At 39.3% G+C, this 72,089-nt stretch overlaps 1 protein-coding gene and 2 pseudogenes across 1 annotated transcript; 1 reads left to right on the top strand and 2 right to left on the bottom strand.

The window, feature by feature from the left end:
• The first annotated feature begins 46,828 nt into the window (after positions 1-46,828).
• Positions 46,829-49,895, top strand: LOC114281153 (putative calcium-transporting ATPase 13, plasma membrane-type pseudogene; annotated as a pseudogene).
• Positions 49,896-52,116: 2,221 nt separating this feature from the next.
• LOC114281150 (putative calcium-transporting ATPase 13, plasma membrane-type pseudogene) lies at positions 52,117-53,161 on the bottom strand (annotated as a pseudogene).
• Positions 53,162-56,893: 3,732 nt separating this feature from the next.
• Positions 56,894-57,954, bottom strand: LOC145795656 (putative calcium-transporting ATPase 13, plasma membrane-type). The gene is made up of 3 exons (XM_082880500.1): positions 57,604-57,954; positions 57,220-57,424; positions 56,894-57,126 (listed from the first exon to the last, which is right to left on the bottom strand). The coding sequence occupies exons 1-3, from the start codon at positions 57,952-57,954 to the stop codon at positions 56,894-56,896; spliced, it is 789 nt and encodes a 262-aa protein (XP_082736626.1).
• Between the last annotated feature and the right edge of the window lie 14,135 nt (positions 57,955-72,089).

The raw sequence follows: 72,089 nt of genomic DNA, 5'->3' as shown, positions 1-72,089 counted from the left end.
CAGACACACCCCTTGGAAGGCCCCACAGCTTAAATTTAAACTTTCTTATCTACTCAGGTGCTAGGAGAACTCTCTCAATTCTACTCCATCTACCCTCATCTTTTGAGTTACTCCATGAGAATTGCCTTCCATGCATGTGAACATCATATAAAGCTAACTCCTCAATAAACTCATTAAATTCTACCATCTCTCTATCCCTTCTTATACACCCTTTTCTTTTCCCTACATTTCTAATCTCATTAAAGTCACCCCCCACACACCAAGGATTTGGAAATCCTGATTTGAAGCTGGAAATAACTTTCCACACTTGCCTCCTGCTTACTGCATCATTTGGCGCACAAACATTAATCAAAACACATCTAAAATCCAGAAGTAATGTACCTGATAGCAAGATGAACCTTCTTGAGCCACAACATTGAGATAATGCAAACACAGAAGGCTTCCAAACGCACAACAAACCACCAACCGAACCTTCCACATCCACAAACATATACTCCATTTCATCAACATGGCAAATCGATCTCACCAAATCATCTGACATACCTTCTTTCTTAGTCTCTTGAAAGAAGTCACAATCAATTTTTCTCTCTTTAAGTAATGCCCTGATTCTTCTTCTCTTCTCCGTCCTTCCAAACATCCTAACATTCCAAGCCAATAACTTCATTGGAAACACCAAAGTGAACACCTATATCACCCATGAAGACTGTTCAAACTAGAACAACTTCATCCTTTTGAGCAACCCCCTCCGCATCATTCTTTTCCATCTCCACAATTCTTTGTAATACTTCTTTTTCCTTCCCTTTAAAACTTATGCCCAGAGATTTTCCCACCTTCATCGTCTTCCGTGCTTCCTTAAGGGCTTGGTCATCACCCATATCTGCTATACCAGTCGAGCTTGACCGAGCTAGAACAGCTGCGGCAACTCTGAACACAGGTCCTTTATACCACACTCCTTTAGCATATGATCCTCCAATTTGACCTTCCTTCCCATCTTTTCGAGATAACTTAACTCCCCTTCCCTCCAAACTAGGCGCAAGGGCTTTTTTCTTCCCCAAAAGCTTGCAATTTTGAGAATTTTCCACTCTCCAATCCTGTAACAACCCTCATACTGTTTACCGACTAATGACTGATTGATTACCGATAACCAGCGATTACCATTAAACTGAATTGATTATGACTGATAATTGAACTGATTAAAGTACTGAACTGACTGACTGAAATTGGAAACCGAGATTGAGTATATGTTAGTTAAATTGCATTTTATCTGTTTGACTGTATGATTATCTGTTCATGCTTATATGTTTAAACTGCTAATTGAAGGCCATATCGGCGGCCGAATCCGAAACCGATTAGTGTTCTATGATCCTTAGAATTAATGTGATTTTATAGTATAATTATCTGAAAATTGATTAGGTATGATTAAATTAGATTAAATATCGATTAATCGCATAGTTTGAGTTAATTACCGTTCCGCCACTTAGTGGACCACTATCTCTTGAACCTTGTATACACTCCACGTATTGATCAAACAAACATTTTCTTCTCCTCTTCTTGCCTCCACCGACCCAAGCTAGAGAGTGAGAGAGAGTTGAGTTGTTCTTGAGAGATTTGCTTGATCTTGCTTGGAATTGAAGTGTTGATTGCTACTTTGAGCTCCTAGACCTTGAACACAAGACTAAGGTAGGACATCATCATCTTCTTGTTGTTGTCTTAGAATCCATTCTTGCACAATTCATGCTTTAATTGTAGAGTTAAGCCATGTTTTGGTGCATACATGTTGAATTGAAGCTTGATTGTTGCATGCATGTACATATATTGAAGTTTTGAGGTTGTAGTTCATAATTCCTCACATGCATGTTCATAATTTTGTAATGGTCCATGTTTTCAACATGTTTTTGGATCAATTGGCTCCCTAGAGCATCAAATTGAAGCTTTAAAATGATTTAAAGATCATGCATGTCATGTTTGAGGATTGTCCTTGGAAAATGGTTTGAAATTGGGTTTGAATAAAACACCCTTGGGCTTTGATTTCTCAAATTGAGTTTTGAATCATGTTTAACTATGAGTTTACATGTGTTTTCTGGAAATTTAGCCCAAGAGGTCGAGTTTTGATGCTTTTGAACTTGGTTTTGGAGCTTGGAGGTGCAATCTGGGTTTTCCAGATTTTGCACTTCCGCTCGAGCGGGGGAAGTGCCGCTCGAGCGTGGAATCCGAGCATCCAGCATCTCTCTGCACTGTTTTACAGTCCGCTCGAGCGGAGGATTGGGCGCTCGAGCAGAGTCTTGTCTCAAGCTCGAGCGGGCGTCGAGCGGGGATTTCACCCATCCAGTACTTTTACAGTACGCTCGAGCGGGAAAGTTTACGCTCGAGCGTGTACCTTTGTTGCATGACCGCTCGAGCGGGAAACGTGCGCTCGAGCGGGACTCTGTTTTTCTGAAAATGCTTTTAAATGTGCATCTTTGCATCCTTATCCCGTTCTAGGCATTCTTAGGCCTAGTTTAAGGCATCTTGTTGAGGATATAGATGTAGAACACACCGAGGCATTAGGGATTAAGTTGTTATCTTTCCCAACTGTGTAGCTTAGTGTGTGTTCAACCTGTGAACTGTGTAGGGTTGGCGACTGGGGAGACACGCTCTAGCATACTGTAGCCCAGAACTCTGTGAGTAACAATTGTGTAAAGATATGTTCAACTGATATCTTTTGAATACTGAACTGAACTGTTTACTGAACTGGTATTACTGAATGAATGTATGTCCTTTATTTCTGAACTGTACTGTGGCATCCTTAGTACCTACTGTTTACTATTACTGTTACTGTTACAGAGATCTCTGTCGGTTCCCTCGCGGAGCCACTACTGTTTACTGACTGATGGCCATCATTATTGTTCGGTCTTTTAAGACCTACTGTCACTGTTATGCTAATGGATGTACCACATATGACTGTTTACTGTACTGAACAACTGAAATACTGATTGAATTGAACTATTTTCATTACTGTAAGGACATTCATTCTAAACCCCTTTACGCTTTATGTTATTCACTGGGCTTTAGCTCACTGCTCATATATATATGTAGGTGTACAGGCACCAGATCGGAGCTAGGAGCGTCAGGGTAACTCCAGTTTTGTCAAGCCAGCCTTTGTGCCTCACTGCGAGGTTCCGAGTTGCCATGCTATGGCTTTGGGGTGTTTTGTTTGTTTCCCCCGTCTGTCTCCATACTGTTTGGATTACTGTATAGACTGTCTGTTGCTAACTGTACCGTTATCAAGGGATTAGGTCCCTATACTGTGTGACTGTAAATTTTGTATAGACTGTACTGTTTGTGTACGTATGAATGCATGAAAAATCTTTTTGGCATACAGACTGTCACAGCTCAATGGACACTATTTACTTACTGTATTGGCTTCCGCCAGGCCCTGTACTCTGTTTTGCTGTATTACTGTTAAGCAGGCCTTCGGTAATCTCGGATTACTGGCCGGTTACGGTGCTAAACCCATAGGGCCGGGTTTGGGTCGTGACAAATCCTCACCAGATTCCATTCCCACCGATGTGAACTTAACCTGTGGAGATAAAGATGGCTTTTGCCCAATGTCACAACTTCTGGGCTGGGCCTGGATACATCCTTAGTGTTTTGGGCCTCTTCTAACATTACTTGAATTCGGATCCCAGGCCTCTCAAGCCCAGACCCACTAACACTTTTCATAAACCTAGGAGTCACAATTTCCTTATCCTCTTCCTTCCTCTCATTACTCTCCGTCTGGTTTACCATTGCATTAACACTTCCTTTTTCCACTTTTGTATGCTTCTGCCACTTTTAAGTTCCCCATACTTGAAATAATAGTTTCTACCACTAACGACGGAGATGAACCATCCACCTAACACTCATTTGTCCCTACATACCATTCGCCACGTCATCCCTCTGCAAATCTGCCATGTCATTCCTCTGTTGATCTGCCCGATCACCATGTTCTGCCACTGCATATTGCAACTCACCTTCTACCTCAGCCACCTCCTCTGCTACTCGATCACCATTGCTACCATACATGTTCTCCATATTGTTTGAGCTATAACTTTCATGAAGAGAACACTTACAAGCTTCTGTAATAACTTTTGACACCTTGACTTGTTCCTCACATATTCTAATTGGGTAATTTCTGCTTGAGCATCTCACCTATAGAACTATGTTAATATACCCCATAAAATTGGTAATAATTTTAACTCTACCATATTTGAAGAATAATTGTTTAGTTGTCTCCTCATCCAACCTGATTACCTCTCCCCACAACCTCCCAATCTTATTGAAGGTATCTGAACTCCATAGATTAAGTGGGACTCCATAACAACTCAACCAAACTCATCGTTCTTACTCTATGTGCCTGAACTTCTTCCACTCTGAAACTGATTTGCCCCATTCATTCCAACAGTTCTTTAATAATGATGCATTTTCCTTCGTTTCATCATATGATTTAAATGACACCACTGCCTATCTTCCTCCTCCCCTCCTTACCAGAATTTCTATCATTTCCTTCTCCATGACTGCTTTCTGAAAGTTTGAAAATGAATAATAGCTTTTCAACTTAACAATAAAGCTATCATAGAGCCATCCATTTCCTGCCTTATGTGCTACGATTGTGAGCCCCACACTTTCCTTACTGGTTCCCACCTGCACTGCTTCTGCATATGACTGATAGCCATAGTTCTAAATCGCGGTATCGGCTGACGTAACGGTATCGATCGCGGAGTATCGGTATCGGTAGTATCGGCCGGTACGTATCGGGAATCGGGTGTCGCGACCGTGAAATTTTAAAAATCATTAGCAATCCCTCTAAAACTAAATTTTATTCATTTTTTTGACTCTTTTAATTTTAATTTGTTACATTTTAATCAAAATTTCGTTATGTAAGAATATTTTTGACTCATTTTAAACTAAATGATATGTGTTTATTTTTGGCATATGTTAAACTTTTAATAAAAAAATTGATTTGAATATTTTTTTTCTTGTACTGAGAAAAAAAAAAATATATATATATATATATATTAATATAAATAGCGGTATATGTGTATAAACAAATAAAAATAAATAAAATAAAATAAAAAACAAAAAAAAACCTTAAACATTTGAATCTATAAATTCACCATAAACCCATGCACCTCCATGTACCCAAGTATCTCTCTCTTCTTACCCATCTACAAATCCACCAAACCCAGGCACCTATTCAGCTTTAGATTGACGAAAAAAAAAAAGAAAAAGAAATCAGAAATAGAGCACAATAGCCCTTCAACTCCTTCTTCCTTGAGAACACTCAAAACTTCATGTAACTTCAAGTTGTTTTTCAACCCAGCAATCAAATTCACCTCCAAAATAGGATCCATGTCTCGTATTGTCAAAACCGGTAATCTCTCATCTTGAGAACCAACCTTATTATCGCCTTCCAGCTCCACTCAGCACATCAAGAAGAAAACAGAGACTCAGAAACAGAGACCGTATCGGACTGTATCGGCCCGTGTCGGCCCATATATCGGATTCACGCCGCTACGTACCGGGACTTGGACGCTACGGCTGTGAATTCCATTCTCACCGGTATACCGGTGAGTATCCGAATCGGAGGTATGGTTTTCCGGTACGAATCGGCCTGTACGTACCGTACTGGCCGATATTTAGAACTATGCTGATAGCCTATATTTGGTTGAACTTTTTGGCCCAACCTCCATCTAGATGCTTCCTCCTCTCTTCCAAGTCTTTTCCCAGTTTGCACATCTTGACCAACTCCCCTGACACTTGATGCTTCTTTTTGGAACTCTGCTCTCTTAACTTTCAAGGCTTTGTCATTACACCACAACCCATTAGCTTTCTGGATTGCCACTTCAGCAGCTACAAGACAATCATACCTAACAAATCCAAACCTTGACCACGTAGTTTTCCTTAACTTATTTGGAATGAATACATCTCAAACAATTCCAAACTACATGAACAGCGTATGGAGCCCCTTCGAGCTCACAGATGAAGGAATATTGTCCACAAAGATTGTATGAACACTAGATCGGCCTCCATCATAACTCTGAGAGTGCCTACCCCGACCATACAACACTGGTTGCCATCCTACTCCAGCTTTCGCCATGCTTCCGAAAGTCAGTTGTTAGTTGTCTAGAAAACTTTATACACGGTTATTATAAAATAGGGTCTTGTTGTTTTATAATTTAGCAACATTTGATACAAACAACATAATTCGTTGATATTTGATAACGAAATGATTATGTTATTGTAATATGATATCTGATAACACAATCATAATCCACACAAATCACAATCCATTAATTATTTGATAACAAAACACAAATTATTGGGAAAAAAATTGGCAGAAAAAACTAAGGCAAAATTATTCAATTAAATTATGATAAAGAGAGAGGGCAAAAAAATTAGGGCAAACAAAATTAAGGAAAATAAATTAGGGTAAAATTATTCAATTAAAATATGATAAAGAGAGAGGGAAAAAAAACTAAAATAAAGTTATTTATTCTATTAAAATCTTGACATTAGACTCTATTTGGACTCATTATATCATTTATATTTGTTTAGACTAATTATATAAATTTTTAATTAGGCCTAACAATGATGATATATATATATATATATATATATATTTTTTTTTTTAATTTGACCCAATAGATTTTTTTGAGTGGCCATTTAGATTAAGCCTCAAACAATAAAAAAAACGACAATGCTACATTGCTCAAATTTTGTGGCTCAAAAGTGGCTCAAATGGCCAAAACGACGTCATTTTGAGTACAAAACAACATAAAAATGGCCAAAACGACGTCGTTTTGAATACAGAACAACATGAAAGTGGCCAAAACGACGTCATTTTGGCCATTTGAGCCACTTTTAAGCCACAAAATTTGAGCTATGAGACATTTTCCGAAAAAAAATTGGCTTTTGAACTTTTAATATAATATAAAACTAATAAATTTAGGGCCTTATTTTGAGCCAAAATTTGGGGACCATAGGCATAGGCCTTAGTTGCCTTAGCCCAGGATCGACAGTGCTAATTGTCAACTTTAAGTAAAGTCTCCAACCCCATTTCATTATGTGTCTTAGGCCTCGTTTGGAAACATGCTAATTTAGTAACTTTTTGGCTATTTGGCTAAAATATGAACTAAAAAAAACTAATATGTTTGGAATGACTTTTTGAATTTTTACGAAAAGATGTGCAAAAAGTAGAGAGAAAAGAGAATCTTTGACTTTTTGGTATGGGTTGTTGGCTTTTTGATTTTTTTAGTGACTTCTTGGCTAAAAAGGCCACTTGCCAAACGATGCCTTATTTTCATAATTATCCTGTTTGTACCACCACTTTAAAATATAAACTAAAGCAATTTGACATAATTATCTTTTTGTAATGAAATTGTTCTAACTCTTTACACAAGCTTGCTCTATGTTTACCAGCATAATCTTCATATTTACACAAATGAAATTGTTTGCATTATTTTTCTTATTTTCGATACATAATTGGAATCCATGAAGGAAATGTTTACTAAGTTGCCTTTGGAAGAGGAAGTGTTAGTTAGGGGAGTCTACTTCTGAATTTTCACATGAGTCTTGGTTTGATGGTGTTGTGAGTCTTGATATGCGAAAAAAAGTTGTGGCTCCTTTACTTTCGAGTATATGGCCATTCGAAATTCTAATTTTAAACACTAATAATCGGATTTTATTTATTATTATTATTATTAATTTTCCCCTCGTTTTACTCTCTGCTCATGCATCACTAAACACACTACATAGCCACCACATAATTTCATGAGTGAGGAAGGGGAGGTGAGGGTGGTTGTGATCGGTGATGGAGGCAGGTAAAGGGGGATGCGAATGTGGTAATCAATGGTGGAAATTGTTGGGGGAGGCGATGACAACGATCAGTTGTGACAATGGCTGATGAGGCGATGATTGGTTAGGGAGCAAGAAATGTGGGGGTGAGTTGGGAAACAATATATATATATATATATATGGTTAATATAAATAAAATAATAAATTTAGGTTTGTTTTAAATAAAAAGGGTAAATTTGACATTTACTAATTTTGTTTTGATGATAGGATAAAATACTGTTAATTTTTTTAACAGTTGTTTCAAGGGCGACTATACAATCATTGGAGGGTATTAGAAATTTTATATATATATATATATATATATGTGTGTGTGTGTGTAATTCAATCCAAAATTTTATATTGAACACTCTAACCCACTTTCCTGCCTAGTCAAACACCATCTAGTCCACTTTCTTGAACACCGAGCCCATAACCCTTTCATCAATATATATGTGTTTATGATGTGAACACACAACATGCTTTGGAGATTTGCTTCCTCACCCTGTGCAAAGTACCTCTTTAACAAAATTGTGTGATTTTGCAATTCCAAACAAGTGTGTCACTTGACCAATTAAAAACTTATTTTATAATTTATTGTACAAATCAACCATAGAGAAATCAAGCTCTACAAGAAAAAAAAAATCTTGTTTTATCATACTAGTGATAAAAATAAAATTTATTTATGTAAATTTTTGTATGGGTCATTTTTTAATAAATCTTCTTTGTAAGTGTTTTATTCCATTTAACCCATATTCTCTTTGAATATTCTATTAAGTCTTGTTTAATGTAATATGACTAAATCATTCTTTCTAATTTTTTTGCACATGTTTCTATTTTGAAACTAGTACATAACAACAGTCCCTCATTTTATGGAGAAAATTTCTCCCTCATTCTAAAGAGAAAATCTTTCCCTTATTCCATTGGGAAAATCTCCCCCTTATTCTAAGGAGAAAATCTCTCCCGCATTAATGGAGAAAATTTGAAATTATGAATTTTGAACATTTTTAAAATTTTAAAAATAATGCATGTAACGCCCCAAAATAATTTGACATAAATTAAATACATCAACCAACATCCACTAAATAATGATAACGATACTCCAACTTTTACACCATTAATCAACAAGGTTTAAACAAAAGTTTCACATGCGAATTATACATTCAATGATATAAAAATACATGAATCTGTAGCATGTAGAGCATTATATCCCCAAAATAATAAAAATGCCCTCATGGGCTTACAATTTCCAAGGCTTGAGCCTGGTTACACAAAAATGGCTTCACGAACCCATACATTTAAAGCCATTGGCTAACAATTAAATTCACACAAAACAGAGTCATCTACTCTTCACCAAAAATAAAAATAAAAATAAAATATGTCTACGCCCTCAACTTGGCGGGATCGCATCTTTACCTGCACCAAAATCCCATAGGAGTGAGCATAAAGCCAAGTAGAGAATCCTTAACAAAGTATATACATTTATGCAAGATTTCCAATATTAGATGCAAATGCCATGCGATGCCATTTTAAAGGCAATTTCATTCACTTACTCTTTTGAAAATCTCCATGTTTCAACAATAATTTGAAATCTCAACAATTCCGAAATTTCCAATGTATTTACCCCATAAACATTTCCATAGTTCCCATTTCAATATACACTTATTTCAATGCATACGTTTCCAAACTCAAGTCAAAATGCATAATAATCGATGAAATGAGTGTGTAATGCAACAATTATTAATGCCTCATAACATTATTCATTCTCAAGTATCTCAACAATAATACTACAATAACCACATTTCTCATTTTCCTTCTTCAATGTTATTTATCACAAAATAGCTACGTGTTCAATTTACATTACTAACAAGTGACAACATTTTCCCACCTTGCACAATTCTCAACTTTCATCTTTCAAGTAACTCAACAATTTTATCATCTCATAACTACACATGTTCATGCATTTAACAAAATTATAAAACAATTTCCCAATCTTCATATACCAAGCAAGGTTGTCATTTTTGCAAACAATATTATGAAATTTTCTCTCATTCCTTTCCATGACACAATAAAATCCATTAGTCCCCACATTGTATCTAAAACCCCAAATTTCTAGGTTTTTCACAAAAAATCCCAACATTTTTTCATCCCTTTACAACACCTTTTTAAATACCTAAATCTCCACCTATGTGGTTCAACATTTCAAGAAAAGTCTTTAAAAAGCACAAGAGATGAACTTTTACAACACCCTCAATTTTCTTGAGCCCAAAACCCATTTTCGAAATTCAACAAAGAAGAGTTCTCAAAATCAATCAAAAGCTTGGAAAACATATATATAACTCTAAGTGTTCCCTACCTCAAGGTTTGAAGAAGAAAGGAGATGAAACCCTAGAATTGATGGTGTTGGAAAGAGATCTCCACCATACACAATGTAGCTCTTGAGGAGTTCTTTATCTTTGATGAAGGAGCTATGGGTGAATTACAAATGGATGGGAGAAGATCAAAGGTTTTGATCTTGTTTTGAGGAAGAAATATAGAGAGAAGGGAGAGAAATATGTTTTTAAAGAGAGAGAGGTATAAGAAAAGTGATACACATAGCCAAAAAGAGAAGAAAAAATAGAGCCTCTCGGACTCAGGCCCGTCCGCACGTGCAGCACTTACCCCCGCACGTGCGGAGCCTGCCTCCCGCATGTGCGGCTCTAATCCCCGCACGTGCGGCTCCTTCCACACCTCCCCCTCCGCACTTGCAATTTAGGCAGGGTGCAACCCTCTAAAACTCACCCTTCCCCGCACGTGCGGCCCCATCCTACAAGTGCGGCCCCATCCCGCAAGTGCGGCCCTATCTCGCAAGTGCGGCCTAGGGCCCCATACGTGCGACCCTAACCCAACAGCCCACAATTTTTTTTCTGGTTCGCTCCCAGGCTCTCCGGACTCGTCTGTGCACCCTTCGAAACAAGTGAAATTTAACACTGAATAAAACAAGAACAAGAATTTATTTGACAAAAACTTCTAAACATCACAAACCCAAGGAAGGCAAAAGTGAAGTGACGTAAAACGAAACTGGTCATCACAATGCAATAAAAAATCTGAATAAAAATCAAAATACAATGTGAATGTTCACAGTAAACAACAAACATACAACTAACTTTTGAAAAAATAAAACACATACTAAAGTACAATGTGAATGTTCACAATAAACAACAAGCATACAATTAACCTTTGAAAAAATAAAATTCATATCAAAATACAATATGAATGTTCACAATTTATAATTAACATACAACTAGCCTTAAAAAAAATAACTCACACCAATATAAACATTTACACTGCAACGTGAAAATATAAAAACAAAATTGAAAAATGTGAAAACCAACTATATCAATTGTTCAGTTGTAACAAAAATGATAAATGATTGTTCAACGGTAACAAAAATGATTGTTTAACTAACAAACATAGTAATAAAAACAACAAACATACAATTAACTTTTGAAAAAATAAAATTTACACCAAAATACAATGTGGATGTTCACAATTTACAATTAATATACAACTAGTTTTAAAAAAACAAAAAAAAAAACTCATACCAATGTGAACATTCACACTGCAACGTGAAAATATAAAATAAAATTGAAAAAAGTGAAAATCAATTATTTTGATTGTTCAATAGTAACAAAAATGATTGTTCAATCAACAAGCATAGTAAAAAAAAAATACAACTAACTTTCGAAAAAATTTCAAAAAAACAAACCATACCAAAATATAATGTGAATGTTCACAATTTACACTGCAACATGAAACAAAATTAAAAGCAAAAAAAAAAAAAAAAGACTATCTCAATTGTTTAATGATAACAAAAAATGATTGTTCAAACAACAAGTATAGTAACAAATAACTAACGATATGTAAACATTTACATCTTGTAAAATATATAATTATGTCCATATTTATGTTTCAACACTTAATTCTCAGACTTTCAAATAATGTGAAATATAAACATTCACACTGATTGACAAAAAAATAAAAACAATGGCAGCAATAGAATTAAAAAAAAAAAAAAAAACTCAACCACTCTAAAAATAAAAAAATATCACCCACATCCTCGTCTTCATCATCATCTTTATCATGAACAATCTATGCAATTTCACCATTCCACCAATCCAAATCAAACCAAACCAAACACACCTTTGAAGAATATGTTTGTAACAAAATTGACTGGACATAAACAAAGTCTCAACTTACAACAATGGAAAAACATAGAGTTTCGAATATAGAGCAGCAATGGATGAACACAGAACTTTGAACACAAAATGACAATGGAGAAACACAAAACTTCACTGCAACAATGAAGGAACATAATATTATTTCACTGCCATGTATAAATTAGAGTTTCTGAACTCTACCAAATAGAGAATTTCGGAATCCTAGCATAATGAAACAGTACCACAAACGTGAATGAAACTAATCAAAAAGAAAAACGTGAATAATGGTAACTACCAAAATAGAGGTAGCAACAAAAAAGAAATGCGTACATTCTTTTTCTATGTAATACATATCAACAATCGACATAAGGGTATAATAGTCCAACAAACAATATAAATCAGGAAAAAAAAAAGACCTCATGGACTAAAAGTATAAATATATGGGACTAACTAGGTTATAATTTTGGGATTTTCATTGATAAGTCCAATTTAGAAGTGTTTTAACCCAAGAAGTCCATGAAGGAATTTTTTAACCCATTTAGTCCCATGTATGTATAGTTTTATTCCATCAAGTCCATTTTCTTGATTTACACTATTTTCTTGGACATTTATGCCCTTATATTTAATTTTGAAACCCTTATAAATAATTTTTCAACGATTAGCAATTTACTTATGTGAACATTCATATTTTAAAATTCACATTTATAGGAATGTAAATTGGCCCGTGGGCGGCCCGAAACCCGCCCGCGAGTCAGGGCGCGCTTGGCCCGTTGACAATGTGAATATTCACATTGACATGTTAAAATTCACATCAATAGGGGTGTAAAATTGGCCCCCGTCTCGTGGCGGCGCGAAACCCGCCTGCGGCCCATGGGCGGCCCGGGGCGGGCCTGGTCCGGCCCGTTGACAATGTGAATATTTACATTGACATGTTAACATTCACATTGATAAGAGTATAAAATTGGGCCATGGCCCATGGGTGGCCAAAAGCCCGGCCGTAGCCCGGGGCGGGCCCGGCCCGGCCCGTTGACAATGTGAATATTCACATTGACATATTAATATTCACATTGATAGGAGTGTAAAATTAGCCCGCGCCTCGTAGCTGCCCGAAACTCGCCCACGGCCCGTGGCCCAGGCCCGGCCCGGCCTGTTGACAATGTGAATGTTCACATTGACATGTTAACATTCACATTGATAAGAGTATAAAACTAGACAGCAGCCTAGGGTGCGCCCGACTCGGGCCGGCCCGGCCCGTTGACAATGTGAATATTCACATTGACATGTTAACATTCACATTAATAGGAGTGTAAAATTGGCCCCCGTCCCGTGGCGGCGCGAAACCCGCCCGTGGCCCATGGGCCGCTCGGGGCGGGCCCGGTCCGGCCCGTTGACAATGTGAATATTCACATTGACATGTTACATTCACATTGACAAGAGTATAAAAATTGACCCGCGGCCCATGGACGGCCAAAAGCCCGCCCGCTGCCCGGGGCAGGCCCTGCCCGGCCCGTTGACAATGTGAATATTCACATTGACATGTTAACATTCACATTGATAAGAGTGTAAAATTGGCCCGCAGCCCGTGGGCGGCCCGAAGCCCGACCGCAGCCCGAGGCAGGCTTGGCCCAACCCGTGACAATGTAAATATTCACATTGACATGTTAACATGCACATTGATAGGAGTGTAAAATTAGCCCGCGCCCCGTGGCTGCCCGAAACCTGTCCACGGCCCATGGGCGGGCCCGGTCCGGCTTGTTGACAATGTGAATATTCACATTGACATGTTAACATTCACATTGATAAGAGTGTACAATTGGCCCGTGACCCGTGGGCAGCCCGAAGCCCGACCTCGGGCCAAGACGGGCTCGACCCGTTGGCAATGTGAATATTCACATTGACATGTTAACATTCACATTGATAGGAGTGTAAAATTGGCCCGCAGCCCGTGGGCGGCCCGAAGCTCGATCGCAGCCTGAGGCGGGCTTGGCCCGACCCGTGACAATGTGAATATTCACATTGACATGTTAACATTAACATTGATAGGAGTGTAAAACTTGTCCGCTGCCCGAAACTCGCCCGCGGCCCGGGGTAGGCCCGGACTTAAACCCAGGCCACCTCGGGCTGCCCACGGGCTTCGGGCCGCCCATGGGACGCGAGTCAATTTTACACTCTTATCAATGTGAATGTTAACATGTCAATGTGAATATTCACATTGTTAACAGCCCGGGCCGAACTCGCCTCGGGCCGTGTGCGTGTTTCGGGCAGCCACGGGGCACGGGTTAATGTTACACTCTTATCAATGTGAATGTTAACATGTCAATGTGAATATTCACGTTGTCAACGGGCTGGGCCCGTGTCAGCCCGGGGCCGGGCTTCGGGCTGTCCACTGGTCACGGGCTAATTTTACACTCTTATCAATGTTAATGTTAATATGTCAATGTGAATATTCACATTGTCAACGAGCCGGGCCGGGCCCGCCCTGGGCAGCGGGCGGGTTTCGGGCCGCCCACGGGCCACGGGCCAATTTTACACTCCTATCAATGTGAATGTTAATATATCAATGTGAATATTCACATTATCAACGGGCCGGACAGGGCTCGCCCCGGGCCGCCTATGGGACGCGAGTCAATTTTACACTCTTATCAATGTAAATGTTAATATGTCAATGTGAATATTCACATTGTCAACAGGCCGGGTCGGGCCCGCCCCGGGCCGCCCACGGGCCGTGGGCTAGTTTCGGGCAGCCACGGGGCGCTGGCTAATTTTATACTCTTATCAATGTGAATGTTAACATGTCAATGTGAATATTTGCATTATCAACGGGTCGGGGCCGGGCCCGCCCAGGGTAGTCCACGAGCCGTAGGCGGGTTTCTGGCCGGCCACAGGCCGCGGGCTAATTTTACACTCCTATCAATGTGAATGTTAACATGTCAATGTGAATATTCACATTGTCAACGGGCCGGGCTGGGCCCCCGACCCGGGCCCGGGCCCGGGCTTCGGGCTGCCCACGGGTCATGGGCCAATTTTACACTCTTGTCAATGTTAATGTTAATGTTAATATGTCAATGTGAATATTCATATTGTGAACGGGCCGGCCCGGGCCCGCCCCGGGCGACGAGCTGGTTTCGGGCCGGGTCAGGCCTATTTTTTTGGCTTGTGGGCCGGCCCGGCCCGGCCCGACTCGAATTTTTCCTGGCACCCACAAGGATCGACATGAGCCGGGCGCCTACACATTGACGATATAAACATTTATATTGACGGTGTGAACATTCACATGAAGGGTATTTTGGTAATTATGTCACCCATAGGACTTATTGAAACATAAGAAAATAATGTAAACTAAATGGAACATAAGTAGATAAAAAGGGTATTTTAGTCTTCTTATCTCAAATTGGACCTAATGGAATAGTAAAAAAGAATATGGGTTGGATGGAATAAAACTCTTAAAAAATGGATTTATCAAAAAAGCTCCCATAAATTTATGTCGATCAATAGTGACTTCTAGCCTTCAAACAGAAGACACGCGGTACATTAATTACGTAATGTCGACTTGTCTTAGGGTTGAAGGTTTGATACAGATCAGTACTGCAAGAAACCAGTGAGAAGCTGACTTTTTTTTGTTTATGTTTTTTTATTGTTTTCGAAAGCAAAAGAAGAGAGATCAGTCACCTTGTTATTCGTCAAGTTGTTTGGGCATCAAGTTGAGGGAAATTATAGATTATTTCCAGAATATGACGTATCTGTATTTCTAATTAATCATAATTTATTATGTCTTCTTATGTTTCTCAATCACCTAATACAATTCTTCACATACCCACTTTTTTCATCAATCACAATACTATAAAATATCACGTATTCGTACTCTAAAATTACTGAATAATTATCCAGTTAGGAAAGTGCTTGTGCTCAACCCATGGCATTTTTTTTATACGAAATGAGGTAAATGTCTTGTCTTTTATTAATTTTGTTTGGTATAACTTATTGAAAATTAAAAATTGATATTAAGAAAATAGAAGTTAAAAGCATCTTCTTTCGAGTTTGTAAATAATAAATTCTTTTGTCCCACTTTTTAAAGTTATTTTTACCTAATAAGCTATAAGAAGAAAATTACATCAAAAATTTAGTACAAATTCCTAAATTAAAATAAATTATAATCAACGTACTTAAATTACAACAGACAAACAAGGCCAATCAACGTGCTGCGAATCAATGGGTCTGTTTACCCGGTTATTTACACCGGTTTGTGGATTCATCCTACTTGATTACAAGTAAATGACCCATAAATATCTAAGAGATTATTCAGCATTTTAATAATAATAATAATAATAATTTGATAAAAATAAATATTAAAAAGTTATTTTAAAATTTTTAAAAATTATTTCTAACTTCTCAAAATATAAAATTATATAAAAATAATAAATATTTTTTATTTTTTGTTTCTTTCACCAAATTCATTTTTAATTTTCTAAAATAAATTTTTAAAATCCAAATTAAACATGGCCATTATTCTTATTATTTTTTGACTACATGTGAAATTTTGTATTTTTGAGACATTAATATTTTAGTGAAAAATATTGGTGGTAGTTTAGTGCTGAGATTTTTAGATGAGAACCTAACTTATTTTCTCTATTTGTTTTATCTCTTGTTACCTCTATTTCATTAATATCATTATTCATCTCTTTTATTTATTTATTTATTTATTTTTAGTTTGCTTGGGCTTCAAGCAAATGTTCTTTTCTTTCCCTCCAAGAAACCTTTCTTTGCCTCCAAGATAATTATCTTTCTTTTTCCTCCAAGTTTACTTGGAGGTTACCCTATCTTTCTTTTCCTCCAAGTTTACTTAGAGACTACTCTTTATTTTGCCTATAAATTTGAACTCATCCGCTTAATTTCTTTCTATGGTTCTTCTTCTTGGTCCATCTGTGTCTGTCTCTCTCTTTCTTTGTGGTCAAAATTTAGAGTTTAGGTTAAGAGTATTTAGAGTGAGAGTTAGCATTTTATTTAAGAGGAGAGTTGTAAATTTTGTTAAACTTTACATACCTTTTCGATCCACAACCTTTGGAGATTTATGGTGATATAGCAGATGATTAAAAGCATTGGTGTTGGAGGGATTTTGCATCAAGTGGTCATGGAATTGTTTTGAGGTAATTTAGGTGGTATACAATATACTTCCTCTAAATCTCTTTGCAAAGAGTTTTTTTATCTTAATTACTTCACATTTGTATTCTTCTCGGTTATCATGGTCATATGTTAAATTATGTTGAATCATTCTTGTTGATACGTTTGTTGTTCTAGTTATTTGATAAATTCTGTGAAGTTGTTCTGTGTAGTTAGTGTTGATTTGTCTGGCTACATGACGTGGAAATGCTTCGTACATGGATCGAATGGACTTTGCGAATAGATTGAACCAATATGCCCGGATAAGCGGTTGTGCTTGGGTGAGGTGGGTGAGGCTGGTCACTGGTCATGTACTGAGTAGGACCAGATATTTGGTCCTAGATAAATTATCATAAGTTGAGTTCATCTGTTTATGTAATTTGGTAAATTCCTCGGTAATATCAAATCGTTTGTGCCATGTTATAAATTGTTGGATCCCTGTTGATTTATTCTCTGTCAGAGCCTTGTTATTCTTGTTGTATTGTATACTTCCCAAATTAATTTATTTTTCAGGTGTGGAGCAAATCTAGTGACGATTGGAGTTGAAGCATTTAAAGAATTATTGAGTTGGAAATTTTTGGGCCCACCATTATATATTGTTTTTGGAGATTTGTATAAATTATAGACATATGTGTAATTATTTTGGAGCCAATTTGTATTTTTGAGGTTATTAATTAGTTAGAATTTTAAATTTGAGGTTGATTTAATTTATTAACGGTCAGGAGGTTAGGGTGTTACAGAATGGTATCAGCGCGTAGGAATTATGCCTTACATGGGATTTGTTGGGTGATTAATATTTAGATTCAATATTTGAGGTAAAATAAATAAATAAATAAAAATAAAAATAAAAAATCGTTGTTTATATCAAAGTGGGTAGCAAAAGCGTGTCATTTGAGGAGACAGTAGTTATTAAATTTTGGAGTATTAGAGATTGTGAATTTTGAGAATGAAATTTGTTTAAGGGGGGATAGATTGTGAAATCCTGTATTTTTGAGGTATTAATATTTTAGTGAAAGATATTGGTGGCAGTTTGGTGGGGAGATTTTTAGATGAGAACATAACTTATTTTCTCTATTTGTTTTATCTCTTTTTACCTCAATTTCATTATTATCATTATTCATCTATTTTATTTATTTACTTATTTTTAGGTTGCTTGGGCTCCAAGCAAAAGTTCTTTTCTTTCTATACAAGCAAATGTTTTTTTCTTTCCCTTCAAGCAACCTTTCTTTGCCTTTCTTTTCCTCCAAGTTTACTTGGAGACTACTCTATCTTTCTTTCCCTCCAAGTTTACATGGAGACTACTTTTTATTTTGCCTATAAATTTGAACTCATCCTCTCAACTTCTTTCTATGGTTCTTCTTTTGGTCCATCCGTCTCTCTCTCTCTCTCTTTCTCTCTCTCTCTCTCTCTCTCTCTGTTTATGATCAAATTTAAAGTTTAGGTTAAGAGTATTTAGAGTGAGAGGTAACATTTTATTTAAGAGGAGAGTTGTAGATTTTGTTAAACTTTATATGCCTTTTCGATCCACAACCATTGGAGATTTATGGTGATATAGCAGACGATTAAAAGCATTGGTGTTGGAGGGATTTTGCATCAAGTGGTCATAGAATTGTTTTGAGGTAATTCGGGTGATATACAATATACTTCCTCTATATCTCTTTGCAAAGAGTTTTTTTAATCTTAATTACTTTACATTTGTACTCCTATTGATTATCATGGTCATATATTAAATTCTGTGGAATCATTCTTGTTGATACGTTTGATTATTCTAGTCATTTGATAAATTCTGTAAAGTTGTTTTGTGTAATTAGTGTTGATTTGTCTGGCTACATGATGTGGAAATGCTCCGTATGTGGATCGATTGGACCATGCCAATAGCTTAAACCAATATGCTCGGATAAGTAGTTGTGCTTGGGTAAGGTTGGTGACGCCGGTCACTGGTCATGTACTGAGTAGGACCGGATATTTGGTCCTGGATAAATTATCATATGTTGGGTTCATCTGTTTATGCAATTTGGTAAATTCCTTGGTAATATCGAATCGTTTGTGCCATGTCATAAATTGTTGGATCCCTGTTGATTTATTCTCTGTCAGAGCCTTGTTATTCTTGTTATATTGTATACTTCCTAAATTAATTTATTTTTTAAGTGTAGAGCAAATCTAGTGGCCATTGGAGTTGAAGCATTTAAAGGATTATTTAGTTGGAGATTTTTGGACCACCACTATATATTGTTTTTGGAGATTTGTATAAATTATAAATTATAGACATTTGTGTAATTATTTTGGAGCCAATTTGTATTTTTGAGGTTATTAATTAGTTAAAATTTTAAATTGGAGGTTGATTTGATTTATTAACTACCCGGAAGTTAGGGCGTTACACTACATGACAAAAATAGGTATGAATGTAGCCCACAGTTATATGAGCCCAGATACTCTACAATGATTGTCCGTGGTGCTTCCTACAGTGCCCCAAAACAGCATCGTTTTGGGGCAAACTTACCCAGAAAAAAAAAAAAAACATACAAAACTATCCCTCCTTTTTTTTTTTTTTTTTCTTCTTCTTCTCCAAAAAAAAAATAGAGGAAGACGATCCACCTCCGGCGACCTATCTCCACCCTCAACCTATCCCTTTACAACCCCTTCCTATCACCCACTGCCATCACCGCCCATCCGCCCCTCTTTGTCTCTTTCTCTTTCGACATTAGGGCTCCGATCTGACTCCGATCCGACCCCTCATCCGTTCTCTCTCTCTACAACTTTCTCTCTCCTCATTTTTCTCGCCCTCTCTACACATATATGCATCTGAAAGCGAAAATTTTACAAAGCAAAAACTCTTCAAGTTTGATTTTTTATTTAATTTTTCTTCAATATTCTAATGAATGAATCACAAAAGTGATTTTTTTTTTATTTTTGATTAATTTTTCTTCAATATTCTGATGAGTGAATCACACAAATGAATATATTCATGACTATTTCAATTCAAGCCTTAGGATTAGAAAAGACCCAAAATCATTGTTAATGAGAGAATCTGGATAAAACCCAGAAATCTTGCTTTTGTAAACAGAAACAAAGGAGATATATGGGGTTGTTTGTGTGGTTGATATCTAATGGGAAGCATCTACTTGAAAATTATATATATCTTTAGCGAATAAAATTTGCTAGCCGTCCTGTAATCAAACAATAATGTCATTTTTGTTAAAAAAAAAAAAGAAAAAGAAAAAAACAATAATGTCATTTCTTTTATAACTTTCTACAAACACCTACAATGCATGAATACAAAATTCACACAAATAAACTAGAACTTACCAGCAACCAAACATAAAATAGCAGAATCAATCATAATTACAACAGAGCAGCATAGCATAGAAAACATCTATTTCGAGTATTAAGCATTCAGCTCCCAAACTACTTAATACAAAATTCCTTCATTCTTTGAAACTGATAAGAGAGAAAGAAAAAGAGGGGGAAGGAATCAAACCACTTAAACCAACCCCATTTAAGAAATCAACAAGAAATTCAACTCAAGAAATTGTATATATATATATACATATATAAGCACCACAAGATTTGAGATCATAAAAATAATAATAATAATAAATTAAAAAAAAAATCCATGAGGCCATGAATCTAGATCAAGAGCCGCCACCTCAAACCTCAGAATTTCAAAGCAAATAAAAAAACTCAGATTTTTTAACCCAGATTTTTGTTTGGCTAGGTTATGTGAGTCCAGATTCTCGTTACTATTGTAACCCTCATTTTCATCTTTGGTCGCTCATGCTTTAACTCTGACACATTTGAGAGCTTAGAGAGAAGAAAACAACGGAAAAGGAAAGAAAAAACAGAGAGAGAGAGAGAGAGAGAAAGGGAAAAAAACAAAACAAAACACCAAAACGACGTCATTTTGGTACCACAGCAGGGAGCATTGCAGGATAGCACGACAGAGGATCCAGACTCCAATTATATTTGCAGATAAAGGTATTATAAAACTTTGATATTCATGGAAACTTCAACTCTTCACTTCGGAAAATACATACATATATATATATATATACACACGAAGGCCAAGCTAAACCAAGGTGTAGTGAGAAGTATGGACCTGATCATTGGGAATTGGACTGGACAAGTGGCTTTCTCAGTCATTGAGATGGATAACCACCCTATGATCTTTGGGATGGATTTCATGAGGAAGAACAATGTGATGTCAGTCCTACACACCACAACCATGTTGTTTGCAGGTGATCGGCTATGTAAGGTCCCTTTGGTGGCGAGGAGTTAGCTACTCAAAGATAAGGGAAAGTCACTTGCAGCAATGCAGTAGAGTGAGTAGCAGAATAAGAGCAAGGACGAGGTGACAAACACCTACAGTAATAGAAGACAGAGATTATACCAAGACGTGGTGGCTTGGTATGCTTCTGTGTGACGAGGGCATCATGAGATCCGGTGGGGGAGAGTGTCACACCTTGAGAATTTTTGCGACACAAGACGTACCAGTTGAGGTTTATGGAATGCGCTAGAAGGTTTAGAAAGGTGTACGAACGTGCTAGAGGATGCTAGAAGGCTCTTGAACATGGTAAAAGGGTCTAGAATGGCCTAGAAGATTTCAGAATGTGGTGAAAGAACCTTCGAGGGTCCAGAGGAGTCTGGGTAAGTTTGGAATATCCTAAAATGTTATGGAGAAGCCTACCATGTACTACACTAATATAGAGAATTCTAGAATGTAGTAGAACGATAGTTGTCCTAGATATTTCTATGGAATGTTTTAGAGGAGAGTTTTTAGCCCTTGGATTAAAATGATCATAGCCATCCATTAAGGAGGTGGATGGTTATATAAGGGGAGAGGCCTCATTTGTCAAGATCATTGTAACACCCTCAAAAAAATAACATTAAACCCATCAAATAAGACATGCATTGACATATGAACTAGCCACATTCTTTTATTCATTAGAGTCTCATTACATAAGTATTACATGTTAACATCAAAACAAAATGCCCTACGGCTTACAGCTTTCCAAGTTAACACTTGGTTACAACAAAAGAGTACTAACTCGTTTACACATTAAGCCCTTGGCTTGAAGTTACATGTAATACATCAAAAGTTAAGCGACAACATTATGTCCGCCTCAAGCCTTCCAAGCTATGTCCTTGGAGGTGGCATGCTACCTGTACCTGAAAATGATATTCCCATATAGGGTGAGCCACAGCCCAGTAGAAATACACTAAACCAACCATGAACAATGACTAAAATATTAGCAATTGATAGATGGCCAACACTGATACAATCACATAAATCACATATTTATGTCATACGACTTATGAGTCCAAGTTTCCTTTCATTTTCTCTTTTTCAACAGATAAGCATGCTAGCTCTATCATCATTTCCACAGATATGTATAAAAACTATATCCCACATTCAGATAAGCATATAAGCTATATCCACATTCTCAACAGATATGTATAACAACAATATCCACAGATAAGCATATAAGCTATATCCACACTTCACAAAGATAAGCATATGAGCTCTATCTTCACTTTACTAGACAAGCATAAGAGCTGTATCTACGGAGTTCATCCCCTATCTTCTCCCAACACTATCCGGTTTAGAGGTACATCCCCTATCTTCCCCTAAACCGCGGAGTACATCCCCTATCTCCTCCTCTACACATAACGTATACAAACACATTGGTTCTATATACAATCACCCAATACATACAATTAATGTATTCTATCAACCGTCAAGTTCCATGACACATTTCATTGATTAGTTTCAGTTTGCCTAATCATCATGCATTGTCTACAACAATCACGACTATCCTCCACCGATAGCCCAAGCAGTTATTTCTAAACAGAAAATAAATGCACAAATGGATATTCAATCAACATTTCATTTCCTCATTTCTCACCATTAATTATCCCAATTAATCAATAATGTAATTAGGTCGTTATCCATAATTACCATTTCAACCCTTAGGTCCCATTTTCATCAATGATTTAACATTCATTCAATTTCTCTATGCCAAACATGCATCCAGGTTTATTATGAATAAAACCCCAACTTTTGTAAAATTACACAAAAGCCCCAAACTTTCACAAAATTACCAAACCAAGCCCAACATCTCAAAATACCAAAATTTAAAGACAAAATCCATAGAGAGGAGTAGGATATCCCTACCTTGAAGTTTTAGCCAAAAAGGAGATGAAGACTCGAAGATCAACTTGCTCCAAATCTAAACTTTTTTCAGATTAAATCGAAGCTCTCAACACCCTCTATCTTTTTAACAAAGGCCCTAGGCTAGATTCACACTCTAGGGAGATCAAATCTTAGAGAGAATATAAGTGTAGAGAGAGAATGTGTCGGATCAAGGGTTTGAAAGAAGAATGAAGTGAAAAAGTGATGTTTAAAATCGCTACTGTCCGCTGATATAAAACACGCTCGCTCGAGCGAAGGCTTGGTCGCTCTAGCGACCAGACACAGAAAACTCTCGCTCGAGCCAAGAAGTTCTCGATCGAGCGAAGAAAAACCCAGACCGCTCGAGCGAAGGAAGCTCGCTCGAGCCAAGAAAGACAGCTCTCAGGTCCAGAACCAGGTGCAACCGCTCGCTCGAGCGAGTCACTCTGGCTTGACCCACCAAACACGAACCCCACTCTCGCTCGAGCGACAAACTCCTCGCTCGAGCGAAGGTCCAAAATTCTGGGCAGCAACACTAGGCTCCCGAACACAACCAACCTGTAACAAACCTGCCTAACACATCCTATAACTCAAATATGAAGAAAAAGGAATGTAAACACGATAATAACCAACTACCAACATCCACGGACACATGTCCGGATCACTGTACAACAAGGGTAAACCCGGGATCGCTATAACCTCCCCCCCTTAAAGAATTTCGCCCCCGAAATTAAGCACAAGTTTTCAAAAACAGGTTTTCCTCCATTTTAAACAATGTTACACTTGAACATTCAACAATTCGACCCATTACCGGTCATCCCATCCCTTTAACAAGAGACATATCACAATATGTAAACAACATATGTATTTTCAACATGCATCAACATTATGCACTATCTTTCCAATTTCAACAATATATTCAACATATACAATGTTACATTCAACTCCCATATGAGGCAAGTTCCCAAAACATACTTCCAATAAACCAAACATTTTCAATATTTCACAACTTAAGACATATAAAATCTCTTAAGTTCAACAAAATGCAAAATGTAAATACAAGATCACATATCAACAAGCAAGTCCGGATATTTCTCACGGATTCCCAACTCACGTTCCCAAGTGGCTTCCTCCACTCCGTGATGTTTCCACAAGACTTTCACCAAAGGAATGGTCTTGCCACGCAGGACCTGATCCCGCCTATCCAAGACCCGAACCGGTCTCTCCTCATACGAGGCATCCTCATCTACCTCTAAATCGGTCCAATCCAACACATGTGATGGATATGGCTCATACTTCCGAAGCATACTCACATGAAACACGTCATGCACTCCGGACAACTGCGGCGGTAAGACTAACCGATAAGCAACCTCACCAAACTTTTCAAGGATCTCAAAAGGACCAATAAACCGAGGGGATAACTTCCCACTCTTCCCAAACCTCATCAGACCTCGCCTAGGTGATATCTTCAGAAAGACATGATCACCTACCTCAAACGCCAAAGGCCTCCTCCTACGGTCGGCATAACTCTTTTGTCGACTCTGGGCTGTAACAAGCCTCCTACGGATAAGCTCAACTTTTTCCGTCGTCTCCCTAACCAACTCCGGACCCAACAAAGGTGTATCACCCACCTCGGCCCAACAAACTGGAGACCTACACGATCGGCCATACAAGGCCTCAAACGGTGCCATACCGATGCTAGACTGAAAACTGTTGTTGTAGGCAAACTTTGCCAATGGCAAGTGCCTCTCCCACGTCCCACTGAAGTCCAGGACACAACCCCGAAGCATATCCTCGAGGATCTGAATAGTACGCTCGGACTGCCCGTCAGTCTGAGGATGATAGGCCGTACTAAAGGTCAACTTAGTGCCCAAGGCACTCTGCAAACTCTGCCACAACCTAGCAGTAAAATGAGAATCTCTATCTGAGACGATCGTCACTGCGACCCCGTGCAATCTCACTACGTCCCGAACATACAAGTCGGCAAGATGATCTACCGAATCTCTCACGCGCATAGGAATAAAGTGCGCCGACTTAGTCAACCGGTCTACAACCACCCAAATAGCATCACTACCCCGCTGAGTTCTCGGAAGACCTACAACGAAGTCCATAGTGACATGCTCCCACTTCCACTGGGCAATAGGCAAGGGTTGCAACAAACCTGCTGGCCTCTGATGCTCGGCCTTCACTTGCTGGCAAGTAAGGCACTTCGATACGAAAACAGCCACATCTCTCTTCATACCCCGCCACCAAAATTGGCGACCCAAATCCTGATACATCTTAGTACCTCCCGGATGCACCGCAAGGCGCGAATGATGAAACTCTCGGAGTACTTCCTCACGGCAAGACTCCGGTACAAACAAACGGTCTCGGTATCTCACACTCAGGTCGGGATACACCGTCAAACCCTTCTCAACTTTCCCACTGGAGATCTTCTCTCGGAGGGATTCTACCTCAAGGTTACCTCTCTGTGCCTCTAACACTCTAATCACAAGTGTAGGCTGCGCAACAACAGAAAACAAGGCCGCAGCCTCAACAGATTCGCCCAGTAGCAAATCAAACTCGCCAAGTGTTCCCAACATCTCCCATTCCCGGATGGCTATACTAGCAACATCATTAATGGTCTTCCTACTAAGGGCATCGGCCACAACATTGGCCTTTCCCGGATGATAGTGCAAATCAAAATCATAATCCTCGATGAACTCCATCCACCTCCTCTGCCTCAGATTCAAGTCTCTCTGTGTAAACAGATACTTCAAACTCTTGTGGTCCGAGAACACCTCGAACCTCTCACCATAAAGGTAGTGCCTCCAGATTTTCAAGGCAAAGATCACTGCTGCTAACTCTAGGTCGTGTGTGGGGTAATTCTTCTCGTGTATTTTCAACTGACGTGAGCCATAAGCTACCACTTTCCCCTCTTGCATCAACACACAACCCAAACCCTCTCGTGAGGCATCACAATAAACCGCATAACCCAACCCTCTCTCCGGAATAATCAACACCGGAGCGGTGGTCAATCTAACTTTCAACTCTTGGAACGACTTTTCACAAGTCTCACTCCACACAAACTTGACTCCCTTCCGAGTCAGTCTAGTCAACGGTGATGCTAACCTGGAGAAATCTTTCACAAACCGACGGTAATACCCAGCTAATCCCAGAAAACTGCGGATCTCAAACACACTCTTAGGCTGTGCCCAATCTTGCACTGCCTCAACCTTGGATGTATCAACAGACACCCCTTCCCCGGATACCACGTGGCCTAAGAATATGACTTCCCTCAGCTAGAACTCACACTTCCCAAACTTGGCATACAACCTATGGGCTCTAAGTAACTCAAGCACCACTCTCAAGTGTGCCTCGTGCTCCTCCTCAGAAGACGAATAAATAAGGATGTCGTCCACGAAGACAACCACAAATCGGTCTAAGAACTCCCGGAAAATCCGGTTCATCAAGTCCATAAAGACTGCCGGTGCATTGGTAAGCCCGAATGGCATCACCAGAAACTCGTAATGGCCATACCGCGTACGGAATGTCGTCTTTGGAATATCTTCCTCCCTGACCCTCAACTGATGGTAACCCGATCTCAAGTCTATCTTAGAGAAACAACGGGAACCCTTCAACTGGTCAAACAAATCATCTATACGAGGCATAGGGTACTTATTCTTAACCGTAGCCCGATTCAACTTCCGGTAGTCAATACACAATCTCAAGGAACCATCTTTCTTTTTAACAAAGAGGGCCGGCGCTCCCCACGGTGAAACACTAGGGCGAACAAAACCCTTATCTAGCAATTCCTGAAGCTGAACTTTCAACTCAACCAACTCTGCTGGAGCAAAACGGTAAGGTACCATAGAAATCGGCGCCGTACCCGGCACTAAATCAATAGAGAACTCTATCTCTCGGTGAGGTGGCAAACTAACAAGATCTTCGGGAAAGACATCCGAATACTCACAAACCACCCTCGGCAATATAAGCTGGGTCTCACCACTCTCACCACTCTCAAAGCTGGCAAGTAGACTACTAAGCTCACTTCGCCCTCGCGAATCATACCCCGGTGGCAAAACACTACCAACCCGGTCTCCCAAGAAATGGAACCACTCCCCGCTCAAGGTACATAACGTGACCCTCTGGCGGTAGCAATCAATAACAGCCCGGTATGACGATAGCCAGTCCGTACCCAAAATAACATCAAAGCCCTTCATGGGCATGACAACAAACGGAAAAGGAAGCCTATAGTCGGCGACCTCTATATCACATCCTCTAACACCCTGTTTCATAATCAACTCACCACCCAAAGGCGCTACCACACAAATAGGAGATGCTAACTGTGCTAACTCCAATTCCAAAACAGATGCAAATGCAGCAGATACAAAAGAATGAGATGCACCCGTGTCTATCAACACACTAGCAACCGAGTTGCAAAACAGAAAAGTACCTCTCACTACTGATGGAGTCGGTACTAAATCCTGCGCGGTAACAGCATACACGCGCCCCGTAGGCCCCTGGTCTACCTGCTCACCTCTCGGAGCAAAAGACTGCTGCACAGACTGGGATGACGAAACTCCCGGATTGGCCCTCGAGGCCTGCACAGACTGAGCTGGCTGAAAACCCTGCGTCTGCCTAGAACCAGACGCTCCCGAAGTGGCACTCAACTGTGGGCAAAACCTCTTCAGGTGCCCAGGCTGTCCACACTAATAACAAGTCAAGGGCTGCCCCCTGCCCAAACTCTGACTCTGCGGTCTAGCTGAAGAAGAAGCAGCTTTCTGACCCCCACCCTTCTGTAGGCAAACTGAAACCTTGTGACCCAGCTGGCCACACTTGTAACAAGTGAATTCCCCCTAACTGCCTCTTCCCGAGCCTACACTCGGCACTGGAAAGGTCGATCTAGAGACTGCACCCTGAGACTGCTGAGGGTTATAACCCTTCTGTCTCCTGCCATCACTCTGACTATCCTGGCTCCTCTTGGAGCCCCTCTGTTCTTCCTTCTTCTCCTGCATCATAATCTCCATATGAGCAGCAGCATCAACTAGGTGTCTATACTCTCGGATGTAAGACCCACCAACTCTCAACTTGAGGCCCCGCCTCAACTTCCGCTCAAACTCATAGCAACGGTGTTCCTCAGACGCCACCAGTTCCGGTGCAAACCTGGACAGACTGGTAAAAGTAGCCTCAAACTCGGCCACTGACAAGCCCTGCTGTTTAAGCCGGCTAAACTGATCCCTCAGCTTCTCCCTAGCTGCTGCAGACAAAAACCTCTCCTGAAAAGCATTCAGAAACGCCTCCCAAGTACCACCCACACGAGCCTTCTCGTACTTCCACCATTGACCCGCATCTCCCTTCAGCTGGAAGGATGCCAAGGTCACTTTCAGTGCTCCGTCCTCAATGCCAAGCATCTCGAACGTCTTACTCATTTGTTCTAACCACTCATCAGCCTTCAGTGGCTCCTTCGGATCCCCGACAAACTCATCCGGATTAGACCAGAAAATCTCCCTCTTCAAGAAAGAAGGCCCTGTCTCAGCTGCCTGATTCCCAGCTCTAAGAATACCCAAAGCTCCTGCTATCTCTCTGGCCAAGGCACCCATAGCCTGCTGACCTACTGGCTCAGCCACATTGGCCTGCCCAACTCCCTCCTGCACTGCCGGAATCTCACCCGGTAACGGTACTTCCTGCCTCGCAGGTCTACCACGCCTAGCTCCTCTTCCTCGTCCTGACATCCTAATAAAGGCAACACAGAACGTTAGCACATTCATAAATGTGCCGAAACTAAACACTCACGTCCTAATGCATGGACAACTGTAATTCACTCCACATAAGCACATAAACACATAAGCACTTACGAATTTCATTTCCGGATAATGATAGTCCCGAGGCGATACTAGAGTTCCGGTTAGAAACAGCATTGATCAAGTGCTTTTCCAACAAGACTCCCAGAAACCCAAGGATCCAATCAACATCCTAGAAACTAAATCCCATACCCACATAGTCACATAAGCATGTTATCAATTAAGCACATAGCATATGATACTACATCTAAGTCTCTATCAAGCGAGACAAACCCATTGTGATACTAATCACTTCCCACATACCCAAAGTATTCGAACCCGGTACGCTCTGATACCAAGTTGTAACACCCTCAAAAAATTAACATTAAACCCATCAAATAAGACATGCATTGACATATGAACTAGCCACATTCTTTTATTCATTAGAGTCTCATTACATAAGTATTACATGTTAACATCAAAACAAAATGCCCTACGGCTTACAGCTTTCCAAGTTAACACTTGGTTACAACAAAAGAGTACTAACTCGTTTACACATTAAGCCCTTGGCTTGAAGTTACATGTAATACATCAAAAGTTAAGCGACAACATTATGTCCGCCTCAAGCCTTCCAAGCTATGTCCTTGGAGGTGGCATGCTACCTGTACCTGAAAATGATATTCCCATATAGGGTGAGTCACAGCCCAGTAGAAATACACTAAACCAACCATGAACAATGACTAAAATATTAGCAATTGATAGATGGCCAACACTGATACAATCACATAAATCACATATTTATGTCATACGACTTATGAGTCCAAGTTTCCTTTCATTTTCTCTTTTTCAACAGATAAGCATGCTAGCTCTATCATCATTTCCACAGATATGTATAAAAACTATATCCCACATTCAGATAAGCATATAAGCTATATCCACATTCTCAACAGATATGTATAACAACAATATCCACAGATAAGCATATAAGCTATATCCACACTTCACAAAGATAAGCATATGAGCTCTATCTTCACTTTACTAGACAAGCATAAGAGCTGTATCTACGGAGTTCATCCCCTATCTTCTCCCAACACTATCCGGTTTAGAGGTACATCCCTTATCTTCCCCTAAACCGCGGAGTACATCCCCTATCTCCTCCTCTACACATAACGTATACAAACACATTGGTTCTATATACAATCACCCAATACATACAATTAATGTATTCTATCAACCGTCAAGTTCCATGACACATTTCATTGATTAGTTTCAGTTTGCCTAATCATCATGCATTGTCTACAGCAATCACGACTATCCTCCACCGATAGCCCAAGCAGTTATTTCTAAACAGAAAATAAATGCACAAATGGATATTCAATCAACATTTCATTTCCTCATTTCTCACCATTAATTATCCCAATTAATCAATAATGTAATTAGGTCGTTATCCATAATTACCATTTCAACCCTTAGGTCCCATTTTCATCAATGATTTAACATTCATTCAATTTCTCTATGCCAAACATGCATCCAGGTTTATTATGAATAAAACCCCAACTTTTGTAAAATTACACAAAAGCCCCAAACTTTCACAAAATTACCAAACCAAGCCCAACATCTCAAAATACCAAAATTTAAAGAAAAAATCCATAGAGAGGAGTAGGATATCCCTACCTTGAAGTTTTAGCCAAAAAGGAGATGAAGACTCGAAGATCAACTTGCTCCAAATCCAAACTTTTTTCAGATTAAATCGAAGCTCTCAACACCCTCTATCTTTTTAACAAAGGCCCTAGGCTAGATTCACATTCTAGGGAGATCAAATCTTAGAGAGAATATAAGTGTAGAGAGAGAATGTGTCGGATCAAGGGTTTGAAAGAAGAATGAAGTGAAAAAGTGATGTTTAAAATCGCTACTGTCCGCTGATATAAAACACGCTCGCTCGAGCGAAGGCTTGGTCGCTCGAGCGACCAGACACAGAAAACTCTCGCTCGAGCCAAGAAGTTCTCGATCGAGCGAAGAAAAACCCAGACCGCTCGAGCGAAGGAAGCTCGCTCGAGCCAAGAAAGACAGCTCTCAGGTCCAGAACCAGGTGCAACCGCTCACTCGAGCGAGTCACTCTGGCTCGACCTACCAAACACGAACCCCACTCTCGCTCGAGCGACAAACTCCTCGCTCGAGCGAAGGTCCAAAATTCTGGGCAGCAACACTAGGCTCCCGAACACAACCAACCTGTAACAAACCTGCCTAACACATCCTATAACTCAAATATGAAGAAAAAGGAATGTAAACACGATAATAACCAACTACCAACATCCACGGACACATGTCCGGATCACTGTACAACAAGGGTAAACCCGGGATCGCTATAATCATCCAAGAGAAAATCTAAGAGAGCTCTAGAGTGAGAACTAGAGAGTGCCAAGAGTGAACACTTGCGAGGGTAAGAGCCTTGTAAGGCTTTGTACACTACTATACTTGTATAGTGAATACATTATTCCACCTATACTTTGTGTGCTAGTTAGTGTGGTCAAGTGGGGAACAGTTCGCTTAGAAAATCCAAGACCGTGACATAAGCCTCTGAATAATGGGTCTTTTATTGATATTCTTTATCAACCTTTGATGGAGTTTCTTTATTCACTTTTTGATTGGAAATCATTATGCTAATGGTAATTTAATTTATTTCAGCTACAGGGAGAACTTGCTAATAAATTATCTTGGTTTTAGCCAAATTTACGTCAATCAGGCGAAGATAGGTCTTTATGGGATCATGAGTGGCAAACTCGTACCTATTCCCCAATGCTATTGAGACTGAAGCACATTTCAATTTTGACTCTCAAAACACATTAAAGGGATGCTATTAACACCTACCTAATTTTTTTGGACCCCCAATTTCTTTGAATCCCCACCTTAAATCCTAAATTTTAATAAGATTTCTTTGAGCACCTCACTTAATAACAATTATGTCCCTATTCATAATATCATTACACCAAAGTGCACACCCACCTAATTTTGCACACCCTCTCATGTTGAAAAACGATGAATCGACTGACTCTTTCTTCTTGTCTTAGTGAATGATGGTCCCTTTCTTTCTCCTTCTCCAATAAGTCGAAAATCTCTTAGTCAAAAATCTCGTCGGAGATCTCTTCGATGATCTATTTCTCCTTCTTTCAGGTAACCGCCAACTCCTCCTCACATTTTTTATTTTTTTTGGGCTTATTTTGTGGTAAAACCCTCGATACAGGAGGTTTTAGAGGAAAAAATCCTCAGAAAAAACACAACTAGGGGGGAAAAAATCCTATAAATTGGAACCATTCGGTATAACAGTGCCGAACAAAATATTACTATTTGAAACCCATCCACCGAACTAAATATTTCTATGCAGCAATATATTATTGAACAAAACCTTAATAGTTGGCAAACTAGTACCAAACAAACTCAAACAAAACAGCAACCATCAAAAACGACTAAGAATCGTTAATGCAAGATATATAAACTTGCCGATGCAACACCAACCTTATCAAAAAAGTTGTTATCATCCTCCATTGCTCTATAAGTATCAATGAATGGTGAAAACTACCACAGATGAAGATGGAAATTTGATTAGAGAAACTTGGAGTCTGTGATAGGGTTGTTTAAAACGTTAACTGATTTGGACATAAAAATGGTGATTATTGCTTTGTTACAAAAATGGTGATGAAGAGGATTAAGTTTAGGGTTTATGATGGTGATGAAGATGAATACATTTAGGGTTTAGGTTGGTGAGGAATACGTTTAAGTGAGAGTGGATGTAACGGCTCAGGTTGAGACCTGACCCTTATTCCTTTTCGTATAAAGATGTTGTATTAGAAAAAGGTTTTCTATCGACAATTGGACTTAACTTGAAAATTTACTAAGTGTGAAAATTGAGTTTTTCAAAACTTATGATTTTGAAAATAATTTTTGACGGTAATTGTTCCTTATATATTAAATAGTCTAATTTGATTTTATGGGATTTTTCTACAAAGTATTAACCGTTTTACTTCAACATCAAAGTTAGAAATTTCAATCAGAAAATTATTTTTCTACTAAAACTAGGGGAATCACTTTTTGATTTAATTGGATTTTTATTTTTTTGTATTTTTCTTTGACTTCAAATGGGAGGTATTTCCTTATTTACATTGCAAACTTAAGTAAATGAAATACAAATCTAAGAGGCTAAATGAAAATATTTACTTAAATGGTTACATATGGAAATAAGGTTGATATGTTGGGAGTGCCTTATGAGCTGAGCTGTGTGACTAGCTGTATCCAGGGTGACCGCTCGAGTGGTGCATCCAGTGAGAAGGGTTCATCCAGTATCTTGTTTTACAGACAAAAATCCTGAGAGATTGAGTTCACCGTTCGAGCGGTCTATGCAATATCAGTAACTTAAAAGTTACTTCTTGGATCATTTCTTTCATTTTTTTTTTCTTTTCCTCTTTCTTTCCCCTCTCGTAAACTTCGAAACCCTAGCTTTCTCTATTTAAAAATCTATTCTTTCACTAAGAATCAAGTCTAGATCCCTTGCAAAAAGAGAAAATGGAGTGAAGATCAATGTTTTTACCGATTGAATCGTTTTTTTCTTGAAGCTCTCTTTGGGTTCATCTTTTTGCCTCCATTCTTGAGGTAGGGATATTATTAACTTAGTATATCTATGATTTCATGTATATATGTAGTATTTTCTTAGTTATAAAAATGTATGAGATGATTTTGTTATATAAAATGGATTGACAAACAAAAATGGGCTTGTACCTAATATTTTTTGGAAATATTATAAATGTTTTTTGTTGATTATTATTATTGATGATGAATATTAACTCTTTAAGTGTAAAAGAGGAAAAAATCCCAATTTTCTCAAAAATCCTAGTTACTAAATTTGATTTAATAACGGAGTTTGGCTTAATTGACTTTTAAACCTTGAAATTGGGTGAATGATTGTTACAAATGTGTTGAAGCATGTAAGTTTGATTCATCTTGGAAATCTGTGTTGAGATAGATGGCTGTTGGAGTTGTAGAAATGAGAAATTGGAGAAAATCCTTTTATTTCTTGCTATTGTTAAATCTTGCTTATAAGTTGAATGAACCTTAGGCAAATTGGATTTGGAAACTCATGCATCATGTGCATTATGATTTTCTCTTGTGATCTTACAATCTTGTGGATGTTTGGAAATTGTTGAAAGGGGATAAATAGCATATAAGTCTGGGTAGTTGAGTCGGATTTTGGGAAATGGTTGTTTATTGTGTTGGTAAGTTAAGGTGCCTAATTGTCCTATCTTGAGCTTATCGCCGGACGAATGTAGAAAAATATTTTTTGGATGCCCACTGGTCCTGCTGTATTATAGTCAATAAAAGTGAAAAAAATGGATGATTTTGGGTATCCATTCCCTGCCATATTAATAGCCGGCAAATTTGGAGATATTTTCAGTATACAATTCTGTAGATATAAGTATGGTTTTATGGCTCTTACTTGGGAAGTCATAACGTATTTACCACCCTACGGTTGTAAATGAGATTTTGAATGGAAATCATGCATTGAACATTTTTTGTTTTAAAAGGGAAAATATAGATTTTGTAACAAGTGCATGGTATGATCATATGCATCTCGATTATTTATATACTCTGTTAAATGTATTCGTACTAGGTATTAACTCACTCCAACTAACAACATTTTAGGAAATGATGGTGTGATTCCACCAATGTGGCTTGGTGATGGATGCATTTTGACTAGAGCACGAAAGCTCACTGGATGTTACTTGTTGAAGCTTTGAAGCGGTTTTGTGGTTTGGGACTGAATGTCCATTTTTGTGTAATCAAGGATTATCCTTGAAAATGTGTATGCCATTAGGGCACTTTATTTTTTTATTCTCTTACCTCTGAATTATTATTATTCATGATTGTATGTTAATGAATAATGATGTATATTTCACTTGAAATAGTACAATGATAAGAGATTATCTTGGGTAAAAGACTTTGTTTTTTTAATAGTATTCATAGTAATGGGTAGAAAATGTTGAATGGATTTAATTATAAAATGGATGATAAATTTTGAGATGTTACAATGGAGATAGGTGTACAATATTGTAGAGTTTCATTCTAATTGTCTTCATTTGGTGGGTGGGTGTTCCATTAAAGGTTGTCTTTTAATGTAATTTTATTTCATGGTATAATTGTAATAAAAAAAAGTGAGAATTGGGGTTCCAAAAAAATAGGTAGGTGTTAATAGCATCCTCTTAACTTATAGGAGTACTTACGTGTATGTCCTAATAAGTGAACTTATTATCTAATAGGTCCTATGGAAAACATTTGTTATAAAAAAAGTCACTAATTGTAAGTTTTAGCGACAATTTATAAAAATCATGACAAAAAAAGTCACTAATTATTAATTTTTAGCGACTTATGTAAAAAATTGTCACAAAAAATTTATTTTTAGCAACAATTTTACTAAGACTTATTTTCAATAGGACTTGATGGAAATTAAGTCTAACTATTAGGACCTATTGATAGTTTACTCTAAATTTTATTTTTATAAACAATCATATGAACAGAAATCTAATTCAGCCCAACATAAAGCCCAAACATGTGTCTTTTAAAATGTGCTATTTCTTTTGTACTAGACCATAATAATACAACAAAGGATAAATTACAAATACACCCCCTAATGTGTGATTAAAATACGAATCACCCTCTGTGGTTCTGGAAATTACATTCCACCCCCTGAGATTTATAATTTCATAACAAATCGCTCCTTTTATTAATAAATTGTCAAGTTACTTAACAATTTTTAATGATATTAGAAATATATTTCAATTAATAATTTAGGTAATTTTTTTATTGTATAGGAGAACAATTATTAATTTCATTTTTTCAGTTAATTCTATTAAATAAAAAATTATAACAAGGGGGTATTTGTAATCTTTCAAATCATAAGGAGAAATCTATATTTTAAGGAAAATTGAGGGGGTGTATTTATAATTTACCTTAAAACAAATTAAAGTTAGACTATTAGGTCATTTTAAAGGAAATCTGGTTCAGCTCAAATGGAAGCCCAAGCATAAGCGCAAGACATTGGGCCTTTTAATTCAAACCAAAATGTATTAATTATTAATTTAATTAATTAATTAAAAGGACAAGGAAGTTTGACAAAATCACAATTTAATATTATTTCACAAAGCTCCTCTGTGACTAGGGCATGTCGCTAAACAATCCAATGGTGACTTGAGGAATTTGTTTTAAAGTGTTCACCGTGTGGGTATATCATGAATTTTTTTGAGGTCAGACATTCAAAAATTTTAATTTTTTTATACTTTTCAAATCACACACAAATAAATAAATAAAATAAAATTCTAATTTATTGATATCATTGTTTCAAAAAATAAAATATAGATACAAAAAGGATTTTTTATTGATAAATCTCATTTAGAAGTGTTCTAACCCAATAAATTCACAAAGGAAAATTATAGGGAGTTTTTTTGATAAATCCATTTTCTAAGAGTTTTATTCCATCCAACCCATATTCTTTTTTACTATTCCATTAGGTCCAATTTGAGATAAGAAGACTAAAATACCCTTTTCATCTACTTATGTTCCATTTAGTTCACATTATTTTCTTATATTTCAATAAGTCCTATGGGTGACATAATTACCAAAATACCCTTCATGTGAATGTTCACACCGTCAATATAAATGTTTATATCGTCAATGTGTAGGTGCCTGGCTCATGTCGATCCTCGTGGATGCCGGGAAAAATTCGAGTCGGGCCGGGCCGGCCCACAAGCCAAAAAAATAGGTCCGACCCGGCCCGTTGATAATATGAATATTCACATTGACAAGTTAACATTCACATTGATAGGAGTGTAAAATTAGACTGCGGCCCGTGGGCGGCCCGAAACCAGCTCGTCGCCCGGGGCGGGCTCGGGCCGGCCCGTTCACAATATGAATATTCACATTGACATATTAACATTAACATTAACATTGACAAGAGTGTAAAATTGGCCCATGACCCGTGGACAGCCCGACGCCCGGGCCCGGGTCGGGACGGGCCCGGTCCAGCCCGTTGACAATGTGAATATTCACATTGACATGTTAACATTCACATTGATAGGAGTGTAAAATTAGCCCGCGGCCTGTGGCCGGCCAGAAACCCGCTTGCGGCTCGTGGACTGCCCTGGGCCGGCCTGGCCCAACCCATTGATAATGCAAATATTCACATTGACATGTTAACATTCACATTGATAAGAGTATAAAATTAGCCCGCGCCCCGTGGCTGCCCGAAACTAGCCCACGGCCCGTGGGCGGCCCGGGGCGGGTCCGACCCGGCCTGTTGACAATGTGAATATTCACATTGACATATTAACATTCACATTGATAAGAGTGTAAAATTGACTCGCGTCCCATGGGCGGCCCGGGGCGAGCCCGGTCCGGCCCGTTGACAATGTGAATATTCACATTGACATATTAACATTCACATTGATAGGAGTGTAAAATTGGCCCGTGGCCCGTGGGCGGCCCGAAGCCCGCCCGCTGCCTAGGGCGGGTCCGGCCTGGCTCGTTGACAATGTGAATATTCACATTGACATATTAACATTAACATTGATAAGAGTGTAAAATTAGCCCGTGACCCGTGGGCAGCCCGAAGCCTGGCCCCGGGCCAACGCGGGCCCGGACCGTTGACAACGTAAATATTCACATTGACATGTTAACATTCACATTGATAAGAGTGTAACATTAGCCCGTGTCCCGTGGCTGCCCGAAACGCGCCCACGGCCCGAAGCGGGTCCAGCCCGGCCTGTTAACAATGTGAATATTGACATTGACATGTTAACATTCACATTGATAAGAGTGTAAAATTGACTCGCGTCCCGTGGGCGGCCCGGGGTGGCCTGGGTTTGGGTCCGGGAATACCCCGGGCCGCGGGCGAGTTTCGGGCAGCGGACAAGTTTTACACTCCTATCAATGTTAATGTTAACATGTCAATGTGAATATTCACATTGTCACGGGTCGGGCCAAGCCTGCCTCAGGCTGCGATCGGGTGTCGGGCCGCCCACGGGCTGCGGGCCAATTTTACACTCCTATCAATGTGAATGTTAACATGTCAATGTGAATATTCACATTGCCAACGGGCCGGGCCCGTCCTGGCCCGAGGTCGGGCTTCGGGCTGCCCATGGGTCACGGGCCAATTGTATACTCTTATCAATGTGAATGTTAACATGTCAATGTGAATATTCACATTGTCAACAGGCCGGACCGGGCCCGCCCACGGGCCGTGGACAGGTTTCGGGCAGCCACGGGGCGCGGGCTAATTTTACACTCCTATCAGTGTGCATGTTAACATGTCAATGTGAATATTTACATTGTCACGGGTTGGGCCAAGCCCGCCTCGGGCTGCGGTCGGGCTTCGGGCCGCCCACGGGTTGCGGGCCAATTTTACACTCTTATCAATGTGAATGTTAACATGTCAATGTGAATATTCACATTGTCAACGGGTCGGGCTGGGCCCGCCCCGGGCAGCGGGCGGGCTTTTAGCCGTCCATGGGCCGCGGGTCATTTTTTATACTCTTGTCAATGTGAATGTTAACATGTCAATGTGAATATTCACATTGTCAACGGGCCGGACCGGGCCCGCCCCGAGCGGCCCATGGACCACGGGCGGGTTTCGCGCCGCCACGGGACGGGGGCCAATTTTACACTCTTATGAATGTGAATGTTAACATATCAATGTGAATATTCACATTGTCAACGGACCGGGCCGGGCCGAGTCGGGCGCACCCTGGGCTGCTGTCTAGTTTTATACTCTTATCAATGTGAATGTTAACATGTCAATGTGAACATTCACACTGTCAACAGGCCGGGCCGGGCCTGCCCACTGACCGTAGGCGGGTTTCGGGCAACTACGAGGCGCGGGCTAATTTTACACTCCTATCAATGTGAATATTCACATTGTCAACGGGCCGGGCCGGGCCCGCCCCGGGCTGCGGGCGGGCTTTTGGCCGTCCATGGGCCGTGGCCCAATTTTATACTCTTATCAATGTGAATGTTAACATGTCAATATAAATATTCACATTGTCAACGGGCCGGACCGGGCCCGCCCCGGGCCGCCCATGGGCCGCGGGTGGGTTTCGCGCCGCCACGGGACGGGGGCCAATTTTACACTCCTATTAATGTGAATTTTAACATGTCAATGTGAATATTCACATTGTCAACAGGTCGGGTGAGCCCGGGCTCGCGGGCGGGTTTCGGGCCGCCCACGGGCCAATTTACATTCCTATAAATGTGAATTTTAAAATATGAATGTTCACATCATTAAATTGCTAATCGTTGAAAAAATATTTATAAGGGTATCAAAATTAAATATAAGGGCATAAGTGTCCAAGAAAATAGTGTAAATCAAGAAAATGGACTTTATGGAATAAAACTATACATACATGGGACTAAATGGGTTAAAAAATTCCTTCATGGACTTCTTGGGTTAAAACACTTCTAAATTGGACTTATCAATAAAAATCCCTAAATTTATTTTAAAAAATAATATGTAATTTGTATTTACTTCCCTTGGGTAAGTGCCAGGTGCACAGTATTAGAAACAAAATATACACAGAATGGTGTGTTTTCGATTAATTTTAAATATAAAATATTTCAGCTACATAATATATTTTAAGATAAATTGCACTCGCCTCCCTTAAAATTTGAAAAAAAATATGATTAGTCTCATATTTTTGATATAATTGCACTAGATACTCTTGAGATTTTAATTCACATAATACCTAAATTTTTTTATCGTAATTCGTGAGATGTATAGATGAAAGAATGATATTATCATTTTTTTATATTAAAATATTTATTTATTTTTATTTATTTCAATTTGGAAAATGTTTGAAACCATAAAAAATTCTCACAATTTGACCGACAATGATGTGAAATAATAAATGTCAACTTTTGATTTGTTATACACCTAATGATATATGACCAAACTCTTTTGTCACATTATTGTGGATGAATTTTTGGGTCTAACAGTGTGAGTCTCTAGAATTTATCTTTCGATTTTTATCACCATCTACATTAGTTTTAATCGTTTGAAACTTACTAAAAGAGATTAAATGTAATTATGTAAAACTTTTAGGGCTAACCGTGATTTTTTCAAACCTTATGGGTGGTAAGTGTAATTTACCCTACAATTTATTTGCACCAAGCATTATTTCACACTATGGAATTTTAACCAGAATCGACATTGCCACCACAGAGAATTGTTTAAGAGAGCTACCCAAGAACCAACTGCTAACGCGGTATGCAATGGTTATAAATATATAGACTCCAAGGGAATGACAATTGCCTACACAACCATTAATTATATATTATTTTTCTTTCGATACAAAAATCTCCATTTTTTGTGTTATCAAAGCATGATTTCAATATGTCAATCCAGATTGATGTTAGGGAAAATATGTGATTCCTCACAAGTAAATCAATCAATGAGAATAAAAACTAATGCGGAAAAATTAAATCAAAGGCAACACAAGAATTTTTACGTGGTTTCCTCAATGTGAGGTACGTCTACGGGATCGAAATCCGATTCCACTATCAACCAAATAAGTTCCAAACGATTATAAACGAGACACCAATGGTGTCACAAAATCACCCTTAGGTGAATTCCAAATAATCACAAATAAACAAAGAGAAAGATCTCACCAAATAGATGAACCAAAATCTTCCGAACCAAAATTGTAAAAGATCCAAAATAATGCACCCAAAATAGAACCGAAAGCCGAACCAAACCAATCCACACGCTGCCAAAATTAACCCAGTGCTTACCCACACAAACCAACCGCCCAGAATTTCGGAAAAAGGTGGAAAATTTGTAGTAGCCGTCCACTGTGTTACACCAAACAATATATATATATATATATATTGTGAATCTAGGGTTTTGTAATCAAACCCTAATTGTTTCCAAATTGGATTGGGTCTCCTCAAATATAATATATAAAAATATATTATACCTAAACCAACCCAAATTAAAATTCTTTAACAAACCAATTGGGTCCCACACTCCAATAAGGAGGTATACCCAACAATTCTCCCCCTACCGACTTAGGTGGAGACATCAACCATACCCACCAAAGTTCGACACTTTAAATGTTTGTCCCTTGACAAAGTCTTTGTCAACATATCTGAAAGATTATCATCTGTGTAAACCTTTTCGAGTTGTAATAACTTCGAACTAACACATCATGAATCCAATGGTATCTCACATCAATGTGTTTCGATCTCGAATGAAAAGTAGAATTTTTACTCAAGTGAATAGCACTTTGATTATCACAATAAAGTACATACTTTTCTTGCTTTAAACCCAACTCTTGCAAAAATTTCTTCAACCATAACTCTTCTTTGCAAGCTTCCGTAATGGCAATAAATTCAGATTCGGTAGTTGAGAGAGCAACACATTTTTGTAATTTAGATTGCCATGCCACAGCTCCCCCTGCAAAAGTCATCAAATACCCCGAAGTAGATTTCCTAGAATCAACATCACCAGCCATGTCAGAATCAGTGAACCCATCAAGCATCGGCTTACCATCTCCAAAACACAAACACACCTTCAAAGTCCCTCGAAGATACCTTAGAATCCATTTTACTGCTGCCCAATGTTCTTTACTCGGATTAGAGAGAAAACGACTCACCACACCAACGGCGTGAGCAATATCCGGTCTTGTACAAACCATGGCGTACATCAAAGAACCAACTGCTGAAGCATAAGGAACTTTCAACATCTCTTCTTTGTCTTTCTCACTTGTAGGACATTGATTCGAACTAAGTTTGAAGTGACCCGCAAGTGGACAACCAACCGGCTTTGCTTTATTCATGTTGAACCTCTCAAGAACTTTCTCAATGTAGCTTTCCTGAGACAACCAAATCAGCCCCTCTTTGCGATCACGAACAATTTTCATACCAAGAATTTGCTTTGCCGGTCTCAAATCTTTCATAGCAAAAGACTTGCTCAACTCCAATTTCAACCTGTTTATCATGGTAGAATCTTGACCCACAATTAACATGTCATCAACATAAAGCAAAAGAATAATAAATTTACCATCTGGAAAATTTTTCACAAACACACAATGGTCCGAAGTGGTTTTAGAAAAACCATTATTCATCATGAAAGAGTCAAATTTTTTGTACCATTGCCGCGGGGCTTGCTTGAGGCCATACAAGCTTTTCTTCAATTTGCAAACAAATTTCTCTTTCCCTTTCTCCACAAAACCTTCCGGTTGCTCCATGTAAATTTCTTCTTCAAGATCACCATGCAGAAATGCGGTCTTCACATCAAGTTGCTCAACTTCAAGGTTCATACTTGCAACCATGCCAAGTACAACCCGAATAGAAGACATCTTCACAACTGGTGAGAAAATCTCATCAAAGTCAATACCTTTCTTTTGCCCAAAACCTTTTACAACAAGACGTGCCGTGTACCTCAGATTCTTGCCATCATTCTTCAATTTGAAAACCCACTTATTTTTCAAAATTTTCCTCCTTTTAGGCAACTTCACTAAATCATAAGTCTGGTTTTCAAGCAAGGAATTCATCTCCTCGTTCATGGCCTTTTTCCAATCACCTTTCTTTATATGTTCAATTGCTTCTTGGAAGCTCTCAGGCTCCCCTTGATCAGAAATCAACACAAATTCGTTAGGAGGATACTTTCTTGAAGGTTGTCGGTCCCTTGTAGATTTCCTCAACTCAAGTTGTGGTGGTGGTTCTTGAGTTGGATGCTCTTCCTCAATTTCTGGCTCAATTTCATTAGAATTAGCATCATCCTCTATATCTTCAATAGGTGGCTGCACATCTCCCCCATTTTCATCATCAACTGAAGATGAAGGAGATAGATCCATATCAATGAGATCACTAGTTTTTGGCTCCAGTTGATCACCTTTGCCAAAGTCTTCAATTGTTTGGTCTTCAAGAAACACAACATCACGGCTTCGAATAACTTTCTTGTCGACCGGATCCCACAATCTATACCCAAATTCATCACGCCCATAGCCAAGAAAAATACATTGTCTTGACTTACTATCAAGCTTGGACCTCTCATCTTTTGGAATGTGAACAAAAGCTCAGCAACCAAACACTTTCAAGTGCTCATAAGACACATCTTTACCGGTCCAAACTCTTTCTGGAACATCACCATTCAAAGGATAGGAAGGAGACAAATTGATCACGTCAACCGCTGTCTTCAATGCCTCACCCCAAAAGGATCTTGACAATTTAGCTTGTGAAAGCAAACACCTTGTTCTTTCTACAATGGTGCGGTTCATCCTCTCGGCAACTCCATTTTGTTGAGGACTCTTCTTAACTGTCTTTTGATGCCGAATACCTTGGCTGCGACAATACTCATCAAATGGCCCAATGTATTCACCACCATTGTCTGATCGGATGCACTTCAATTTCTGCCCTGTTTCTCTTTCAACCATGGCCTGAAAATGCTTAAATACTTCTAGAACTTGATCTTTAGTTTTTAGTAGACAAGCCCAAACCTTCCTTGAATAATCATCAATGAAAGTGACAAAATAAAGTGCACCACTATGTGTTCTAACTTTTAAAGGACCACAAACATCCGAGTGAATCAACTCCAAAACATTTTCTTTTCTAGAAGCAACATTTTTATGAAAAGAAACTCTATGTTGTTTACCCGCCAAACAATGAACACAAGTTTTGAGATGTGTACCTTTCAAACCGGGTAGAAGTTCTTTCTTGAACAATACTTGCAGCCCCTTTTCACTCATGTGGCCAAGCCGCTTGTGCCACAATTCGGTAGAAGTATCATCTTGAAGTGCATTGACAACACCTTTACAAATTTTTCCTTGCATCGAATAAGTGTATGAGTCTTCTTACACTTAGCCACCACCAAAGAACCCTTTGTGAGCTTCCATATTCCATCACCAAATTTATTGTTGAAGCCTTCATCATCTAGCTTCCCGGTAGAGATCAAATTGAGGCGAATGTCGGGAACATGCCTCACATCTTTAAGCAACAACTTGCAGCCCAAATTTGTTTCCAAGCAAACATCACCCATGCCAATAATCTTGGACAAACCTTCATTACCCATTCGAACAAAACCATAATCTCCTTCGGTGTAGGTAGTGAAGAAATCAACTCGAGAAGTCACATGAAAAGAAGCACCGGAATTAATCACCCAATTGCTCTCTTGGCTCACAAAATTGATACAATCATCTTCACAAACGACCATGAGATCACCACTGGTAGTAACTGCCGTTGTGTCTTCTTGCTTCTTGTCCACACTTTTGTCATGCCTTTTCTCCTTATTCTTGAGCTTTCGGCATTCTCGTTTCATGTGCCCTTTCTCATGGCAATAATGGCACTCAATGTCTTTCTTTGAAAAAGAACCATCTTTTGATTTGTCACGACTTTGATCACGACTATGAGGAGTCTTACTCCTCCCCCTTGTTTTGCTTCGGCCTCTTACAACAAATGCTTCTGAATGAGAGGAACCCGCTGATTTTCTTCTAGTTTCTTCATTCAACAGGCTACTAGTGACTTGGCCCATTGTGACAACTCCATCAGGTGCCGAATTACTGACGGTCACAACCAAAGTCTCCCAACTTTCGGGCAAAGAACTAAGTAGCATCAAAGCCTGCAACTCATCATCAAAAACAATTTTCATAGAGGCAAGTTGGTTAACAATACTCTTTATTTCATTCAGATGTTCCGGAATAGGGCTACCCTCTTTATATTTTAAATTAACCAACTTACGAAACAGAAAGGCTTTATTTGTGGCTGATTTCCTATCATAAAGGCTCTCTAATTTTTTCCATAAATCATGTGCTGAAGTTTCAGTAGCAACATGATGAAACACACTGTCATCAATCCATTGACGGATAACACCAACGGCTTTTCGATTAAGCCTATTCCATTCATCATCTTTCATACCCTCGGGTTTGCCACTATCACCCTCAATGGGTCCATACAAATCTTTACAAAATAATAGGTCCTCCATTTTAGTTTTCCAAGTTACCCAATTGCTTCCATTGAAGCTAGATATACGACCCACATTCCCCTCCATTGATTTACACAAATATATAAACCCAAATAAATCGTAAGCTCTGATACCAGTTGTTAGGGAAAATATGTGATTCCCCACAAGTAAATCAATCAATGGGAATAAAAACTAATGCGGAAAAATTAAATCAAAGGCAACACAAGAATTTTTACGTGGTTCCCTCAATGTGAGGTACGTCCACGAGATCGAAATCCGATTCCACTATCAACCAAATAAGTTCCAAACGATTATAAACGAGACACTAATGGTCTCACAAAACCACCCTTAGGTGAATTCCAAATAATCACAAATAAACAAAGAGGAAAGATCTCACCAAATAGATGAACCAAAATCTTCAGAACCAAAATTGTAAAAGATCCAAAATAATGCACCCAAAATAGAACCTGAAAAATCTAGAAATCCCCTAGATGTTGATTTGTGATTATGTATCAATTTTAAGCAGAATATAACAATCCCAATCATACAAACAAGAGAAAGAAACACAACGATTTTACGTGGAAAAAACCACAATTGGACACCTCCAACTGTGATAAAAAAACCACGGGCAACAGCCACAAAACAATCCACTAAGAAGATTAAAAGGAATTACACAGGTATACTCTCAATTACCTAACGAATCCACGCCTAATTGAACCAACCTCTATGTGCCTCTTCCAACCCGTCTTCACCTCGGAATTGTCTTTACGATGAGCCACCCTGGAATCCACCAAAGCTTCAAGCTCGAATTCTTCAGAATCCACCGAAGAACAACTCTCTCTTTTGTAGAACAAAACACAACCTTTGATGTACTCTCTTTAAACCATGAGTTGAATACTCAATAAAACATCAAAGAAAACTCACAAAGTATCCCCAGATATAAACCCTAGAATCCAAAAAGAAGATCTGGAGTAGTAATCCTAAAATCTGACCCAACACGCGAATTTATAGAATCTGTCCCGCGATCTCCGCTCGAGCGCCCAACAGCCCGCTCGAGCGGCTTCAGCAAAATATGCGCGTGATAAAACAGAGGTCCGCTCGAGCGCCAGAAAGCCCGCTCGAGCGCGAAATCACACATCCCAGTACTTTTGCAGGCGACCAAAACTGCTGGAACCAGGGATTCTCCGCTCGAGCGCGGGTATGTCCGCTCGGGCGGACAGGCAACTTGGAATACATTGTCATCACAAACTTCTCTGAAAAGCACAATTCGGGTTGGATTCACATCTAAACACTCATAGCCTCACTGAAAAAAAATGCGAATAAAATTACAACTCAAAGGAGTTTTGTCAAACAGGATTGCCAAGAAATAAAACCTAACAGAACCGAAAGCCGAACCAAACCAATCCACACGCTGCCAAAATTAACCCAGTGCTTACCCACACAAACCAACCGCCCAGAATTTCGGAAAAAGGTGGAAAAATTTGTAGTAGCCGTCCACTGTGTTACACCAAACAATATATATATATTGTGAATCTAGGGTTTTGTAATCAAACCTTAATTATTTCCAAATTGGATTGGATCTCCTCAAATATAATATATAAAAATATATTATACCTAAACCAACCCAAATTAAAATTCTTTAACAAACCAATTGAGTCCCACACTCCAATAAGGAGGTATACCCAATAATTGACTGGTTTAGACTCTGTACTCTATTTACACACCACTTGCCTTAGCAACAAAAACAAACACAGATGGCATATGGCTTTTGCTACAATCTATTGTTCCAGGGCCTTCTCTGCTTGCTTGGAAGCCAACAAAAAGAGAATGGTATCCCCTATTCTTCCTTCTAACCCAGTCATTGACATCGATGTTTTTGAACCTCCACACCCCTGTTTCAGCAACATTGATAAGTCAAGCCTTACCCAACTTGTCAACAAGAAAAATCTAACCCAGCTTGTTGAAAAATATGATGAAGTTGAAGGTTTAGCTTCTGCCCTCAAAACCAATTTGGAGCATGGAATAAATGGAGACGACGAAGAAGATATTTCGCGCAGGCACAAAGCTTTTGGCACTAACACATATCAAAGGCCTCCCACAAAAGGTTTCTATCGTTTCGTGTGGGAGGCTTTGAAAGATCCTACTATTATAATCCTTTTAGTATGTGCAGCACTTTCACTTGGATTTGGCATAAAAGAAAATGGGCTGAAAGACGGGTGGTATGATGGAGGAAGCATATTTGTTGCTGTCTTTCTAGTCATAGCAGTCTCTGCAGGAAGTAATTTCAAGCATAATAGGCAATTTCTCAAATTATCTAAAGTTAGCAACAATATCCTAATTGATGTTGTGAGAAATGGCAGGAGGCAACAAGTTTCGATTTTTGAAATTGTTGTTGGAGATGTTGTTTGCTTGAAGATTGGAGACCAGGTTCTAGCTGATGGGTTGTTAATAGATGGTCACTCGCTACAAGTTGATGAATCAAGCATGACAGGCGAAAGTGAAAATGTAGAGGTAAATTTCACTCAAAATCCATTCTTGTTTTCTAGTACCAAGGTGGCTGATGGGTTTGGCCGAATGCTTGTCACATCGGTTGGCATGAACACAACATGGGGTGAGATGGTGAGTACAATCAGCTGCGACACCAATGAGCAGACGCCTTTACAAGCTTGACTTAACAAGCTAACCTTGGCCATAGGTAAGGTTGGTTTGGTGGTTGCTTTCCTAGTTCTTGTAGTGCTGTTGGTTCGCTACTTCACAGGGAATACAAAAGATGTGAATGGAAATACAGAGTTCAATGGAAGCAAGACAAAAGTTGATGAAATTATCAATTCTGTTGTGGGGATTGTAGCTGCTGCAGTAACTATTGTGGTTGTTGCGATTCCTGAAGGCTTGCCATTGGCTGTCACACTTACTTTGGCTTATTCCATGAAGAGAATGATGGCTGATTAGGCAATGGTACGAAAGCTCTCTGCTTGTGAAACAATGGGTTCTGCCACCGTCATATGTACTGACAAAACAGGCACCCTCACACTCAACCAGATGAAGGTGACAAAGTTCTGGCTCGGGTTCAACTTCAATTTCAGACAATGTTCTCGAATTGCTCCACCAAGGTATTAGTTTCAATACCACAGGTTCTGTTTACAAGTCCACTTCAGGATCTGAGTTTGAGTTCTCTGGCAGCCCCACCGAAAAGGCAATTCTTTCTTGGGCTGCCTTGGAACTAAACATGGATATGGAGAAACTGAAGCAGAGTTGTACAATTCTCCATGTTGAAGCCTTCAATTCAACAAAGAAAAGAAGCGGCATTTCAATGAGGAAGAAGGATGACAACACAATCAATGTGCACTGGAAAGGGGCTGCAGAGATGGTACTCACAATGTGCTCCCATTACTATGATTTCTCTGGAAAAATTAAGGTCTTGGATGATGTTGAAAGGAAGAAATTTGATCAAATGATTCAAGGTATGGCCGTGAGCAGCCTTCGATGCATCGTTTTTGCTCATAAACAAGTTCAAGAAGAAGAGAATGAAGGTGAAAAAGTGAACAAAATTTTGAAGGACAACAACTTGATCCTTTTGGGATTGGTAGGTATAAAGGATCCATGTCGACCTGATGTGAAAAAAGCTGTGGAAGCTTGTCAATATCCTGGAGTGAACATCAAAATGATCACTGGAGACAATGTTTTCACTGCTAGAGCTATAGCCAGTGAATGTGGGATACTTGGGCCTAATCAAGACATAAATAGTGGAGCAGTGGTAGAAGGTGAGGAATTTTGCAATTACACGCCAGAGGAGCGATTGGAGAAAGTTGATAAAATCTGTGTGATGGCAAGATCTTCCCCATTTGATAAACTTCTTGTGGTGTAATGCCTGAAACAGAAAGTCCATGTTGTGGCAGTTACTCGTGATGGCATAAATGATGCACCAGCATTGAGGGAAGCTGATATTGGTCTTTCTATGGGAATTCAAGGGACTGAGGTGGCTAAAGAGAGCTCAGACATTGTCATTTTAGACGATAACTTTGGTTCTGTAGTCACGGTCTTGAAGTGGGGAAGATGTGTTAACAACAACATCCAAAAATTCATCCAATTCCAGCTCACTGTGAACATTGCTGCCCTTGTTATCAACTTTGTAGCAGCAGTTTCAGCTGGTCAAGTCCCACTTACAGCGGTCCAGTTATTGTGGGTAAACTTGATCATGGACACCTTGGGTGCATTAGCTCTAGCCACGGAGAAGCCCTCCAAGGCGCTCATGGAAAAACTGCCTGTAGGTCGGACCAAGCCACTCATCACCAATATTATGTGGAGGAACTTGCTAGCTCAAGCATTCTACCAGGTAGCCGTGCTATGGATAAACATTGTTCTTCAAGTGGTTATGGTGGAATTCTTGAAAAATTTGCGAGCACAGAGAGGTTGTATTGGAGGCAATGGGCAGTATGTATTGGATTTGCTGCAGTATCTTGGCCGATTGGTTGGCTTGTGAAGTGCATACCTGTTCCAGAGAAACCATTTTTCAGCTACCTCAAATGGAGCTATACAAAAAACTTGTAAATATGAATAGTTAGGAACTGAATATTTGATTTGTCATAGGTGTTGCTACTGTTATCATTATGTATATTCAATTACTGTATTGTAAGTGTTGGTTTAAGATGTAAGGAAATAATAAAAATTGTACTTTTGTCTTAGACATTCTAGAAGGTAATCTTTCAAATTATTGTTCTATATCCATCCTACATGTTGAGGTGCTTAAGGATATAGAAGGTTCGATCAGATCATATTTATAAACAGAGCTGATTTGAAGCAATCTGGTGCTAAAATCAGTTTGAAAACTGTTTGTACTCATAAATGGCACACTAGTTTGGGGATTAGACCTCTAAAGCAATGTAATAAATAATTGTCTCTTAGCAGAAAATCAGATTCAATAATATTTTCCTTTTTTTTTTCTTTTTTTTTTTCTTGTAATTGGAGGTTGTATCCTAAGATGTGTCATAGGTATAACTAATTTTATCATTATGTTTGTTCATACTGTATTGTAAGTATTGGTTTATTACATAAGGAATTGTAAAAGCTGTATTTTTTTTTTATAGTAAATTTCATACAAAGTAGTTTATGGAATGGTTTTAAGCTTGTTCGTTTTTCACGGGGACACTAAACAATTAATAAAACCACAATTCTGGGTCACCCTTTAGTATTCACTCAAATAAGGAGAGATGCTGCAAAAAATATTCAAGATGGTTGAAGAAGATATGAGGGCAAAGATCAGATCCTGAGGCTATAGCTGGAAGTCATAATCTATTTTGGTTCCTTGACATTGTCAAATATTTTTTTAAGTTGATATTGTTTTTTCTTCAAGGAAAGCTTAGTCTAGAGACAGGTCAATGGCTTTGTTAGTTGTACTATTGTTCTGTACAAGAGGTATGCCCCTTCTTTTTAACTTTGTATACACAGTTTCACTACCATTGAATTATTAATTACTTATCAAATTTATTATTAATATTTTTTTAAAATGAAGAGCAATTTTGTGAAAGTAATGGTTTTCTATTTAAATTCTTCGTGGAACTTGCAAGACTAAGACAGTTGTAAGATGGCCCTATTTTTTTTTTTTTTTTTTTATCTAAAATGGAAAACAAGTTGAATTTGAAGAGGCTTTAAAAAAAGAGAGAACTTACATACTATATTGCACACCATTTGATCTCAAAATTTCACTATGATCTGGTGAAAGAAATCCATTCATCATTTCTCACACATTTAGTTGATGATTCTAATCCTTATTGAGGAGTTCTCGGCAGCTCAAGAATTTCAAGGAGGCCAATTGTTGCAGTACATGTCTACAAATGTCACCGAAACTTACATTTAGCATTAATAGATCATTGAATTTGGTAATTTTGATGTTCTACCAGAATCATCTTTGAAGTGCTTTTAAATGCAATCAAATAGATGTTTAGAACTAGTATTTGCAAATTCAGAATGCATCAATTAAGCCACACACACACACACACACACACACACACACACACACACAAAAAAAAAAAAAAGGGAAAAGAATTCTTCACCATATTAGTTCGACAAGAAAAGCTAGAACTTGGCGCTTAGAAAGGAAAGGGAAAAAAAAAAGAAGAAGAATAATTCAGTATATAAACCTATATTTTGCAACATAACATTGCTGAGTGATAAAGGTTGATCTCTCTTTCTTATGAAAAAAGGGGCAAAAATAGCAGAGGAATATAATTGAAAAAGGAAATCAAGGCTTAATGTATTCTCTGAATCTCTTGGTGCACTACTATTTTTTTTATTTATTTAATTTTTTCTTTCTTTGAACAACATTCCTTCCTTGAACAAAAGCTGAAACAGAAATAAGGTTGAGGATTCTTGACCAGAACAATATGTACTGAGAAAGAATGACATAACATGACCAAAACAGGACTTCAAGGCAAACACGCAAGTATATTAGTCAATAGCAGCATGTTAAAATTTGAGATCATGTACAGAGAAAATAGATAGAATACAGAAAGCAATTGCAAACATGGTAAACAAACAGAACTTGAACTAAACAACATCAAAAGAAAACCAATGGAGTAACACTACAAACTATGACTGAAACAAAAATCCACATATATATCCAAACATCTAATATTCACACACAATTCATGCAGAGTACACATCGTCCAAGTAGCAAGTTGAGGCAAGAGTGTATTGCATCTACATGGACAATTTACTTCAATTGAATATAAAGGAAGACAGAAAATTTATGACCTGTTTAGAGGTAGGATATGGAGATTCCAAAAAATGCCAGTAACTTTGCTTCCCCCAGGTCTTCTTCCCTACAATTGCATCATGTACGTCTATTGTAAGATACCATCAAATTAACAGAGATAGAGAGAGAGAGAGAGAGAGAGAGAGAGAGACCAAAAAGTAATAATAATAATGATGTAATTACCTGAAATTTGGGGTAAGTTTCTGTAGTTAGAATTCATTGTAAACATATCTTCCCTACATCAAGACCGTGGCTACAAAACTGAAGTTATCATCTAAAATGAAAATGTCTGAGCTCTCTCTAGCCACCTCTGTCCAAAGAATTCCCATAGAAAGACCAATATCTGCTTCCTTCAATGTCGGTGCATCATTTGTGCCATCACCAGTAACCGCCACAACATGGCTTTTCTGTTTCAAGCATTGCACCATGAGAAGTTTATCGAATGGGGAAGATCTTGCCATCACACAGATTTTATCAACTTTCTCCAATCTCACCTCTGGCATGTAATTGCCCAATTCGTCACCATCTACCACTGCTTCACTATTCATCTCTTGATTAGGCTTTAGTATTCCGAATTCAATGGCTATAGCTATAGCAGTGATCATTTTGATGTTCAGTCCAGCATACTGACAAGCTTTCACAACTTATTGGACACCAGGCCGACATGGATCCTTTATACCTACCAGTTCCAAAAGGGTCAAGCTGTTGTCCTTCAAAATTTGTGTACTTTCTCACCTTCATTCTTTTCTTCTTGGACTTGTTTTTGAACAAAAGCAATGCATCGAAGCCTGGTCGCAGACATATTTTGAATCATTTGATCAAATTTCTTCTTTTGAACATCATTCAAAACCTTTATTTTTCCAGAGAAATTATAGTAATGGGAACACATTGTGATACCATCTCTGCAGCTGCTTTCCAATGCATGTTGATCGTATTGTCATTCTTCTTCCTCATTGAAATGCCGCTTCTTTTCTTTGTTTAATTGGAGGCTTCAACATGGAGAATTGAGAAACTCCACTTCAGTTTCTTAATATCCATATTTAGTTCCCAAGACAGCCCAAGATAGAATAACCTTTTCAGTAGGCTGCCAAAGAACTCAAACTCGGATCCTGGAGTGGACTTGTAAACAGAACCTGTGGTATTGAAACAGACTCCTTGGTGGAGCAATTCAAGAATATTGTCTGAAATTGAAGTTGAACTCCTTTCCTGCATAGATTCTCGGCCGAGCCAGAACTTTGTCCCCTGCATCTGGTTGAGTGTGAGGGTGGTGGCTGAACCCATTGTCACATAAGCAGAGAGCTTCCGTACTGTTGGGATCTGGGATCCTGCCTAAGACCTTATAGAAATTATTCCATGCAGAAAAACCCACCCACACTCAAGGAGACACAATATTTAACGTGGTTCGGCCTCAATGCCTACGTCCACAGGAGAGTAGCCGGTTATCACTATAACAATGGAGATATTACAGAAAGATTACAATGGAGGAGGAGCTCACACTCTCCTCACTCACACACTCACCCGTCTCACTCGCTCACACCGAGGAAGACGGTCTCTCCGCCTCAGATATCTCACTCTCTGTGGCTTGCTCTGCTCTATCACTCAAACCCTCCCCTCAGCCTCCATTTATACACTAACAGAATGGAGATGGAGAGGCTGGCCTTGCATATGGCCAGCTATCTTGTGTGTTGGCTTCACATGGCCAGCTCATGTGTGTTGGCTTCACATGGCCAACTCTTGCAGCACATGGAGAATCACCCCTCACATGGTGATGATATCCCACAAATCACCCCCTCAGCCAATATGAGGTGATCCACAACAAAACCTGCTGCCAAGGTATCAAGCACCCCCAGATTGGATGCCCTGTACCCTCTGCTCGGGATACCCTTGCATTACCGTGCAACTCCTTGCATGATGAACACGGGAGCAACTAGAAAACTTCAGAGTGTGACACATCAACATCCTCAATTTTCCTTGCTCGGAGCTTATTTCTGAACAACCAGCCTTTGCTTTCTGGACTTCAGAACAACTTCCCAGCGATCTCATACGCCCGTTGTCTGTGCTGCAATCCCTGATGTTCGGTTCTGTCTCACTTGTACGTCCGTACTGATGTTTGATAGTTAGCCCTTCTGCCAAGACAACTTCCACCGGTCTGTACAAGTTACCACTATGCAACTCCGTGCATAGTGCTTGCACCCCCTTATTGGAGTGCATTGCAAAGCTCACTTTGCGACTCGAAATTGCATCCCTCCCTTCAATGCATCTTTTGAGAGGTTGCAAAATGTCTTTAACACGGGAGCAAAAGAAACTCTCTTCTTCACTGGCATAGTCTCTACAGACTTGATTTCTTTGCTCTGAACTTTCTTCAAGATTGGTTTCACTGGCTCAGATCTGTGCACCTTTGAACTGCCTCCTTGCGTTCCCGTGCACCGTTTTAGCCATTCCTGATGAAAGCCTTGCTCAATCATACGCTTTGGTTGCGTATGTTCTCTCTTTGTACCCTTCGACTGGCATTTGACAACACTCATCTTTGTCAAAACTTCTCCTTCCAGTCTATACAGTTTGTTGCACAATTTGCCTTGCAACATTTCTCTATCACCTCTGTGTACATGAAGAACCCCACCACTAGATGAGAAACAATTTCCTTTTAGATCTAGCATACTCAGGGAGATTAGATTCCTCTGTACTCCTGGCACATGTCGGACCTCAAATAAAATTACTTTTCTTCCAGCCTTAGTAAGGAACCGCACTGTCCCTATGCCAACAACTCTGTTCACTGTGTTGTTGGCCATCCGGATAGTGCTACCGCTGACTCTTCGATAAGTGGAGAAAAGCTTCTTATCCGCACATATGTGGAACGTACACCCTGAATCCAAAATCCAGCCGGGTGTCTCCAACTCTGACGAGATTGTAAGCATTACCTCTTCATCGTCAGAGGAATTCACTGCAACTGCTGTAGTTGAGGGACCTCCGTGTCCCTTAGCCTTCTCTTTGGCTTGTCTGTCCACCTTTTTCTCTGGGCAATCTCTTATTACGTGATCCTCTTGATCACAGTAAAAACACCTCCTCATGTTGTCCTGTCTGGACTGTGAACGCCCTCTGCTTTTACTTCTTCCTCTACCTCTACCCCTTTTTCTATCTCTACCTCTACTTTCTGTGACAAGGGCATGGAACTGCTCTCCTTCCATCTCTTTCTTCCTTGCCTCCTCGTTGAATAAGGCGTCTGTGACCATCCCCATGGTCAGCTTCCCTTCGGGTGCAGAATTACTGAGAGAAACCACCAATGTCTCCCAGCTGTCCGGTAAGGAACTGAGTAATAATAATGCTTGCATCTCATCTTCCAACTCCATTTTGATTGATGCAAGCTGGTTCACAAGGTTGTGGAATTCACTGGTGTGTTCAGCAATAGACACACCATTCTTCAGCTTCAGGTTTATAAGCCTTCTCATTATCAAGGCTTTGTTTCGTGCGGTCTTGGACTGGTACATGCCCTTCAATTTCATCCAAAGGGCATAGGCGTCTGTCTCTTGGGCAACATGGTGGAACACACTGTGGTCAATCCACTGTCTGATTTGACCGACAGTCTTCCGGTTGGTTTTTATCCAGTCCCCATCCTTATCTCTATCTGGTTTGACCCCCTTTAGCGCTATAGGGTCAAACAAATCTCTACAATACAGGATGTCCTCCATCCGCGGCTTCCATATCGCATAATTAGAAGTGTTCAACCGAATCATCGGCCCTGAAATTGATGTGGATTCCTCCATTATCCAGAAAGTAATCTTTGTTTGAAAAATAGGCTTTGCTGTGAAGTCCGGACTGCTCAAATTAGCCGGAAAAGCACTTTGGATTGCCAAAATAAAACCTGCAAATTTTTGAAAACTTATTTGCCAAATCTAACCGTACGGATGTGTCCGGAATACTCCAAATAGTCGGAAAGCACTATTGGTTCACCAAAAACGGACTCCAAATGGCTTAGATCAAGCCAAAACAGATTGAATGGTTCAGATCGGCAGAATCTAGTGCGTCTGAGAAGCACCAGATTATTTCTCCGGATCGGCTGGCGTCGGGCTGACGTCAGGGGCTCAGTCAGCGGCTCGGGCTCGGTCAACGCGGCTCCGGCTCGAGCGGCTTGGTGCGCGCGCGTGCGGCGCGTGTCGCGCGTGAACTCACGCGTCTTCTTCCTTTGTCCGTGCGTGGGGCGCGTGCGTGAGACTGGGTCAACGCGCCGACTGTCTTCACGGCGCGTGGGTGCGTGTGCAGCGATTGGGACTCACGCGCCTTCTTCAGGTGGCACGTGAGGGCGCGTTCGGACTCCTCTAGGTGTCTGCTTTATATGGTTGGACTCCTCTTCTCGAGCCCTTGCTCTTGGTATGCTCAAAACCTGATTTCGAGCAACTTGATTTCTGGGCAGTTTCAAACAACACGCTGTTTTTGTTCCGAAACGCCACCAACGAGGCTCTGATACCACTTGTTGGGATCTGGGATCCCGCCCAAGACCTTATAGAAATTATTCCATGCAGAAAAACACACCCACACTCAAGGAGACACAATATTTAACGTGGTTCGGCCTCAATGCCTACGTCCACAGGAGAGTTGCCGGTTATCACTATAACAATGGAGATATTACAGAAAGATTACAATGGAGGAGGAGCTCACACTCTCCTCACTCACACACTCACCCGTCTCACTCGCTCACACCGAGGAAGACGGTCTCTCCGCCTCAGATATCTCACTCTCTGTGGCTTGTTCTGCTCTATCACTCAAACCCTCCCCTCAGCCTCCATTTATACACTAACAGAATGGAGATGGAGAGGCTGGCCTTGCATATGGCCAGCTATCTTGTGTATTGGCTTCACATGGCCAGCTCATGTGTGTTGGCTTCACATGGCCAACTCTTGCAGCACATGGAGAATCACCCCTCACATGGTGATGATATCACACACGTACCATTGCTTGATCAGCCATCATTCTCTTCATGGAATAAGCCAAACTAAATGTGACAGCCAATGGCAAGCCTCAAGGAATCGCTACCACTACAATAGTTACTGCAGCAGCTACAATTCCCACCATAGAAATTATAATGTCATCGACTTTCGTGTTGCTGCCATTGAACTCTGTATTTCCGTTCTCATCTTTTGTATTCCCCGTGAAATACCAAACAATCTTACCTATAGCCGAGGTTAGTTTGTTGAGCCAGCCTTGTAAAGGCGTTTGCTCACTGGATTCACGGCTAATGGTGCTCATGCCAACTGATGTGACAAGCATTCACCCAAACCCATCAGCAACCTTGGTACCCGAAAACAAGAATGGATTTCAGTTAAGATTTACTTCAACATGTTCACTTTCGCCTGTCATGCTGGATTCATCAACTTGTAGCGAGTGCCCATCTATAAACAACCCGTAAGCTGTAACCTGGTCTCCAATCTTCAAGCAAACAACATCTCCAACAACAATTTCAAAAATCAAAACTTGTTTTCTCCTTCCATTTCTCACAACATCAATTGGGATATTGTTGCTAACTTTAGATAAGTTGAGAAATTGCCTATTCTGCTTGAAATTACTTCATGCTGAGACTGCTATGACAAGAAAGACAGCAACAATATGCTTCCTCCCTCATACCACCCTTTTTTCAGCCCATTTTCTTTGACGCCAAAGTCAAGTGAAAGAGCTGCACGGACTTGAAAGGATCATAATACGATGATCTTTCAAAGCCTCCGACACGAAACCATAGAAACATTTCGTGGGAGGCCTTTGATATGTGTTAGTGCCAAAAGCTTCGTGTCGTGTGAAATATCTTCTTTGTCATCTCCATTTATTCCATGCTCCAAATTGGTTTTGAGGGTAGAAGCTAAACCTTCAACTCCATCATATTTTTCAACAAGCTGGGTTAGATTTTTCAGGTTGACAAGTTGGGTGAGGCTTGACTTATCAATGTTGCTGAAACAGGGGTGTGGAGGTTCAGAAACATCGGTGACAACGACTGGGTTAGAAGGAAGAATAGGGGATACCTTTCTCTTTTTGTTGGCTTCCAAGCAAGCAGAGAAGGCCCTGGAACAATAGATTGTAGCAAAAGCCATATGCCATCTCTGTTTGTGTTTGTTGCTAAGGTAAGTGGTGTGTAAATTGAGTACAGAATCTAAACCAGTCAATCTGGATTGAAATATTGAAATCATGCTTTGATAACACAAAAAATGGAGATTTTTGTATCGAAAGAAAAATAATATATAATTAATGGTTGTGTAGGCAATTGTCATTCCCTTGGAGTTTATATATTATAACCGTTGCATACCGCGTTAGCAGTTAGCCCTAGAAGTTCCCTCGGTGGTGCGCAATGTCGATTGGTGAAGTCCATAGTGTGAAATAATACGTCGTGAAAATAAATTGTAGGGTAAATTACACTTACCTCCCATGAGGTATGAAAAAAATCACGGTTAGCCCTAAAAGTTTTACATAATTACATTGTCTTTTAGTAAGTTTCAAACAATTAAAACTAATGCCGATGGTGGTAGAAATTGAAAGATAAATTCTAGAGACTCACAGTTTTAGACCCACAAATTCATCCACAATAATGTGGCAAGAGAGTTTGGTCTTGTATCATTTGATGTGTAATAAATCAAAAGTTGACATTTATTATATCACATCATTTTAGGTCAAATTGTGAGAATTTTTTGCAGGCTTGAAACATTTTCCAAATTGAAATAAATAAAAATAAAAATATATTTTAATATAAAAAAGATGATAATATCATTATTTCATATATTCGTCTCACGAATTACGATAAAAGAAATCTAAGTGGTATGTGAATTAAAATTTCGAGAGAATCTAGTGTAATTATATAAAAAATATGAGACTAATTATATTTTTTTTCAAATCTTAAAGGAGACGAGTTCAATTTATCTTAAAATATATTATGTGGCTGAAATATTTCACATTTAAAATAAATCTAAAACACACTATTCTGTATATATTTTGTTTCTAATTCGTGCACCTAGCACTTACCCAAGGGAAGTAAATACAAATTACATATTATTTTTTACAATAAATTTATGTCGATCAGTAGTGGCCTCTAGCCTTCAAAAAGAAGACGCACGGTTCATTAATTACGTAATGTCGACTTGTCTTAGGGTTAAAAGATTTGATACAAATCCAAGTACTGCAAGAAACCAGTGAGAAGCTCACTTTAGTTAGTGTGGTGAAGTGGGGAACGGTTTGACTTAGAAAATCCAAGACCGTGACATAAACCTCTGAATAATGGGTCTTTTATTGATATTCTTTATCAACCTTTGATGTAGTTTCTTTGTTCACTTTTTGATTGGAAATCATTATACTAATGATAATTTAATTTTTTTCAGCTATAGGGAGAACTCACTAACAAATTGTCTTGGTTTTAGCCAAATTTGTGTCGGGCCAAGATAGGTCGTTATGGGATCATGAGTGGCAAACTCGTACCTATTCCCCAATGCTATTGAGACTGAAGCACGTTTCAATTTTGACTCTCAAAACACGTTATAGTTATACGAAGTAATATTTTGTACTAGTCCACACGACAATTTACTAACATGTACAAAAATTTAGAAACTCGTAGAAATCATTGTATATTGTTTCCTCCTTATCCACCTTCCCTTATTGTTGGCTTTTGTTCTAGATCGGATACTTTTGTAGTTACAATTTTATTGATGGCTCTTGCCTAGAGTATCCATTGTATGATGTTTCGTCCTTGTCCATCTCACCCCCCACTTTGCCTTTCATTCTATATTCGGTGATTCGGTACCCATTTTATTGACGGTTTTTTCATAGAATATTATATAATTACAATTTTATTGATGTTTTTTATATAGAGCATTATACTTCAATAAATATATGATAATTTTTTTTTTTTGGAATTTGTTGTACGTGCTTAATCTATTGGTTGTGATTTAGGATAATTTCTTTCGCATTGACATAACCAAACTAATTAAATTAAAGGACTGTTATTAGCACCTACCTAATTTTTTTGGATCTCCAATTTCTTTGAATCTCCACCTTAAACCCTAAATCTTAATAAGATTTCTTTGAGTACCTCACTTATACCAATTTTATCCTTATTCATAATATCATTACAACCAAGTGCACACCCATCTAATTTTGCACACCCTCTCATATTGAAAAATGACGAATCAACTGCGTCTTTCTCATTCTCTTAGTGAATGACGGTCCCTTTCTTTCTCCTTCTCCAATAAGTCGAAAATCTCGTTGGAAATCTCTTTGACGACCTCTGTCTCCTTCTCTCAGGTAACCACCAACTCCCTGTCAAATTTTATTTTTTTGGTTTATTTTGGAGTAAAACCCTTGATACAGGGGGTTTTAGAGGAAAAAAATTCTCAAGTAAAAAAAAAACAAAAAACACAACTAGGGAAAAAATCCTATAAAATGGAACTGTTCGGCATACCAGTACCGAATAAAATATTACTATTCGGAACCCATCTACCGAACTAAATATTTCTGTTCAGCATTATATTTGTAACAACTCTGACCTGCGATTAACTGGTAAACCATGGGTAAGAATGCTTAATAAGAAATTAAGGTGAAATTTTGCATTCATTACATGTGTTATGTGCTATATGAGTTTCTATCTGTTTTGCGTAGGAATATCTGTCTCTGATTTTGTTCTGTTTTGCGAATTGAAGGCCTTATCGGCATCTGATCACGAAATTGACTTGATTTATGTGTTGTTTGGAATTTTCAAAATTTTATGGTAGAGTTAATTAAAATTCGATTCGGAACGAATTAATTAAAATTAATTAATGCTCATTTGATTAATAATAAGCCTAATTAATTGATCTCCCTAATCAAGCCTATAGGGCTATTACACCACTTTGAATCATTCCTTTTTCATCATTTTGAGCCTACAAACGTGAGAGAGAGAGAGAGAGAGTAGGAAGAATTGAATCTAAGCTTGAAAATTAGAGAGACTTGGAAGAGAAATTGAAGAATTGGCTTGAGAGCTCAAACATCTACACATCTGAGCCACAATTGAGCACCTAAGGTAAGAAATCAAGCCTTTAGTTGTGTAATTGGGGTAATTAGCACATGTATTCAAAAGAATTAAGGGAATTGAGGCAAGAATTAAGTTTAATGAAGTAGAAAAGAAGAGTATATATATATGCATGTGCATTACATTGCATTTAGAGCATGTTAGTTAAGGATTTGTTCCATGCATATTCATATTTTGGTTTTAGTTTAAGAATCCAACATGTTTTTGTACCAAATATCTCAATTGATCATGTTTTGCCAAGTTGAAGCTCATACCATCGCATGCATGTTATGTTCATCTCATATTCTTAAATTTCAAGTTGAATTTTGAGCAATTGACAAGCTTTTGGGCCTTGATTTCATGAATTGATCTTTAATTCTTCATGTTTTACAAGTTTGCATGTGTTTCCTTAAGTTTTGGGCCCAAGAGAATGTGTTTTGTTGGTTTGGAATTGAATTTTAAAGCTTGAGAGAAATCTGGAAATCTTAGAATTATGTCTTTTCACTCGAGCGTGTCGCTTGAGCGGCCACTATGTATTTGCACTTTCACTCGAGCGACCAAAAGTTGGCTTGAGCGGAAAATTCATGCTCCCAGAAGTTTACAAGTTTTGCAGACCGCTTGAGCGACCAGAGTTACACTTGGGCGGATACCTCAATCTTATGCTCGAGCGGCAGTTGAGCGGAAAATTCATGCAACCAGTACTTTTACAGAGTTTTACAAACCGCTCGAGCGACCAAGTCTGTGCTCGAGCAGAGTGCCCTATTTTTAAAAATTGACTAAGTATTTTCAAGTACATTTTAGTATCCTCATTGCATCTTAGACATTCTTAAACCCTAATTAAGACACAATAATCAGAAGAAGGATTAGAAACACACCAAGATAAGAAAGAAAGTAGTTAAGTGTTTTTCGAGCTATTGATGATCTGTTTGTGTTTCAATGTGTATTCGTTATCTGTCTGTGCAGGTAATGTGTCGAAAGCTATTGATCTATTTGCTCTGATCTGTCTGCCCTACCTGATTTGCTAGCGGAGCCATATGTAAGTAATAACTTTATAAAGCTATGTTCAATTTATAAGTATTTTTTGAATGATATAAGATGATCTGTTTTCTAAAATATTATTTTCTGTATAGATGAATGGTTGTCTAATGTTTTTGAAATATACTCATAGCATCATTAGCTTCAGATGGCATTTGTTATCTGTTCTGTATACGTCCCAATTATGGGCCAACTGTATGTCTCATGAGCCAACTGTACTGTTTCCCTGCACGTGAGTCAATTGTATGCCTTTATGGCCGTTCTTTTATGGGTCAGCTGCTTCTGCTAGTGCTAATGGATATACCACGTATGATTAACTGTCAATTCCGATTATGGATATGATTCTGGATCTGTTTTTGTTATGAACTTTGATTTCTGAACATAGTTATGAATTTATTTCTGTTAACTACTGAATTCTATTTTCTATAATTGTTAAGGACAACATTTATTAAATCTTTTACTCTGTTATTATTCACTGGGCTCTAGCTCACTGTATATATGTATGTAGGTGATCAGGCGAGTGACCAGGCTCAATGATGATTGCCTGGAATCCTATTTTGTTGGCCACCCATTGTGCCTCCCGAAGAGGTTCCAGATTAAGTCAAGTCTTATGATTATGTTTTGTGAACTGTGTAACGCCCCAAAATAACCCAACACAAATTAGGTACATCAACCAACATCCATTTAAGAATAATAGCAAATCTCTAGCCTTTACATCATTAAATAATAAGGTTCGTACAAAAGTCCTACATGCAAATTATATATTCAAAGGTATAGACATACATGAATCTATAGCATGTAGAACAACAAATCTCAAAATAAATAAAATGTCCTTAAGGGCTTACATGTTCCAAAGCTTAAGCCCGGTTACACAAAAATGGTTTCACGAACCTATATATTTATAGCCCTTGGCTAGCAAAATAAATCACAACAAAAATAGAGTCATTTACTCTTCACAAAATATGTCCACGCCCTCAACTTGGCGGGATCGCCACATCTTTTCTTGCACTAAAATCCCATAGGGGTGAGCATAAAGTCTAGTAGAGAATCCTTAACAAATCATATACATTTATGCAAGATTTTCAACATTAAATGCAAATGCCATGCAATGCCAATTAAAAGAGAATTTCATTTACATGCCTTTAAAAAGTCACCATGTTCAACAATAGTTTGAAATCTCAACAATTTTGAAATTTACAATTTTATTCAATGGGGCGGTAAATACGACTCAGGTAATCCCTAGGTTGGTGTCTGCAAGTAGGCTTAACTAGCACTACCAAAAACCCCACTTTACCGGCTGCTAACCGGAAGAGAAGTGGTGCCTCCTCTGCACATGTTTTCGGCCTTTCACCCCGGACACTCAGGCCAACTTATCAATTCCATTTACACCTCCTATTCGGACTCACCAACGTATTTACCCTAAAAAAATTTCCATAGTTGATCATTTCTTAACAATTCTTTTCTCAATGCAAGGTAAATCAAAACATAAGATAGTCAAACAATTGTGTATGCAAGGTAATAATTAATAATGCTACAACATAATTTCCTTTCCATTCCTAAATATCTCAACATTAATCTCAAAATAAATAAGTTTTCATTCCTTCATACCATACTATCTCACAATAGAACCATGTCTCCATTTAAATTTGTCAACAAATAACCACATCTCTAGCAATTCCAACAACATAGTCATTTCAAAACTATAGCAACATTTGAACATTTATCTTTCCAACACCAAAAATTCCCATATTTTATGTTATTCATCATTTGTAACTATAAATAAGAATCTTTCCCTTCCTTATGTCACAACCCGAACCCGCCCCTATGGGTTAAGGACGTAACCGGCCAGTAATCCTGAGATTACCTACGGCCTCAAACCAAAATAGACATAACTCGACAGAGTAAAGGGGCCAAACAGAAGCAATAATCAAAAACTTTGTCCATAGAGCCATGCTTATTTTCACTACAAAACAAACCATACTCATATACGTTAATAACCCACATCAAAAGTACAGTACCATAAAATTCTTTACAGACAAGATCATCCAACTAAGTCAACCCGTGACAGACTATATACAAATGTACACAAAGTCCTTGCCAACACGACAAACTATAAATACATAACAAAATGGCAAGGATGGGTCTCGTATGTGAGACGCAAGGCTGACTCTCCAAAACTCATGTTGTTCCTGGCAGACTTCACTGGGGCTGGGTTTAGACTTCCCTCAGCTCACCTACAAACACATGAATGAGCGTGAGCGATAGCCCAGTGAATAATATCGAATACATAAATTACATAAGCAATATGAAGAACACCATGCTCCGAATGGCCTTGGGCCCAATGCATATTTCTACTTAACATATATACACTTATACAAAATTCAGATCAAATGACTGTAGTCCCAAACATACTGGCCTTTGGCCTAATCAGATTTCCATTCATGTCAGAACGGCCTTCGGCCCATTCATCTATGTCAGAACGGCCTTCGGCCCATTCATTTACGTCAAAACGGCCTTCGGCCCATACATTCGTGTCAAAACGACCTTAGGTCCATTCATTTATGTCAAAACGGCCTTCGGCCCACTCATTCATGTCAAAACGACCTTCGGTCCATTCATTTCTATCAAAACAACCTTCGGTTCGTTCATTTCTATCAAAACGGCCTTCGGTCTATTCATTTCAATCAAAACGACTTTCGGTCCGTTCGTTTCTATCAAAACGACCTTCGGTCCATTCATTTCTATCAGAACGACCTTCAGTCCGTTCATTTCTATCAAAACGACCATCGGTCTATTCATTTTTATCAAAACGACTTTCGGTTCGCTCGTTTCTATCAAAACGACCTTTGGTCCATTCATTTCTATCAAAACGACCTTCGGTCCACAATCCCAATTAGCAACTCATAAAGCTTATAAGGGAAATAACAATTGGACATTGACAAGCTTTCAAATATCGATATTACTTATAGTGATCGGCTTGTGGGTTCGCCCTAAAGCTTGACCCCACACATTCTATGAACACAAAAGGGTCATTATCAATTCAACCCGTTCTTTAATTCACATATTCCTCTTTAGGCTTTATTCTTATCCCATTAACTCATTTACAATGCTTAACACATTCCTAAGGGTGCTTACAAGTGAAAGAGAACGGAAAATAAAATACAGAACGAGCATATAAAATTTCAAAGAACAGGGTCCTCGCTAGAGCGTGGACTCCCCTACTTGAGCGAACCCAAGAGGCCTACAAAAGTACTGGTTACTTCAAAATTAAGCTCGAGCGTGAGTTTGGGCGCTCAAGCGGAAGGCCTGTTTACAAAAACTCCACGCTCGAGCGTGAGATATCCCGCTCGAGCGTACATCCAATTCTGCAAAAAGTGCTGGGATCACGATTTCTCCGCTCGAGCGGAAGTCAAAATTCTGGAAATTCCAGGTTGTGTTCTTGAGCTTCAAATCGATTTTCCCAGCTACATTACTTGCATGCAATGGCTCAAATCTCAAATATAATCATACTAACATGATGCAAACCCCAATTCACAACCCAATGAAGCTCAATTCACAATTAATTCACATGCATGCCCCAATCTCCCATCAAACTCATTCTAACGCAACAAATTCATACATTCAAGCCTATGTCTTCATAATTTGCACATGCAGGTGACGAATTAGCCACGTTCTCAACTTAGATGCACAATTGGTGATCAAAACATGAGTTTTAACTACAATTTACATGGATCATACCCCTTTGAGCTCAAAACATGCAATATTCAAGACAATCACACACATGCATGCATATATGGGTCTCCATTATAACAAATTCAACTCAATTTCCTTATGATCACACAATTCCATGCTCTAGACCCTCTTTCAACCTTGAATTCACAAAATGATAGTTAAAAATTTACATGAACTACTCACCAAGGAGTTTAATCTTCACAATCTATGGCAATTCTTGTGTTATCTTCAAGGCATTCAAGGATCAAGAGCAAAACTTAGATTTTTCTCCCCTCCCTCTCTCTAATAGCCGGCCCTCCTCTTCTCTTAGAGTTGATCAGCCAAAATCAATGTAAAGGGAAGGAATTGGTTTTTATAAGGTTTATAATAGCCCATCTCACATATTATTTCAACATAAAATAATTGAGTACTCAACTCATCAATTAAATCAATTTAATCTGGCCTGAATCAATTTTTCAATTAAATTTCACCGTAGGCTCTAAAAATTATGCCAATCACAATTGCGTAATCAATTTCGGGTTCCGTGGCCGATAAGACCTTCAATCTAATTTCCAAAACAAATTATTCAGACAGATATTCCTACGGTGAACAGATAAGACTTCGAAATTACAAATATTCACATAATGGCACATAAAATCATGCTAAACACATAGTCATACTCAAATTAAGGACCAATTAGCATACTACGGAATATGGGTATCACACCTTAACTCATTTTGATATACAAAATAATAATTGATTGATGCATTCCTTGTGTTCTCACCATTTGTTTTGAAAACCCCCAAATTTCTAAGTTATGACTTCCACCACCACAACACACACACCCAAACATTTGAAAGAATCTTGAAATGAGGACATCATTCTTTAACCAAGGTTACTCAAACCCTCAAGAGACTATTTAAAAGAAACATGGTTAAACTCACATTTTGAAACCATATCATTCTTGAAACAAAATTAAAACCATCTTATTGTCACCAAGAAGTTCCAAATTTAACATCAATTAAGCAAAAATATATATATAACTCAAAGGAAACCCTACCTCAAGTTCTTGTTGAAGAGATGAGATGAAACCCTAGAGCCAAAGATGGAAATTTTCGATCTCCACCACAGAAAGGAGAGTTCTAGCTTTGATCTCCAAAACTTGTGAGAGAGGAGAAACTTGTGAGAGAGGATGGGTCTAGACTCAATGGATTGCAAGAAATCAAGGGTTTTTAGTGTTTGATGAGAGTTTTTAGAGAGAAGGAGCAAAATGGTGTTTAGAGTGAGAGAGAAATGCCCCAAAAGTGATACACACAGCATAAAAGAGGGAGGAAAAACAGAGTTTTCAGACTGAGGTCCGTCCCACACGTGCGGAGCCTGCTTCCCACAGGTGCGGTACTGATCCCCACATGTGCGGCCCTCTAATCCGTACCTCACCCCGCACCTGCATATAATGCAGTGTGCAAGGCTGAAAATGCCACACCACCCCGCACGTGCGGCCCAAGGCCCCGCACGTGCGGCCTTGGTCTTCTAGCCCAGAATTTTCTTAGCACAATTCTAGGCACTTTGGACTTGACCTCACACTCTCCGAAACCAGAGAAATTCAACACCGGATTAAACAAGAACAAAATTTTGAGAAGGATTTCCGTACACAACAAACCCAAACGATTAATAAGATTCCAAGTCAACCCGGCATCCCAACATGACCAACCCAAAGCTAAATGAGGGAAAAATGAAACGTGCAGCGCACCCGACCATCACAACCCCCCACCATAGGAAATTTCGTCCCCGAAATTCAAATAAACTACCCAAACAAAGGTCTTCTAGCAATCACAATTATGCCAACACAACTCCAAAGCACAAAATAGATCTCCAATCAACATTCACCATCATCATCATGATTATCTCAAAAACAACAACTGCTTATAACAAGCATAAGAAATGAAGCATTTTAGCAAAATATCATTCCACCACAACCTCATGCTTAGATTAATAATACATATAATAACATATGATTAACAATTTTAACACATTTTCCCCCCAACACTAGGGAATATTGCAAATTAAAACAACTAAGCCTTTTCAAATAAATCTAGATACTTAGAGTGGACTTCCGCTTCCCGCTCCCACGTAACTTCTTCAACCCCATGGTATCTCCACAACACCTTCACTAACGGTATGGTTTTGCCCCGTAGCACTTGCTCTTGGGCATCTAATATTTGAACTGGTCGCTCTTTGTAAGAGGCATCCTCATCCACCTCCAAATCAACCTAATCTAGCACATGAGAAGGGTCAGGTTCATACTTCCTAAGCATAGACACATGAAACACATTGTGAACTCCCGAAAGTTGTGGCAGTAAAGCCAACCGATACGCTACTTCCCCAATTCTCTCCAATATCTCAAAAGGCCCAATGAACCTCGGAGACAACTTACCACTTTTACCGAATCTCATCAAACCCCGCCTAGGTGAGATCTTGAGGAAAACATGGTCACCCACTTCGAAAGACAATGGTCGTCTTCTCTTATCGGCATAACTTTTCTGTCGGCTTTGGGCCATAGCTAACCTCTTCCGAATGAGAGCAACTTTCTCGGTCGTCTCTCTAACGATTTCCTGACCCAACAACGGTGCATCTCCCACCTCGGCCCAACAATCTGGCGATCTACAAGGTCGGCCATACAAGGTCTCAAACAACGCCATCTCGATACTAGCTTTTTAACTATTGTTGTAGGCAAATTCAATCAACGGCAAATGTCTCTCCCAAGACCCTTTGAAATCAAGGACACAAGCTCTAAGCATGTCCTCCAAAATCTGAATGGTACGTTCCGACTGTCTATCGGTTTGAGGGTGGTAAGCGATGCTAAAGGTCAACTTAGTTCCCAATGCCTCTTGAAGGCTTTGCTACAACCGGTAGTAAAACGAGGATCTCTATCTGATACGATAGTTACAGGAACTCCATGAAGTCGAACTATCTCTCTAATGTACAACTCTGCCAAGTGCTCAACTGTGTCGCTGGTACGCATTAGAATGAAATGCGTAGACTTAGTCAACCTATCAACAATCACCCAAATGGCATCATTGCCCTGCTGTGTTCTAGGAAGCCCAACTACGAAATCCATGGTAATGTGCTCCTATTTCCACTTGGCTATCGGTAAGGGTTGTAACAAACCCGCTGGTCTTTGGTGTTCGGCCTTCACTTGTTGACAATTAAGGCACTTCGACACAAAGGATGCAACATCCAGCTTCATACCCCTCCACCAAAACTGACGGCTAAGATTACGATACATTTTGGTGCCTCCCGGATGTACCGCAAGGTGTGAGTGATGGAACTCCCAAAGCACTTCCTCTCTACAAGATTCTGGTACAAACAAATGGTCTAGGTAATGTACACTCTGATCCAAGTGAATGTTCAGACCCTTCTCTTCCTTCCCGTTGAAGATTCTATCACGAATCAACTCTACTTCACGATCCCCTTGTTATGCCTCTACAACTTTACTAATCAAGGTAGCTTGAGCAGTCAAAGTAAACAAGGTTGCACCCTCTTCAGACTCATCCAAGTGCAATTCACATTGGCCGAGGTCACCCAACATAACCCATTCCCGAATGGCCACACTTGCCAAATTACTCACGGATTTCCGACTTAGGGCGTCGGCCACTACGTTGGCCTTCCCCGGATGATAGTGTAACTCAAAGTCATAATCCTCCAAAAATTCCATCCACCTCCGTTGGCATAAATTCAAGTCTTTTTGGGAAAACAAATATTTTAGACTCTTATGATCAGAGAAAACCTCAAACTTTTAGCCATACAAATAATGTCTCCAAATTTTCAAGGCAAACACTACTGCTGCTAACTCCAAGTCATGGGTGGGGTAATTCTTCTCATGAGTTTTCAATTGCTGTGAACCGTAAGCTACAACCTTTCCTCCTTGCATCAAGACACAACCAAGCCCATCCTAAGCCGCATCACAATAAACAGTGTAACCCAAACCTCTTTCTGGAGTTATCAACACCGGTGCGGTAGTCAACCTTGTCTTAAGTTCTTGGAACAACTTTTCACAAGTCTCACTCCACGCAAACTTAATCTCCTTTCTAGTCAATCTAGTCAAAGGTGCAGCTAGTCTAGAAAAGTCCGTTACAAAACGCCGATAATACCCTGCCAATCCCAAGAAACTCCAGATCTCAAAAACATTTTTGGGTTGTTCTTAATCCTGAATAGCGTCTATCTTTGAAGAGTCTACAGTTACTCCCTCTCTTGACACTACATGGCCCAAAAACTTCACCACGGTGAGCCAAAACTCGCATTTCTCAAATTTGGCATACAATTGATGCTCTTTAAGCAAGTCAAGCACTACTCTCAAATGAGTCTCATGTTCTTCCTCGGAAGTCGAATAAATTAGGATGTCGTCCACAAAGACGACCACAAAATGATCCAAGTATTCTCTAAAAATTCGATTCATCAAATCTATAAAGGAAGCCGGTGCATTAGTCAACCCAAATGGCATTACAAGGAACTCATAGTGGCCATAACGCGTATGAAGGGCCGTTTCTGGATGTCCTCCTCCCGGACTCTCAACTGATGGTTCCCCGACCTCAAATCTATCTTCGAAAAGCAACAAGACCCTCTAAGTCGGTCAAACAAATCATCTATTCTGGGTAAAGGATACTTGTTCTTAACGATAACCTGGTTCAGCTTACGGTAATCAATACACAATCGCAGCGACCCATTATTCTTCTCCGCAAAGAGAGCTGGCGCTCCCTAAGGAGATGTACTAGGGCGAATGGAACCCTTGTCTAAAAGCTTTTGGAGTTGAATTCAACTCATGCAACTCCGCGGGTGCAAATCTATACGGCGCCATGGAAATTGGTGCCGTTCCAAGTACTAAGTCAATGGTGAACTCGATCTCCCGGTGGGTTGGCAAATTGGTAAGATCCTCGAGAAATACGTCCGGGTATTCGCAAACTACCCTTGGCAATTCAACACGAGTACCGTCACTTTCACTATCCAAGAGAGTAGCAAGAAGGCCACTACGCTCGTTTCTACTACAAGGGTCAAAAATTGGCGACAAGAACCTATCAACCCTGTCTCCCAGAAAGTAAAAACAATCACCACTCGAGGTGCACACTGTGACCCTCTGACAAAAAAAATCAATCACCGCTCGGTACGAAGAAAACCAATCCATGCCTAGAATAACATCAAAACTCGACATGTCTAGCAACACAAAAGAAAATGGGAGTCGATGCCCAGTAACCTCTATCTCACAACCATGACACTCCCGATCTAAGTCAACTGTACCCCTAACTGGTGACTCTACTCTGAGCGGAGACGCTAACCGTGCCACCTCTAATCCCAATGTAGTTACAAATACAACATATATGAATGAATGAGACGCACCCGTATCTATCAACACATTAGCCAAAGAATTACACACAACAAAAATACCTCTCACAATTAAGGATCCCGGCAACTGCTCTGGCACGATAACAACATATACATACCCTTGAGGCCTCTGATCAACCTGCTTATCTCTCAGAGCATAGGCCTGGTGCGCTGACTAAGCCGAAGTGGCTCCCTGATTATCTCGTGAAGTCTGGATTGAGTGAGCTTGCTGGTGACTCAGAGTCTGCCTCGACCCTGACGCGCTAGATGCGCCTCCCAACTGCGGGCAAGCTCTTTTCATGTGCCCTGACTGACCGCACTGATAACAAGTAGGCCCTTGTCCCCAACTCTAGGATTGGCTCTGAGATTGGTTAGGTGGTGGTGGTGGCAACATCTGCTATCCTCCTCTCTTCTGTGGACATGCAAAGGCCTTGTGAATTAGTTGGCCACATTTGAAGCAAGAGAAGCCACTCGGTGCACTCTTTCCCGGGCCCGCACTAGGCAAGCGAAAGGTGGATCTAGACTGTTGTGGTTGGGACTGGGAAGAAAAGGTGCTCCTACTCTTCTTGTTGGCCCTATAGTCCTCTTGTGACCCTTAACCCCTCGACCTTGACCCTTGGATTCTCTCCTCTTCGGCTTCCACGATAATCTCTACATGTGCCGCTGCTTCCACAAGTCGGTCATAATTCTGGATCATGTTCCCAGCAACCTTGAACAAGGTTTTGGTTCTTAGCCTCTTCTCAAACTCAATGTAACGACGCTCTTCCTTTGCTACCAACTCCAGTGCAAATCGGGACAAACTAGAGAATGCCGCTTCAAACTCGGCCACAGACATATTTAGTTGCTTAAGGTCTTGAAATTCCTACCTCAACCTCTCCCTAGTAGTAGGAGGTAGGTACTTGTCTTGGAAAGCCACTACAAATGCTTCCCATGTTTGTTTTATTTGGCCCTTGGCGTATTTCCACCATTGGCCCGCATCTCGCTTGAGGTAGTAACTTGCAAGAGTCACTCTAAGCTCATTGTCTTCAATGTGAAGCATCTCAAATGTCTTCACTGTCTGTTCGAGCCACTCATCTG

Source organism: Camellia sinensis, chromosome 7 (genome assembly GCF_055761805.1).
Source record: "Camellia sinensis isolate YWXY chromosome 7, ASM5576180v1, whole genome shotgun sequence".
In the NCBI taxonomy this organism is placed as follows: Eukaryota; Viridiplantae; Streptophyta; class Magnoliopsida; order Ericales; family Theaceae; genus Camellia; species Camellia sinensis.
The sequence above is the reverse complement of the archived record's forward strand: the minus strand, read 5'-3'. Positions and strand labels throughout refer to the sequence as shown.

What these genes read in the sequence shown, in the direction of transcription:
- LOC145795656 (XM_082880500.1), bottom strand. Translation starts at nt 57,954, where the DNA reads ATGGCTTTTGCTACAATCTATTGTTCCAGGGCCTTCTCTGCTTGCTTG. An exon ending in TCCCACGAAATGTTTCTATG is followed by an intron (nt 57,425 to 57,603) that starts GTTTCGTGTCGG and finishes AATTTCAAGCAG; the next exon opens with AATAGGCAATTTCTCAACTT. An exon ending in ATCCAGCATGACAGGCGAAA is followed by an intron (nt 57,127 to 57,219) that starts GTGAACATGTTG and finishes TTGTCACATCAG; the next exon opens with TTGGCATGAGCACCATTAGC.